General features: G+C 48.1%; 1 protein-coding gene across 1 annotated transcript; it reads left to right on the top strand.

The window, feature by feature from the left end:
• Positions 1-29,470: 29,470 nt before the first annotated feature.
• Positions 29,471-56,273, top strand: nr1h5 (nuclear receptor subfamily 1, group H, member 5). Its single transcript, XM_056274672.1, has 11 exons — positions 29,471-29,537; positions 29,643-29,764; positions 36,900-37,289; positions 37,471-37,611; positions 38,514-38,623; positions 38,816-38,914; positions 50,561-50,657; positions 51,930-52,046; positions 52,383-52,469; positions 52,615-52,728; positions 55,304-56,273. The coding sequence occupies exons 2-11, from the start codon at positions 29,668-29,670 to the stop codon at positions 55,498-55,500; spliced, it is 1,449 nt and encodes a 482-aa protein (XP_056130647.1). The 5' UTR covers positions 29,471-29,537; positions 29,643-29,667; the 3' UTR covers positions 55,501-56,273.
• Positions 56,274-72,089: the final 15,816 nt, after the last annotated feature.

Below are 72,089 nucleotides of genomic sequence, written 5' to 3'. Positions count from 1 at the left end.
CACACCTTGTAACAAACCTCCCACACCTCGTAACAAACCTCCCACACCTTGTAACAAACCTCCCACACCTCGTAACAAACCTCCCACACCTTATAACAAACCTCCCACACCTTGTAAAAAACCTCCCACACCTCATAACAAACCTCCCACACCTCTTAACAAACCTCCCACACCTCGTAACAAACCTCCCACACCTTGTAACAAACCTCCCACACCTCGTAACAAACCTGCCACACCTTGTAACAAACATCCCACACCTCGTAACAAACCTCCCACACCTCGTAACAAACTTCCCACACCTTATAATAAACCTCCCACGCCTTGTAAAAAACCTCCCACACCTTCTAACAAACCTCCCACACCTTATAACAAACCTCTCACACCTTGTAACAAACCTCCGACACCTTATAACCTCCCACACCTTATAACCTCCCACACCTCATAACAAACCTCCCAGACCTTGTAACAAAGCTCCCACACCTTGTAAAAAAACCTCCTATGCCTTGTAACAAACCTCCCACACCTTGTAACAAACCTCCCACACCTCGTAACAAACCTCCCACACCTTGTAACAAATCTCCCACACCTCGTAACACACCTCCCACACCTTATAACAAACCTCCCACACCTCATAACAAACCTCCCACACCTCGTAACAAACCTCCCGCACCTTGTAACAAACCTCCCACACCTCATAACACATCTCCCACACCTCTTAACAAACCTCCTATGCCTTGTAACAAACCTCCCACACCTTGTAATAAACCTCCCACACCTCGTAACAGACCTCCCACACCTTATAACCTCCCACACCTTTTAACAAACCTTGTAACAAACATCTCACACCTCGTAACAAACCTCCCAAACCTTGTAACAAACCTCCCACACCTCGTAACAAACCTCCCACACCCCATAACAAACCTCCCACACCTTATAAGAAACCTCCCACGTCTTGTAGCAAACCTCCCACACCTTATAACAAACCTCCCACACCTTATAACAAACCTCCCACACCTTGTAACAAACCTCCCACAACTTATAACATCCCACACCTTATAACAAACCTCCCACACCTCCTAACAAACCTTCCACACCTCGTAACAAACCTCCCACACCTCATAACAAACCTCCCACACCTCGTAACAAACCTCCCACTCCTCGTAACAAGCCTCCCACACCTTGTGACAAACCTCCTATGCCTTGTAACAAACCTCCCACACCTTGTAACAAACCTCCCACACCTCGTAACAAACCTCCCACACCTTGTAACAAACCTCCCACACCTCGTAACAAACCTCCCACACCTTATAACAAACCTCTCACACCTTGTAACAAACCTCCCACACCTTATAACCTCCCACACCTTATAACCTCCCACACCTTAAAACAAACCTCCCACACATCATAACAAACCTCCCACGCCTTGTAACAACCTCCCACGCCTTGTAACAAACCTCCCACACCTTGTGACAAACCTCCTATGCCTTGTAACAAACCTCCCACACCTTGTAACAAACCTCCCACACCTCGTAACAAACCTCCCACACCTTGTAACAAACCTCCCACACCTCGTAACAAACCTCCCACACCTTATAACAAACCTCCCACACCTTGTAAAAAACCTCCCACACCTCATAACAAACCTCCCACACCTCTTAACAAACCTCCCACACCTCGTAACAAACCTCCCACACCTTGTAACAAACCTCCCACACCTCGTAACAAACCTCCCACACCTTGTAACAAATCTACCACACCTCCCACACCTTGTAACAAACCTCCCACACCTCGTAACAAACCTCCCACACCTCATAACAAACATCCCACACCTCGTAACAAACCTCCCACACCTCGTAACAAACTTCCCACACCTTATAAGAAACCTCCCACGCCTTGTAAAAAACCTCCCACACCTTCTAACAAACCTCCCACACCTCATAACAAACCTCTCACACCTTGTAACAAACCTCCGACACCTTATAACCTCCCACACCTTATAAGAAACCTCCCACGTCTTGTTACAAACCTCCCACACATTGTAATAAACCTCCCACACCTCGTAACAAACCTCCCACACCTTGTAACAAACCTCCCACACCTTGTAACAAACCTCCCACACCTTGTAACAAACCTCCCACACCTCGTAACAAACCTCCCACGCCTTGTAACAAACCTCCCACACATCGTAACAAACATCCCACACCTCTTAACAAACCTCCCACACCTCGTAACAAACCTCCCACACCTTGTAACAAACCTCCCACACCTCGTAACAAACCTCCCACACCTTATAAAAAACCTCCCACACCTCTTAACAAACCTCCCAGACCTCGTAAACCTCCCACACCTTGTAACAAACCTCCCACACCTCGTAACAAACCTCCCAAACCTTGTAACAAACCTCCCACTCCTTGTAACAAACCTTGTAACAAACCTCCCACACCTTGTAACAAACCTTGTAACAAACATCCCACACCTTGTAATAAACATCCCACACCTTGTAACAAACCTCCCACACCTTATAACAAACCTCCCACACCTTGTAACAAACCTCCCACACCTCGTAACAAACCTCCCACACCTTGTAACAAACCTCCCACACCTCGTAACAAACCTCCCACACCTTATAACAAACCTCTCACACCTTGTAACAAACCTCCCACACCTTATAACCTCCCACACCTTATAACCTCCCACACCTTAAAATAAACCTCCCACACCTCATAACAAACCTCCCACGCCTTGTAACAACCTCCCACGCCTTGTAACAAAACTCCTTCGCATTGTAACAAGCCTCCCGAACCTTGTAACAAACCTCCCACACCTTGTAACAAACCTCCTATGCCTTGTTACAAACCTCCCACACCTTGTAACAAACCTCCCACACCTCGTAACAAACCTCCCACTCCTTGTAACAAACCTCCCACACCTCGTAACAAACCTCCCACACCTTATAACAAACCTCCCACAACTTGTAACAAACCTCCCACACCTCGTAACAAACCTACCACACCTCTTAAGAAACCTCCCACACCTCGTAACAAACCTCCCACACCTTATAAGAAACCTCCCAAACCTCTTAACAAGCCTCCCACACCTCGTAACAAACCTCCCACACCTTGTAACAAACCTCCCACACCTCGTAACAAACCTCCCACACCTTGTAACAAACCTCCCACACCTTGTAACAAACCTCCCACACCTCGTAACAAACCTCCCACGCCTTGTAACAAACCTCCCACACATTGTAACAAACATCCCACACCTCTTAACAAACCTCCCTCACCTCGTAACAAACCTCCCACACCTTGTAACAAACCTCCCTTACCTCGTAACAAACCTCCCACACCTTATAACAAACCTCCCACACCTCTTAACAAACCTCCCAGACCTCGTAAACCTCCCACACCTTGTAATAAACCTCCCACACCTCGTAACAAACCTCCCAAACCTTGTAACAAACCTCCCACACCTTTTAATAAACCTTGTAACAAACCTCCCACACCTTGTAACAAACATCCCACACCTTGTAACAAACCTCCCACACCTTATAACAAACCTCCCACACCTTGTAACAAACCTCCCAATCCTTGTCACAAACCTCCCACACCTTATAACAAACCTTCCACACCTCATAACAAACCTCTCACACCTCATAACAAACCTCCCAACCCTTGTAACAAACCTCCCACACCTTGTAACAAACATCCCACACCTTATAACAAACCTCCCACACCCTTTAACAAACCTCCCGCATCTCTTAACAAACCTCCCTCGCCTTATAACACACCTACCACACCTCTTAACAAACCTCCCACGCCTTGTAACAAATCTCCTTCGCGTTGTAACAAACATCCCACACCTTGTGACAAACCTCCCGCACCTTGTGACAAACCTCCCACACCTTGTAACAAATCTACGACACCTCTCACACCTTGTAACAAACCTCCCACACGTCATAACAAACCTCCCACACCTCATAACAAACCTCCAACACCTCATAACAAACATCCCACACCTGTTAACAAACCTCCCAAACCCTGTGACAAACCTCCCACACCTCATAACAAACCTCCCACACCTTGTAACAAACCTCTGACACCTTGTAACAAACCTCCCACACCTCTTATCCAATCTCCCACACCTCGTAACAAACCTCCCACACCTCATAATAAACCTCCCACACCTCTTAACAAACCTCCCACACCTCTTAACAAACCTCCCGCATCTCTTAACAAACCTCCCTCGCCTTATAGCAAACCTCCCACACCTCTTAACAAACCTCCCACACCTCGTAACAAACCTCCCACACCTCGTAACAAACCTCCCACACATTGTAACAAACCTCCCACACCTCATAACAAACCTCCCACACCTCATAACAAACCTCCCACACCTTATAACAAACCTCCCACACCTCTTAACAAACCTCCCAGACCTTGTAAACCTCCCACACCTTGTAACAAACCTCCCACACCTCATAACAAACCTCCCAAACCTTGTAACAAACCTCCCACACCTTGTAACAAACCTTGTAACAAACCTCCCACACCTTGTAACAAACTTTGTAACAAACATCCCACACCTTGTAATAAACATCCCACACCTTGTAACAAACCTCCCACACCTTGTCACAAACCTCCCACACCTTATAACAAACCTCCCACACCTCATAACAAACCTCTCACACCTACTAACAAACCTCCCAAACCTTGTAACAAACCTCCCACACCTTGTAACAAACCTCCTATGCCTTGTAACAAACATCCCACACCTTGTAACAAACCTCCCACACCTCGTAACAAACCTCCCACACTTTGTAACAAACCTCCCACACCTTATAACAAACCTCTCACACCTTATAACAAACCTCTCACACCTTGTAACAAACCTCCCACACCTTATAACCTCCCACACCTTATAACCTCCCACACCTTAAAATAAACCTCCCACACCTCATAACAAACCTCCCACGCCTTGTAACAACCTCCCACGCCTTTGTAACAAAACTCCTTCGCATTGTAACAAGCCTCCCAAACCTTGTAACAAACCTTCCACACCTTGTAACTATCCTCCTATGCCTTGTAACAAACCTCCCACACCTTGTAACAAACCTCCCACACCTCGTAACAAACCTCCCACTCCTTGTAACAAACCTCCCACACCTCGTAACAAACCTCCCACACCTTATAACAAACCTCCCACACCTTGTAACAAACCTGCCACACCTCGTAACAAACCTCCCACACCTCTTAAGAAACCTCCCACACCTTATAAGAAACCTCCCAAACCTCTTAACAAACCTCCCACACCTCGTAACAAACCTCCCACACCTTGTAACAAACCTCACACACCTCGTAACAAACCTCCCACACCTTGTAACAAACCTCCCACACCTTGTAACAAACCTCCCACACCTTGTAACAAACCTCCCACACCTCGTAACAAACCTCCCACGCCTTGTAACAAACCTCCCACACATCGTAACAAACCTCCCACACCTCTTAACAAACCTCCCACACCTCATAACAAACCTCCCACACTTTGTAACAAACCTCCCTTACTTCGTAACAAACCTCCCACACCTTATAACAAACCTCCCACACCTCTTAACAAACCTCCCAGACCTCGTAAACCTCCCACACCTTGTAATAAACCTCCCACACCTCGTAACAAACCTTCCAAACCTTGTAACAAACCTCCCACACCTTGTAATAAACCTCCCACACCTTGTAACAAACATCCCACACCTTGTAACAAACCTCCCACACCTTATAACAAACCTCCCACACCTTGTAACAAACCTCCCAAACCTTGTCACAAACCTCCCACACCTTATAACAAACCTTCCACACCTCATAACAAACCTCTCACACCTCATAACAAACCTCCCAAACCTTGTAACAAACCTCCCACACCTTGTAACAAACATCCCACACCTTATAACAAACCTCCCACACCCCTTAACAAACCTCCCGCATCTCTTAACAAACCTCCCTCGCCTTATAACAAACCTACCACACCTCTTAACAAACCTCCCACGCCTTGTAAAAAATCTCGTTCGCGTTGTAACAAACATCCCACACCTTGTGACAAACCTCCCACACCTTGTGACAAACCTCCCACACCTTGTAACAAATCTACGACACCTCTCACACCTTGTAACAAACCTCCCACACGTCATAACAAACCTCCCACACCTCATAACAAACCTCCAACACCTCATAACAAACATCCCGCACCTGTTAACAAACCTCCCAAACCTTGTGACAAACCTCCCACACCTCATAACAAACCTCCCACACCTCTTAACAAACCTCCCACACCTCTTAACAAACCTCCCGCATCTCTTAACAAACCTCCCTCGCCTTATAACAAACCTCCCACACCTCTTAACAAACCTCCCACACCTCGTAACAAACCTCCCACACCTTTTCACAAACCTCCCACACATTGTAACAAACCTCCCACACCTCATAACAAACCTCCCACACCTCATAACAAACCTCCCACACCTTTTCACAAACTTCCCACACCTTGTAACAAACCTCCCACACCTCATAACAAACCTCCCACGCCTTGTAACAAATCTCCTTCGCGTTGTAACAAACATCCCACACCTTGTGACAAACCTCCCACACCTTGTGACAAACCTCCCACACCTTGTAACCTCCCACACCTTGTAACAAATCTACCACACCTCCCACACCTTGTAACAAACCTCCCACACCTCATAACAAACCTCCCACACCTCATAACAAACCTCCAACACCTCATAACAAACCTCCCACACCTTGTAACAAACCTCCCACACCTCATAACAAACCTCCCACACCTCATAACAAACCTCCCACACCTTGTAACAAACCTCCCACACCTCATAACAAACCTCCCACACCTCTAAACAAACCTCCCACACCTTTTAACAAACCTCCCACACCTCATAACATACCCCCCACACCTTATAAAAAACCTCCTGTTATGACCCTCGAATGAAGACCAGAGACCAGTGTAGTGTAACCCAGGGTTGAGATTATATAACAAATAGCCATAGAGTAATAAATAGATAAATAAATAAAAATTGATACATACATAAATAATTGACAGTAATAAATATTGTACCTAAAACCAACTGAAATCCGTACCATTTGGTTTATATTAATTTCATGTGAGGTTAATAAATTTTGACAATACCTTTTAATCCAATCCTCACTGCCCCTTTAAAATGCGTTGTGCAGCGCGCGCCCGGCTCAGTACCCAGAACGGACTGGCTGCACGAGCCCTGCTCAGTAAAACCCGGAGCGGACTAGCCACGACCGAGAGCAAACAGAAAAGATATCTGCTGAACATTCGATGAAATTCTCTCAGAAACATCTGAAAAGTGAAGATAAATACTTATAAAACCGAAGGTGTGCCTGTGGGACAACCACAGAACGGTTTTGGTGAGTTTTGTTATAGTTTATGTCGAATTTCATTGCATTTGCTAGCCTGTGAAAGTAGCTAACTGTGCTAGTCTGTAAAAGTAGCTAACCACTCTAGCCTGGAAAAGTACAGTAAACTAGCTGACGTCACAAGCAGAACCATTATAAGGACAAAGCCCAAATGTATTTTCGTTGTGTGGTGAAATATTGTTTATTGTGATTTGTTGGTTATGGACTGTTGATGAGAGGACTGTTTTGTGCATGGCCTATTATGCAGGCCAGGTTTTGTTCCCCCTCCGGGAAAGTCTTCTCAGGACCACGACGACGACGGATTCTTCTTCTGTGTGTGTACGTGAGGACGGCGCACACAGGGACACTAGATGGAGAGCCCCACCCAAGGAACTCTTACCCGTTGAGAGGACATCTGGATCACCTCATCTACACCACCTCCATATGGTTTGACCTACCTGAACAGACCGTTGTTCCATCTTTCTGGTAGGATTGTGGAACTTTGGCTTTCTCATTCTCAGTGACGAAGCTAGACTGAGATTACAGAACTGATTATTCATTTGAACTTGAACCACAAGGACTACCCAAAGATTTAAAGGGTTACTTTCTTTATTTTTATTTTGGTGTATTCTGATTGTTCAAGTTGATTTTGATTGATGTTTATCCTGTGAAAAAGGAGAGTTAAAGGGTTAGTCACCAAAAAGAACGTTGTGGTGGACACGTATTGGGGACAGAATTCAACCCAGGAACTAAGGGTTAAGTCATGGTTGCCCTGGCAGGTTAACGCAGGGTTAAGTTATGGTTGTCCAGCCAGTTTTCTGGTTATTCTTGCCACCTCCGCTCAGTCGAGCTGTGGGTTTTGTTTGTCTCGCTGATTTACCGTGGATTAAAGAAAGTTGCCTACACGGCTAAAGTGTGAACCTACGGTCTTCTCCGTTACTTCGGCTCTACACTGGTGACCCCGACGTCGGTTTTCGGATAAGTTTTCTGAAACCACACACATTATGGCTACGAACGCCGTTGCAATTAAACTGCCGGAGTTTTGGGAGTCTTCCGCGGCTACATGGTTCGCGCAGGCTGAGGCACAGTTCGCGCTCAGAGACATAACAGCAGACGAGACCAGGTACTACCACGTAGTGGCAGCGCTGGGGTGCGCTACGGCTTCCAGGATAAGCGGTTTCATAACCAACCCACCGGCCGATGGTAAATACGCCGCACTTAAACATCTCCTCCTTGAAACTTTTGAACTGTCAGCAACGGAGAGAGCACGTCGCCTCTTCGCAATTCAGGGCTTGGGAGATGGCAAACCATCGGAGCTAATGAGCAGGATGTTAAACCTACTGGGTCAAGAAAAGCCATGTTTCCTGTTTATGGAGCTGTTTCTGCGCAACATGCCGCCCCACGTCCAGACTGCGCTCGCTAACTCCACCATCACTGATCCCCGTGAGCTGGCAAAGGAGGCTGACCGATTCTTCGTCGCTACACAACGTTCCTCCCATGCCGAGGTGCTGGCTCCTACCTTCACTGGCCCCCCGCCGACATCGCGGGCGTGGCCCGACGGTGGCGCCACAGCATCAGACCGCTACAAGCCCTCTGGACTCTGTATGTACCACGCTCGATTTGGTGTGAAAGCTAAACGGTGCCGTTCCCCCTGCAACTACAGGCCGACGGGAAACGAGAGGGCCAACACTCAGTAGTGGCCATGAGTGTTGGCGATACGAGCAGGCTACTCTTCATCCTCGACACCATCTCCGGTCGGCGATTTCTTTGTGACACGGGCGCACAGAGAAGCGTGCTCCCTGCTACTGACGTCGACATCATGGGCGGGGAGCGGGGCCCCCAGTTGGCGACGGCTGACGGCAGCCCTATCCACACCTACGGCGTGCGGTCTGTAGAACTGTGTTTTGGTGGACAACGTTTCACGTGGGAGTTCGTCATGGCCAATGTAACGCTTCCCCTCCTCGGAGCTGATTTTTTGTGCGCTTACGGTTTGCTAGTGGACATTCAGAACAGCCGTCTGGTCGATGCCTTAACCTTCTCCTCCTTCGCATGTACGCGGAGGGAAGCGGCCTATGCAGGTCTAGCCAACTCTCTCTCAGAGGCAGACAAGTTCACCCGCCTCCTCGCTGAGTTCCCTGACCTCACCCAGCCTACCTTCTCTGCACCCACCGCTAAGCATGGGGTGGAGCATCACATTGCTACGAAGGGGCCCCCGGTCTACGCCAGAGCCAGGCGTCTCGACCCCGCCAAACTCGCCATTGCCAAGTCTGAGTTCGAGCACCTGGAACGCATGGGGATCATCCGCCGCTCTGACAGCCCGTGGGCGTCCCCACTCCACATCGTCGCTAAGCCTGATGGAGGTTGGCGCCCATGCGGGGACTACCGCCGACTAAATGACGCCACCACGCCTGACCGCTATCCTGTCCCGCATATCCAGGACTTTTCTGCAAACCTGTCTGGCAAATGCGTCTTCTCAAAAGTCGACCTGGTCCGTGGTTATCATCAAGTTCCCGTGCACCCCTCAGACATCCCCAAGACAGCGGTGACAACCCCATTCGGCCTATTTGAATTCCTACGAATGCCATTTGGACTCAAAAACGCGGCCCAGTCCTTTCAGCGGCTGATGGATTCAGTGCTCCGTGGCCTTGATTTCATCTTCGTCTATTTGGACGACATACTCATCGCCAGCGCCTCCGAGGAAGAACACCTGTCCCATCTTCATGCCCTCTTCACACGCCTCAGCCAGCATGGGCTGATCGTCAACCCGGCGAAGTGCCGGTTCGGGCTGACAGCCATTGATTTCCTCGGGCACCGCATCACTGGGGACGGGGCAGTCCCCCTGCCCTCAAAGGTGGAAGCGGTGGCGGCCTTTCCGCGCCCCCAAACAGCTCGTGCGCTCAGGGAGTTCATCGGGATGGTGACATTCTACCACCGCTTCATTCCTCGAGCCGCCTTTATCATCCGGCCACTGTACGAGGCGCTGAAAGGCATGTCCCCCAACCAGGCGGTCGACTGGACAGCAGAGCGGGACCGTGCGTTCACCGAGACTAAAGCTGCGCTCTCCCAGGCTACCCTGCTAGCGCATCCTTCACCTACAGCGCCTATTTCCATAACCACGGATGCATCGGACTATGCTGTTGGTGCGGTTCACGAACAGTGGGTGGGGGGGGCTTGGCAGCCTTTGGCCTTTTTCAGTCGCCAGCTTACACCCCGAGAGCGCAAGTATAGTACTTTTGACAGGGAACTCCTCGGTCTCTGGCTCGCCGTCCGGCATTTCCGTTTGCTGCTAGAGGGCCGCGAGTTTACTGCATACGTGGACCACAAGCCCCTCACGTTTGCCATGTCCAAGACGGCCGAGCCATGGTCCGCTCGCCAGCAGCGACAACTCTCCTACATTTCGGAATTCACTACCGACATCCAGCACGTCGCTGGTAAGTCTAACCAGGTAGCTGACTGCCTGTCTAGGGCAGTGATTGGAGCGGTCCACCTAGGCCTTGACTATGCACAGATGGCTGCGGACCAGGCCACGGACCCGAGCATCCTCCGTCTCCGGGCCTCCGACACGGGGCTCCGCCTGCAGGACGTTCCTTTCAGCGACACAGGTGTCACCCTCCTGTGTGACGTCTCCACAGGACAGCCCAGGCCCATCGTCCCGCACAGCTGGAGACGCCCCGTATTTGAAGCTGTGCACGGCCTCTCTCATCCAGGCGGTAAGCCATCCGTGCGCCTGACCTCTGCTAAGTTTGTGTGGGAGGGACTTAAGAGAGACGTGAAAGCGTGAGCCGACTCGTGTGTTGCCTGTCAGCGGGCTAAGAGACACCGCCACATTAAGGCGCCCCTGGAACGCTTCGCAGTGCCGGAGAGACGATTTGACCATGTCCACGTCGACCTGGTTGGTCCCCTACCCCCCTCCCATGGGTTCACCTACCTCTTCACTGTGGTGGACAGGACTACGCGCTGGCCTGAAGCTGTTCCCCTGGCATCCACGACGTCTGCTGATGTGGCCCGGGCTTTTATTGGGTCGTGGGTCTCACGTTTCGGTACGCCTTCCGACCTTTCATCTGACCGTGGGCCACAGTTTACCTCAGAGCTATGGAATGCTGTGGGTGAGGCTCTGGGCGTCAAGCTTCATCGCACTACCGCCTACCACCCTCAGGCGAACGGCCTATGTGAGCGCTTCCACCGGTCCATGAAGGCTGCGCTTCGGGCTACTCTCAAGGACTGCAACTGGGTTGACAAGCTCCCATGGGTCATGCTGGGCCTGCGGACCGCCCCGAAGGAAGACCTACAAGCCTCCTCTGCGGAGCTGGTGTACGGCACGCCGCTGCGAGTCCCAGGCGATTTCATGCCCAATGCAACGCGTCCCTGGTCAGCTGTGGACCAACGAGCCTCCTTGCTGGACGGGGTCAGAGCTTTCACACCCGTCCCTACCGCCCAACACGGCGCTCCGGTGTCCCAGGTGCCCCCAGGTCTGCAGTCAGCGGACTACGTGTTCATCCGTCACGACGCACACCGCCCCCCTCTGCAACCCCCTTATGACGGCCCCTTCCGCGTCCTGGAACGGGGAACTAAGCACCTGGTGGTGGATTTTGGGGGCACGGCCGAGCATGTTTCAGTGGACCGAGTTAAACCCGCACACCTGGACTTGACGCAGCCATTGGAGTTAGCCCAACCTCCTCGTCGCGGTCGTCCCCCGGCTCCGCCTCCTCCCCCCGTGGAGGCCCGAGCTGCCTCTTCTGCTCCTCAGGCCGACCTCCACAGGCCCGCGTCAATGCCTCCCACAGACACTCCGGCCCCTGTTATCCGGAGCCGCCGCGGACGGCCTGTCGTCCACCCGCGCCTGCCTGACTTCGATTACTAGGGCGAATTCTGGGGGGGCTCATGTGGTGGACACGTATTGGGGACAGAATTCAACCCAGGAACTAAGGGTTAAGTCATGGTTGCCCTGGCAGGTTAACGCAGGGTTAAGTTATGGTTGTCCAGCCAGTTTTCTGGTTATTCTTGCCACCTCCGCTCAGTCGAGCTGTGGGTTTTGTTTGTCTCGCTGATTTACCGTGGATTAAAGAAAGTTGCCTACACGGCTAAAGTGTGAACCTACGGTCTTCTCCGTTACTTCGGCTCTACAACGTAACACTTACCTCGTACCTGAAAAAAGGAGATTATACTTACCGGTCATCTGCACTTGAAAAAGAAAATAGAGTTAACTCAAGATAAAATAAATAGATCTAAACTTCAAATTACTGATATAAATAGATGTCTAAAACTTAAAAGAACTAAAGTTGATTAAATCAACCTAAAACTTGAAATAACCTATTCTAAATTATAGAAAGGGTTAAATAAGAAACTGGTACCTCGCCTGGTTTTGTGTAGCCTACCTTGTCAATACCTTTTGTGTGTGTGTGTTATTCAGCGCTGTTGTTTATTAAAATTGCCGGCTTGTTTATACTTTATCCCCTGTCTCTGGTCTACTACTTAATTGACATACCACTCCCTCCGAGCCTAAAACTGGTCCAGTGGCTTCTAGCTGTCTTTATAGTGACACAGGTGCTACAGTAGCGAAACCCAAAGGCAGACGGACACAGAATACTGAGAAACCCGAAGGCGATTTTGATGCAGGATAAAATAAACAAACAGCCACAAAAGAGTAACAGGGAAATGTTAGGTGGGGGGAATGTAATGTAGCGAATTTGGGGGGCAACCACAGGAACTGCCGCGGCGCGAACCCGTACCGCCCGCACCGCGGGAGACATCGCTGACCACTCGACTGAAGGATCCGACCGGTCAGCCAGTGGCCAACGTGTCTACTTATCCATGCACGTTACACTATCCCCCTCCTTCGGGAAGCATGTCCCAGCGCTTAAGCATATCAGCTCCTTCACGCCTCCGATGGCCTTACGGTGTCACCATCCCACTTCTGACACCAATGCAGCGAATTCGCGGGGCAGCCCGGCCGGACCGTCACAGCCGGGGCGCGAACTCGTGTATTCCTCATCGCGGGAGACAACGTTAACCAGTCGACTAAACCCTTTAGTCGAGCGGTTAGCGATGTCTCCCGCGGTGTGGGCGATACGGGTTCGCTTCCCTGCCGCGGCAGTTCCTGTTGTTGCCTCCCGAATTTGCCACATTGGTGTCAGAAGTGGGATGGTGACACCGTAAGGCCATCGGAAGCGTATGCGCCCAGAAGCGTGAAGGAGCTGATATGCTTAAGCGCGGGGGCCGGGGACACGCTTCCCAAAGGAGGGGGGTAGTGTAACGTGCATGGATAAGTAGACACGTTGGCCGCTGGCTGACGGGTCTGACCCTTTAGTCTAGTTTAGCCTGTGGTTGCCCCCCCCCCGCGAATTCGCTACAGTATGGTGCGGATAGCGGGGTCTGTTTGTGAGATGTGTGCTATACTACGTGTGTGTAATGAAAGCTGGTGTATAACTTGCAAAATCTTACCTACGTGTAATAATGGAAATATGTTTGGCGGGGTGTTGTGACGATGGTGTTACGTATCACGAACACCAGAGGCCAGTGTAGCGAAACCCAAAGGACAGACGGACACAGAGCACCGAGAAAACCCGAAGTTGATTTTAATGCAGGAAAATAAACAACACTGCCACAGGGATGATAATAGGGGAATCTCAGGTGAGGGTTGTTGTGACGATGCGCGTGCGCCTGGCTACCAAAGTCCGAATCCATAGAGCGAGGGGTTGTCCGAGGAAGTCCGAGTCCGAGATCCGGGAAGTCAAGTCCGAAGGGAGGGGTCCAGGGAGAGAGACGCAGAGGGAGATCGCTGGAGAGGTCCGGGGAAAACGTGAAGGTCGCTGTGGACGAGGAGCGAGGGAGACGCGGGGAGCCGAGGAAGTCGCGGCGGGAGGGTCTTGAGAGAAAACAAAAACAGCGAGACGAAACACAAAAAACAGGAACTCAGGAGTTAGACACTGAGAAACAAAACAGCGTGGGAACAGGCAGGAGAAAAGGGTAAGCAAGAAATCACTGGAACAGGCTTGTCAGAGCTTTACCGCAGGGTTCAGTACTTCTAAGCACAGAGAGGCGTTCTGGGAGGCTTCTGGTAGGGGGCTGCCTGATTGCCGCAGGTGTGCCTGATAGATGATGGCAAACACCTGTTGCAGATGTTTCCGGCACGTCCGAGCTGGGAGAGTGGCTTGAATGTGCCGGGGAGGCAGCTCGGGGCGGTGTAACCACAACAGGACACCGCCCCCCCCACACACACACACACTCCGACTGGAGACGCCGGGCGACCGTCCGATGGCATTGGGGTGGGTCCAATAGAAGTCCTTCAGGAGTGCGGGGTCGGCCAGGTAGGATCGGGGCACCCAGCTGCGATCCTCGGGCCCGTAACCAACTCAGTCCACCAGGTATTGGTAACCCCGGCCCTGGCGGCGAACGGCAAGCAGTCGGTTGACGTCCCAGACCAAATCGCCACCGTGGAGGACCTTGGGAGGCGGAGGAGCTTGGACAGGGGGAGACGGGGCTGGAGGCTACCGGTTTGAGGTGAGAGACATGAAACACAGGATGGATCTTAAGTGAGGCAGGGAGGAGGAGACGCACCGCAGAGGGGTTGATGATGCAGTCAATGTGTAGGGACTGACGTAGCGAGGGGCCAGCTTCCGGGAGAGTGTCGGGAGGGGGACGTCCCGGGCCAGTAGCCACACACCTCTGTCCAGGACGGTAGGCCGGGGCTGGCAATCTCCGCTGGTTGGCGCCACACCGGGACCGCTCTGAGGCCCGCAACATAGCTGCCCGGGCAGTCTTCCAGATGCGACGGCACTGGCGGAGATGGGCCCTGGTGGACGGGACCACCACCTCCAACTCCTGACAGGGAAACAGAGGGGGTTGGTAACCGAGGTAGCATTCAAAGGGGGACAAACCGGTAGCAGAACTCTCCATGGTGTTCAGGGAATACTCCACCCAGGGTAGATGCTTGCTCCAGGAGGCGGGGTTGCTGGTGGTGACACAACGCAAGGCCGCCTCCAGGGCTTGGTTGGCCTGCTCCGCCTGCCTGGGTGTGGTATCCGAAGGAGAGACTGACCGTGGCCCCAATCCCCTTACAGAAGGCCTGCCCCACCTTAGAAGTTAACTGGGGACCACGGTTGGAGAAAATGTCCCGAGGGATCCCATGGAGACGGATAACATGGGAGACGAGGAGATCCGCCATCTCAGCCGCAGAGTGATTGCCACCGACCTAGCGCCCTGTTGGATAGAATGGAGGTGGCCAGCTGCGTCCTCCCCGCCCGCTGGGTGATAGAACACTAAACGGAATTCACGGTGAAAGGCATCATAGTCAGTGGAGAACGGTTCGTGATGGCCAAGCGCCGCCATAGCCCAACTGAGAGCTCTGCCAGTTAACAGGGATATCACCAGGGCTACCTTAGCCTCCCCCGTCCTATACCTGGCTGGCTGGTGTTTGAACAGGAGCTCACACTGACCGAGGAAACCTCTGCACTGCTCGAACTCCCCACCGAAGACTTTAGGAGAGGGGAGGTTAGGCTCAACACGGGAATCATGATACGGTTGACCGGAGGGAGGCTCGGAGGGACTGGGAGCTGGAGCTGGGCCTGGGCCAGAGACTGGGGTCAGAGCAGAATGATAGCTGATCTTGGATACTGCTGCTGTTGGAGCAGCGATCTGCGCGGAGAGTGATGGAAGGGCGCTCGCTGGGGTACATGAGTTAGTCTGGAGCCCGCTGATCTCTCCAGTGATCTGGGAGAAGGCAGTGCTAAGCTCTGACTTGAGTTGAGTGAGTTGAGTGCTGTGATCCTTTACCACTGCCTCAAGAGCTATAGGGTTCTGGGGCTTAGGGGCAATAGCTGTCTGAGCGACTGCCTGCCCCTCAGGTTTGCTTTGGCTCATTCTGGCTTCGACATTCTCTTACGGCTCTCAAATGAAGACCAGAGACCAGTGTGGCAAAACCCAAAGGCAGACGGACACAGAGCACTGAGAAAACCTGAAGGCGATTTTAATGCAGGGTAAAATAAACAAACTGTCACAACATAGTAACAGAGGAATTTAAGGTGGGGGGAATGTATGGTGTGGATAGCAGGTCTGTTTGTGAGATGTGTGCTATACTACATGTGTGTAATGAAAGCTGGTGTCTAACTTGCAAAATCTTACCTACGTGTGATAATGGAAATATGTTTGGCGGGGTGTTGTGATGATGTGCGTGCGTCTGGCTACCAAAGTCCAAATCCGTTGAGTGAGGGGTTGTGCGAGGAAGTCCGAGTCCGTGATCCAGGAAGTCAAATCCAAAGGGAGGGGTCCAGGGAAAGAGACGTGGAGGGAGATCGCTGGAGGGGGTCCGGGGGAATGTGATGGTCGCTGGGGACGAGGAGCGAGGGAGACGCGGGGAGCCGTGGAAGTCGCGGAGGGAGGGTCTTGAGGGAAACAAAACCAGCGCAACGAAAAACAGGAACACAGGAGTTAGACACTGAGGAACAAAACAACAGCGTGGGAATAGACATGAGAAAATGGTAAGCAGGAACTCACTAGAACAGGCTTGTCAGAGCTTTACCACAGGGTTCAGTACGTCGAAGCACAGAGGGGCGTTCTGGAGGCTTCTTGTAGAGGGCTGCCTGGTTGCCGCAGGTGTGCTTGATGGATGATAGCAAACACCTGGTGCAGCGCAGCACTCGTCTCCTCAGAGCGCGAACCGAATGCTCGGATGTTCCTGGCGCGTCCGAGCTGGAGGAGTGGCTCGAACGTGCCGGCGAGGCAGCTCGGGGCGGCGAAACCACAACACCTCCCACACCTTGTAAGAAGCAGAATTCATACGTCCGCATTCTGCAGTATTCTGGGATGCAGGTGCATCTTCATTCTGCAGTATTCTGGGATGCAGTATTCTAGCTTCAGCTGTTAACACCCAATTTCTGGGGCTGTGAAAACAACAGGTGGATTTCATTAACTTTAAGAAGCATTTTGGAAAATTCTCAACTGTGTGAGCAGCATTTTAGTGTAGAGTACTTTACCCACTATGTACCAGTAGGGCGGGTCATAACCTGGTGCCAACATGAATCTGAAGGACATCCTAACACGTGGGGTGTCTAAATTATGTGTTTTTTTATGGGAATTCAAATATGAGTTATTTTTTTGGATAGGATAACTCTAACCTACATCATTTTGTATTTGTAAACTGCCAATTTTACCCTTTCGAACCCCTTCATAAGACATCAAGAGATACAAGGGAACTCATATTGACAAGGCCAAATCAAATGTACGTATTTATTAACAGGTGAACTGCACGTGAGCACTGGATCAATCTCCTGACTTCTTGAACTTTGCCAGGTTGCACAAGTCCTGCTTTGAGTCATTCTTGAACATCAGCCTCCTGCTGGTCTCCTGAGCCCTGATCCTTCCATCCCTCTTTTCCTGTGAGAAGTACTCAGCAGAAGCCTCAGTCACCATTTTAAAAAAACCCTCAATGCTTTGTGTGTGGCAAGGCCAGTTGAGCACCTCCATGGGGATGTTGATGAAGTTCTTCACCTCCGAGGGGCTTCGGGAGCAGGTGAGAGGAGGCTCTGACACACCTTCTGACCAGCTGATCAAGTCACCAGTGCTGGAAGCATCACAACTGATGTCAGGTGTCCTGGTACCAGTCATGGTGGGCTTGGTTAGATTTGCTTCCTGAAGGAAAAGGCAGTCCAATCAATTCACACAGTAGAATTTAAGAATGTCAGTCAAACCAACTGCCCGCCCCTTGTAAAATCCCACCCCGACAGTCTCTCTCTTTGGGAAATGAGTCACATCGCAGAAGCTCTCGTCCCCCTAAACGTTGTTCCAAGCTATCCTTAAGGACCCGTCTCTCCCCGATGTGTGCTCAGCCTACATTTGTCAAGGCAGTGGAGGCCAAGACTTTTTTCTTCCTCCTTACATTTGAATTTTGGTCTCTGCTCCTCTTTGACCTTAAAACTGCAGAAGGACCATGCTAGATCTCCACATTCTTCTTCTCTGGAGAGGCCCTGACAGCTTTGTTTTCCTCCATTGGTGGATTTATTGTATGTCTTGTGCCTGAGAATGCTGCTCTTCTTTCTAACACAAACATGCTTGTGTACAAGAGATGCTCGGGTTCACCAGCGAGGACGTCAGCTCAGCATGTCTTGGCCACGTGCAGTGAGGAGAAGGTTGTGTGTTGTGTTGGGAGTGTGTGTCCTACACTGTGTGTTGGTACTGTGTGTACCTGTGACAGAGTGGTGAGGGGGCTGAAAACGAGAGCGGTGGGGTTAGCAGGAAAAGCAAGTGATAACAAGAAGCGGGCCCAGATAGCAAAATTGTTGTGGCCCGGACCCATCCCACACCTGACACTTCATCTGGCCCACATACCGCGTGGCATGATGGCACTTGGGTGTGTATGTATGTATGTGTGTGTGTGTGTGTGTGTGTGTGTGTGTGTGTGTGTGTGTGTGTGTGTGTGTGTGTGTGTGTGTGTGTGTGTGTGTGTGTGTGTGTGGCGTCCATTGCTCTGGGTGGTTGGTAGAGTATAAGGTGTTGTACGTGCAGTCTATTCACCATGTAAAAGTGGAATAAAAAAGATAATTTTAATTGTAATGACTCCACCGTATAGTTGTGTGCTGGTTGTGTAAATGTACGTTGTACCAGTGTCATATAGTTGTGTGCTGGTTGTGCAAAGGTACATTGTACCAGTGTCATATAGTTGTGTGCTGGTTGTGTAAATGTACGTTATACTGATGTCATATAGTCGTGTGCTGGTTGTGTAAATGTACGTTATACTGGTGTCATATAGTTGTGTGCTCATTGTGTAAATGTACATTGTACTGGTGTTTCAGGAGGTTGCTGTGCTCTACAGTTGGAGAATGTTCAGTGTGTGAGGAGGAGATCTAGAAGGAGTCAATGAGATCTAGAAGGAGTCAGTGAGATCTAGGAGTCAGAGAGATCTAGAAGGGGTTTGTATGATCTAGAAGGGCTCGGTATGATCTAGAAGGAACCAGTATGATCCAGAGGGAGTCAGCATGATCTCGAAGGAGTCAGTATGAAAGTGTCAGTAGATAATGTGAGAGGACGTGGGAACAAACGACAGGAAGACAGAACAACAACAACAACAACAACACGGCCAAGTCCATCCTCAGCTACACAACCTCAACATTTGTGGTTGTCTTGAGTGTAAAACTCACCACACAAAGTGCTTTTTACCGACACACTGTTGATGGTTTTGAATTAAATACAAGATGTGACAACTTGCTTATTTGCTGATCTTCATCATAGTGTAATGTCCACACAAGCACACGGGCTCACATGTTAACCACAAACTGCAGGCTGCAGCGGCCGCTCATCCTGAGAGCCTGTTTCCTGTTTAGATCAGCAAACAATCCAAGATGCTGTTGGTCTGCAGCGAGCTGGACCAGCTGGTCTGAAGAGAAAAGCTGCTCTGATGCATGAGAACCTGGTGAGAACCTGATGAGAACCTGATGCATGAGAACCTGTGAGATGTGTGATGCACCTTCATCCCACCTCGTACTCCGAATCATACACACCCAGTAGATTCTTCTGCTGTTGGCTCCCTTCCTCATCCTTACTTTCTTCCTTTATTAATAATGAGAATAAATTTCCTTTATTAATAATGATAATATTTTTTCCTTTATTAATAATGATAATTTTCCTTTGTTAATAATGATAATAATTTACCTTTATTCATAATGATAATTTTTCCTTTATTAATAATGATAATTTTCGTTTGTTAATAATAATGATAACAATTTTCCTTTATTAATAATGATAATAATTTTACTTTTTAACAATGATATTTTGTTCCTTTATTAATAATGATAATAATTTTCTTTTATTAATAATGTTAATAATTTTTCCTTTATTAATAATACTTTTCCTTTGTTAATAATGATAATAATTTTCCTTTATTAATAATGATAATAATTTTACTGTTTAACAATTATATTTATTTCCTTTATTAATAATGGTAATAATTTTCCTTTATTAATGAAGATAATAATTTTCCTGTGTTAATAATGACAATGTGGCAGGATGAGGAAAAACACAGGAGACGAAGGCGAGTTTGAACTTTATTCCTCAGCTCCAAAAACCAAATTACAACAGGAACAACCCTGCACCAGAGAGCCCGGGAACGTAAACAACGCCCCCAGCTCACAGCCCTGCTGGGTGAGAGGCACAGCCCCTAGTGTCCGCCACACAGCCCCCCGCCCCCCCAACACCCAGAAGAGACTCCTGGAAAGAAAATCAGTTTCTCACTGGAGGCTTAAGCAGCCTGCCATAACGGCTGCGCCGTCCCTCAGCCGGAATAGTAGATAAAACACAGTCCAATGCCGGCTGAGAAGCAGAATGCTGAACCCGTGAAGACACTGCCGGGGTCTTGGAAGGAGGACGACCCCGACGGGGAACCTGGGCCGGAAACACAACTTCGCCTGCCACCCTGTGCGCCGGTTTAAGCCTATCAAGCGTGACACGCTCCCTACGCCCACCCATATTCAGCACAAAACCCTTAGGACCCGTCTCAAGTACCGAAATGGGCCATCGTTTGGGGGTTGGAGGGGCGAGCGGTGAGCATCATGCCGTACAAAAACAAAACGAGCCGACATGAGCTCCGCAGGCACGAACGACCGCGGAAAACTGGTGAACGGGGCCTGGAACCCGAGTGCTGTCGGACAAAAAAGGTTAAACGGCCGGCTAGGGACGCGGAGCGGCTGACCGAGCACCAGCTCAGCGGGCGAAGCGTCGAGGTCCTCCTTAGGAGCCGAACGCAACCCGAGCATAACCCAAGGTAAACGGTCCACCCAGTTACCATCCGAGAGCGCAGCGCTGCCTTGAGCGACCGGTGAAAACGTTCACACAAGCCGTTAGCCTGAGCGTGGTACGCGGTAGTACGGTGTACCTGCACACCCAAGGATCGCGCAAGTGCCGACCAGAGCTTTGACACGAACTGGGGTCCCCTGTCTGAGGTGATATCTGACGGAGTGCCGAAACGGGCGACCCAGGAGGAAAGAAACGCGCGTGCAACGTCCGAGGATGTTGTGGAGGACAGAGGGACAGCCTCTGGCCACCTGGTGGTCCGATCTACCATTGTGAGCAGGTGCGTAAAACCCTGTGAAGAAGGTAGAGGGCCAACCAGGTCCACATGCACATGGTCGAAACGTCTGGCCGGGATCGGAAACGGTTCGAGGGGCGACTTGGTGTGCTGGTGGACCTTAGCGCGCTGGCACGCCACACATGCAGCCGCCCAACCCTTGACGTCCTTGCGGAGGCCAGGCCAGACGAACTTGGAACCAACCAACTTCACCGACGCCCGAACTCAAGGGTGTGAGAGGGAGTGAATCGATTCGAAAACTCGACGGCGTCAGGCCACTGGAACAACGGGGCAGGGATGGCCGGTGGAGACATCGCAGAGGAGGACAGGACTGCCTTCCTGCATCACAGCATCCTCTAGCTTGAGGCCGGTACGCGTTGACCTAAGGGCAAGGACGTCTGGGTCGCTGGGCTGGTCGGCAGCCATAGCGGAGAAATCCACACCGAGGTGCACAGGACACACAAGCACACGCGAGAGACAATCAGCAACAGGGTTGGACCTCCCGACCACAGGCTGAATGTCCGTTGTGAACTCAGAAATGACCGCCAGGTGGCGCTGCTGAAGAGCAGACCACGGCTCAGTCACCTTGGACATGGCGAAAATCAGCGGTTTATGATCCACATAATCCGTGAATGGGCGACCCTCCAGCAGGAAGCGGAAATGCCGGGTTGCAAGGTGCAGTGCCAGCAACTCCCGGTCAAAAACGCTGTACTTGCGCTCGCTTTCTCGCAGTTTGCTGCTAAAAAATGCGAGTGGCTGCCACGCATTCGCCACGCGCTGTTCAACCACAGCCTCCACGGCTATGTCAGACGCGTCGGTTGTTAAAGCTATGGACGCCGTGGGCGTGGGATGGTCGAGGAGGGCAGCGTTAGCCGGGACGCACTTAGCTCCGTCAAAGGCCTGGACCCGTTCGGGAGTCCATTCGACAGGGTTGTTAGCCTTTTTAAGCCGCAGGGCTTCGTAAAGTGGCTGAAGGAGGTGGGCAGCGCGAGGGAGGAAACGGTTATAGAAATTCACCATTCCCAAGAATTCCTGCAATGCCTTAACAGAGACTGAGCGGGGAAATTCCGCCACCGCTTGCACCTTAGAAGGCAACGGGACCGCGCCTTGCGGCGAAATGCATTGACCCAAGAAGTCAATCACCGGCAGTCCAAACTGACGCTTGGCCGGGTTGATTATCAGGCCGTGTTCGTCCAGACGACGGAAAACCTGTTTCCGGTGCGCCAGGTGCTGTTCAGCTGACGGACTGGCCACTAATATGTCGTCGAGATAAACGAACACGAAAGCAAGGTCACGCAACACCGAGTCCATCAGCCTCTGAAACGTTTGCGCTGCCCCCTTCAAGCCAAAAGGCATGCGCATGAACTCAAAAAGCCCAAATGGGGTGATCACTGCGGTCTTGGGCACGTCCTCTGCGCGCACGGGAACCTGATGATAGCCGCGCACCAGGTCCACCTTAGAGAAGATAGTGGTACCTGCCAGGCGTATTGAAAAGTCCTGTATGTGTGGGATGGGATAGCGGTCATTGGCGGTGACGTTGTTCAGGCGGCGAATGTCCGCCACGACCCATCCGCCTTGGGCACCATGTGAAGCGGCGAGGCGCACGGGCTGTTGGAACGCCTCACTATACCCAGACGCTCCATGATGGCGAACTCCTCCTTAGCTGTAGCCAATTTTACCGCGTCGAGGCGCCGCGCGCGCGCAAAAACTGGCGGTCCCACAGTGGGAATGAAATGTTCTACCCCGTGTTTAGTAACCGCGGTGGAAAAGGCAGGTGTAGTCACCGATGGAAAATCCGCCAGCAAACGCTGAAAAACATCCCCAAATGCTAAAAAGTTAGCGTGTGTTAACGGCCCGGCTCCCCCTGTCTCGCACGGAAAAGGGGCGAAAGACACAGCATCAATTAAACGGCGGTTTGCAACATCAACCAGCAGTCCATTAGCACACAGAAAATCCGCGCCAATAATAGGAACAGTAATGGAGGCGACTACAAAGTCCTACTCAAAATGGCGCCCGTGGAAACAAACAGTCACCAACCTTGTGCCAAACATCGCAATGGACGAACCGTTAGCTGCACTCAACTGTGGGCCGCCGCCTTTGGCTGACATGTCTGTGCTAACTGGAGGGAGTAGACTCTTTTGCAAGCCGGAGTCCACCAGAAACCGTCTTCCTGACATCGAGTCAGTAATGAAGAGCAGCTCACTACGTCCACCAGCGCCCACAGCTGCTACTGAGCGCTGGCCCTGGAGTTTCCCGCCGCCTCAAACGTGCACGGAGGGACGCAGCGCCTCGCCTTGCCGCCGAACCGCTGGTGGAAGAAACAGAGGCCTCTCCCGCGCCGTCTCCGGGCAGTCACTTCAGCCACGTCCGCGTCCTCCGACGCCGGCTGCAGAGGCTCCGATGCCACACTCTGCACAGAGAACCGTCTGGTAGCCAACAGGACCCGATCGGCCTCCTCAGCCAAACCTCGGCAGTCACCAGCGGCCAGACACGGGGAGTTAGCCAAAGCCGCGGGCACAGGAGACGGGAGCTGGCGCAGGAAAACGTGCGGGAAAAGGAATCCACCTTCGTCCGAGCCTAGCATCGCCAGCATATTGTCCATGAGATCCACAGCCGTCCCGTCGCCCAAACCGGATAGGGAAAGGATTCTATCTGCCCTCTCTGCGGCAGATAGGCTGTACCTCCGGATCAGAAGATGTTTGAGGGCGACGTATTTACCGTGTTGCGGGGGGGGGGCGCAACAGCTGCATGGCACGGCGTGTGGACTGCTGGTCCAGCGCAGCGACGACCAAATAGTATCTGGAGTCGTCCGCGGAGATTCCACGCAGGTGGAACAGCGCCTCAACATGCTGGAACCACGAAGCCGGGTCGCTCTGCCAGAACTCTGGGAACTTCACAGCCGCGGCGAGAACGGCCGGCTGTGAGAGTTGGGGCGGCGTGGCCAAAGTGGATTCACACTCTTCTTCTGCTCCAAACATGTTCAATTCGGGGTCACCAAAGTGGCAGGATGAGGAAAAACACAGGAGACGAAGGCGAGTTTGAACTTTATTCCTCAGCTCCAAAACCAAACTGAAACAGGAACAACCCTGCACCAGAGAGCCCGGGAACGTAAACCACGCCCCCAGCTCACAGCCCTGCTCGGTGAGAGGCATAGCCCCCAGTGTCCGCCACAATAATAATTTTCCTTTATTAATAATGATGATAATTTTTCCTTTATTAATAATGATAATTTACCTTTGTTAATAAAGATAATAATTTTCATGTGTTGATAATGATAACGTGGCAGGATGTGGAAAAACACAGGAGACGAAGCCGAGTTTGAACTTTATTCCTCAGCTCCAAAAAACCAAACCACAACAGGAACAACCCTGCACCAGAGAGCCCGGGAACGTAAACCACGCCCCCAGGTCACAGCCCTGCTGGGTGAGAGGCATAGCCCCTTAGTGTCTGCCACAATAATAATTTTCCTTTATTAATAATGATAATAATTTTTCCTTTATTCATAATGATAATAATTTTCCTTTATTAATAATGATAATAATTATTTCCTTTATTAATAATGATAATTATTTCCTTTATTAATAATGATAATATTTTCCTTTATTAATAATGATAATTTTCCTTTGTTAATAATGATAATAATTTTCCTTTATTAATAATGATAATAATTTTACTTTTTAACAATGATATTTTTTCCTTTATTAATAATGGTAACAATTTTCTTTTATTAATAAAGATAATAATTTTTCCTTTGTTAATAATGATAATAATTTTCCTTTGTTAATAATGATAGTAATTTTCCTTTGATAATATAACAATTTTCCTTTATTGATAATGATAATAATTTTCCTTTATTAATAACGATAATATTTTTTTCATTTATTAATAATGACAATATTTTCCCTTTATTAATAATGATAATACTTTTCTTTTATTGATAATGATAATAATTTTTCCTTTATTAATAATGATAATTTTCCTTTGTTAGTAACGATAATAATTTTCCTTTGTCAACTTGTCTGACAAACTGAACGTGTTTTACTCACGCTACGAGGCTAACGGCACCAACAACAGCCAAATGGCCACAGTACACAGTGGAGAACCCCCATTCACCGTCACTGAGAGCGATGTGAGGAGGGTCCTTAGGGGGCTAAATGGCAAGAAAGCTACAGGGCCTGACAAGATCCCTTGCCGGGTCTTAAAATATTGCACTAACCAGCTAGCTCCAGTGTTTACATACATCTTTAAGACATCCCTGGCCCAAGCCGTTGTCCCCTCATGCTTCAAGCGGTCCATTATTGTCCCTGTGCCAAAGAACAACAGTCCATCATGCCTGAATGACTACCGACCAGTGGCCCTGACATCAGTAGTGATGAAGTGCTTTGAGAGGTTGGTGAAAGATTTCATCTGCTGATCCCTGTCCAGCTCATTCGACCCCCTCCAGTTTGCCTATAAAAACAACAGGTACAGAGACGATGCCATCTCCAACCTCTTGCACACCACCTTAACCCACCTGGATGGGGGGAGAGGGAACTATGTACGTATGCTGTTCATTGACTACAATTCAGCGTTTAATAGTCCCCCTCAATCTGGTGACGAAGATGAGGTCGCTAGGAATCAACACCCCGTTGTGCAATTGGGTGTACAACTTTCTCACTGACCGGCCCCAGGTGGTTAGGACGGGAGACCTAACCTCCGGAACATTGATCCTCAGCACAGGCGCTCCTCAGGGTTGTGTGCTGAGCCGTCTGCTGTACAACATCTACACACATGACTGCAAAGCCACGGACAGCTCCACCTCCATCATCAAATTTGCAAACGACACAGTGGTAATAGGCCTGATTTCCAACAACAATGAACAGGCCTATCTGAACCAAGTAGATGACCTGGCACAGTGGTGCCAGTCCAACAACCTGACCCTGAACGTTAACAAGACCAAAGAAATGGTGGTGGACTTCAGGAGACAGCAGGGGAAAAGATACAACGCACTAAAGATCAATGGGGAACCTGTGGAGAGGGTCTCCAGCTTTAAATACCTCGGCGTACACATCGCTGAGGACCTCACCTGGACTCTTCACACTCAGCACACTCTAAAGAAGTCCAGACAGAGGCTCTACTTCCTCCGAAGGCTGAGGAAATTCAAGGTATCACCCTCCATCCTGAAGACATTCTATTCCTCGGCTGTGGAGAGCATCCTAACAGGTTGCATCACCGCCTGGTATGACTTGCACAGAGAGTGGTACGCTCAGCTGAACGCACCACCAGAACATCCCTCCCCATCCTGCAGGACACTTACACCAGAAGGGTGAGGACGAGAGCCGAGAAGATCATGAGCGACATTTCTCGCCCTAACAATGGACTGCTCAGGCTATTGGGGTCTGGTAGACGCCTCTGTAGTCTTAGGGCCAAAACAGAGACACTAAAGAGAAGCTTCTATCCACAGGCCATAAGAACCCTCAACATACACGACATACTTGAGAAAGCAAGTTTTTTTTTATTGTTTTTTTATTTATTGTTTATTTTGACTTAAAAAAAGAGGAAAAAATGCACCGATCTTTTGTCTTTTATCTAGGTCTATGTCTTTTCACACAATGACAGACGGAGTGCCCCCCTTCATTTCACTGCATGTTTTACTTAGTATTTCTGTGCATGTGACAAATAAAGTACTTGAACTTGAACTATTAATGATAATAATTTTTCCTTTATTAATAAAGATAATTTTTTCCTTTATTAATAATGATAATTTTCCTTTATTAAGAATGATAATAATTTTCCTTTATTAATAATAATTTTCCTTTATTAATAATGATAATAATTTTTTTCGTTTATTAATAATGATAATATTTTTTCTTTATTAAGAATGATAATAATTTATCCTTTATTAATCATGATAATTTTCCTTTGGTAACAATGATAATAATTTTCCTTTATTAATAATGATAATATTTTTCTTTTATTAATAATGGCCTTCTATGAACAGCCCAGAACACAGGCCTCTGTCCAAAATAAGATACTGTAAGAAATACTTCAACAACTCTAAAACACCGGCCATTTCAGGTCAACCTGGATTTTCAGTATTTGCTATTTTCTCAATTTGTCTCAGAAGAGGAACAGCTTTAAGGGTTTTAACTGAAGGTTTGTTTTGCCAAATGTGGTTTACCAGGTTGCGTATCACTGACAGACGGACATCTCGGGAACTTCCTCTTTTTAAGAGCAGCAACAGTTTGGTTCTTGGGCTGCATTTTGTCTTCAGTTTGTTGCTTTTCTAGACAACTTCCTCTGTAAGGACAGTTTACCATCCAGCCGTGTCGCCCCTGGGCACGGGCACTGAAACTGTACAAATACACCTTCTGGACACAGTCTTAGAAACCAAAGGTCCTGGCAACAGCCAGTTTCCTGTGAGACGTCAGGGCCGTAACAGCTGGCTGCAGCTGCACTAGCTGTTAGGAGAAGAAGCGTGGCAGGCACCAGGAGTACCAGCAGGGCTGTCTAGCTCCTCACCAGCAGGCCTGCACCACGAGCCAGGACAGGGTTGAGATGGAGATGGAGGACATCATCCATCCTTTGGCTGGATGTCAAATACTTGGTATGAAATGCACCCCTCCAGGGCAGCTCGGGGTAAGTTTGGACTTGTTCACCCTCAACCTGCTCAACGACCAAGACGGTCATGATGACAGAAAAAAACAAAGATACAGACCTGCCGTGCCTCGAATGCTCCTAAAATTACATATACCTGCATTAAAATTAGTTTTACATCAGTTGCACAAAAAAGGTTATGATAAGATCTACCGAAAACGACCATAAGTGATCAAAAAGACGGCTCGTAATTTGCACGTGATGGTGTGCGTCATGTCAGTATTTATGACGTGTGTTGGTCGCATCATTTCCTTCGTGAAGTTCATTGCTCTGTCCTAGAAACACACTAGCGCCCTGCAGTGCAGAGAAATAGTCTAAACTTGATTTTTGATTATTTCCAACATGTCTGGTTACAGATGCCGTTACAGACGCACCATGACTACCACCAAGGCGTTGCAGTATTTACAGGCACTGGACAGCGGCCATTTTAAATTGTTTAAAATAGTAGTAACGTTGTTAAAATTTTAATTCTGGTGTGTTAGTTTCATAACAGACACACGAACATGTGTAATGCATTAATATCTCAGTTGGGTATTTATCTTGACAGAATGTAGAGTTTAAAAACCACAGCGGTCAAAATGACCGCCCATGGTCATTCTAGGTAGGAGTGAAGTCCCGGTGTCAGAGGTCACTGGGAAGCCTAATTGTAACCCACGTTCAACATCATCTGCAGCACCAACAACATAAGCAAACAACATGCAGAGCAAACACACTTCCAGCATCTGGAAGGCAACATCGTATTGATGCTTGTACACAAACAGGCAAACACACACGAGTGGGTCATGATGTGGAAGTGATCTAGAGCAGGGGTGTCAAACTCAAGGCCTTGAGGGCCGCAGTGTTTGCAGGTATTTATTGCAACCATGCACTACACCCCCTGATTAAACTAGTTCCTTTCCCTCCTTGATCCAGGAGGTGAGCTAATTAGTTAAATCAGGTTGTGTAGTGCACGGTTGCAACAAATACCCGCAGAAACTGCGGCCCTCGAGGCCTGGAGTTTGACACCCCTGATCTAGATAGTACGTGTAATTATTTTCCACACTAGATAAAGAAAAAGTTTCACAAGTCCAGCAAAGCTACAGCATAATGGACCCCTCCCACTGGACAGAAGGGCATCAAATCTGTCTTTCCACATATATCTGTCTGTCCATCTCACCTGTCCATCTCCTGAGCTATGAAGTCCCTGCCAGAACTAGCTGTTTCCATTAGAGTCCTATCCTTCTCCTCCTCTGTCACTCATCCTGGTTGCCCCCACTCTCCCCCCTTCTGTCCCACAGAAAGAAGAACCTCCTCCAGCCCATCACACTGCCGGAGACTCCAGCTGTTCCTCTCTTCTTTCCTGTCAGCAGAGGGAACCTCAACATCACCAGGCCTTGCTGGAACAACAGTTTGGGACCAGGCATGGACAGCTAAGAGACGTAAGATGAGTAAATAACAACGTTGTCTGCAGACATCAAAGATTCTTCAGGTCAGTAATCTTCATTTGGCTGTCTGTCTGTTGTTACTGACACTGTGTGTCCCAGGCGAGGGGAGCTTTCATCTGCCCACATGACCGACTGGACCGGGTTGGACGCCAGCATGTCCGCTGAGGGTTTCCTCTCTGCTGCAGATACTTATTGCCCCACAGAACCACTGCAGTACTATGGTGAGCCTCCTCTGACTTCAGCTTTACCTTAACGATGCGCAGTACGAGTCCTGGATCGCTACACAGAGGTGTAGTACTGTTGTGGGTGTGTATTTTGTCCGTGCTTTCAGAGTTTTCTCCAACAGGATTAACCTGATTTCAATGAATCTCAGTTTTTCCTTCATGGAACACAATTTAAATGTATTTAAATACACGGTTGCACAGAAGAAACATGGCGATATTCCCCATAATGCTGCGCTCTGCTGCAGTCTGCACGCGTGAAGCGTCCTCCCGTGCGTCCTTCATCTGATGGATAAACCTCGAGCCGTTATGGGTTGCTGATGAGTACGCGATGCTGTGGGAAAAAGCGTTCCATAACATCCACAAAGCTGTTTGTTTTTCCGCTTTTCCAGCTTTTCCCGCTCTCACAAACTTGAAAGTGCATTTTGCAGGAGTAGGGGGAGAATATTTATGATAAAAAGATGAGACCCTATGCCGTCTCCAGTCCTGCGGGAGTGCACACAGAGCACAATGGGGTTGAGCTAATGAGTGTTATTTACTGATGTGCACAGGACGGACAGGAAGCTGGGAAATGTTTACACAGTGCTAAAGCAGTTTACAAACAGTGGTGTCCACAGCTCTGTCACGCGACGACGGGCCGAGACAGGAAACATCTGGAGAAGGAGTGAACGAGCGCGTAAGGAAAGGATGAGGGAGTAAAGGTTAAGACATGCCCTAAACGTCAGTGGCTCTCAGCTGACACACATGCTGATGACTGGTGGAGGTTGGAGACTGGGGTCAGCTGCCTCTTTGACCTCCACCGCATGACAAGCAAATGAAGCAAGAAAGGAAAGCTGCAGCTTCACTGAAAGCATGGGAAAATTGTGTGATTCTTCTGAAGGTTAAGAGATGACACAGAATGAACATTTTTTCCCAGAAAGTTGAATCAGTTCATCTGGAAACAACATTTAGAGGGAGAAAGGCTTCATCATCATCATCCAGCTGACGTCATCAGCCTCGCCTGACTGCAGGTGTCCCCGCCCTTACAAGCAGCACCGTTGCATAGCGACGGAAAACAATAATCGGCTTCATATGCAAATTACCACGACCATTAACTACAGTTCAGTCTAGTTCAGGTCAAGTCGATGTTATTTGTACAGCCCAATATCACAAATTACATATTTGCCTCTCGAGGCTTTACAGCAACACAACATCCTGTCCTTAGACCCCCACATCGGAGAAGGAACAACTCCCTAAAAACCTTTAACAGGGAGAAAAAAAAACAGGAAGAAAGCTCAGGGAGAGCACCAGAGGAGGATCTCTCTCCCAAAACGCACAACGTTAGATGATGTTGTGTTTACACAATTTACACTATACAACATTGAAAGAGGATAACACAAATGTAATGGAATTATAAAATATATGAAGAATATGATGAGGATCAAGGATAGAGATGGAAATGTGCTGACGAGCGAGGAGAGTGTGTTGAGAAGGTGGAAGGAGTACTTTGGGGGGCTGATGAATGAAGAAAATGAGAGAGAGAGAAGGTTGGATTATGTAGGGATAGTGAATCAGGAAGTGCAGTGGATTAGCAAGGAGGAAGTGAAGGCAGCTATGAAGAGGATGAAGAGTGGAAAGGCAGTTGGTCCTGATGACCTACCTGTGGAGGTATGGAGGTGTTTAGGAGAGATGGCAGTGGAGTTTTTAACTAGATTGTTTAACACAATCTAGGAAAGTGAGAGGATGCCTGAGGAGTGGAGAGGAAGCATACTGGTACCGATTTTCAAGAACAAGGGTGATGTGCAGAACTGTAGCAACTACGGAGGTATAAAGTTGATCAGCCACAGCATGAAGATACGGGAAAGAGTAATAGAAGCTAGGTTAAGAGGAGAGGTGATGATCAGCGAGCAGCAGTATGGTTTCATGCCATGAAAGAGCATCACAGATGTGATGTTTGCTTTGAGGGTGTTGATGGAGAAGTATAGAGGAGGCCAGAAGGAGTTACATTGTGTCTTTGTGGATTTAGAGAAAGCATACGACAGGGTGCTGAGAGAGGAGGTGTGGTATTGTATGAAGAAGTCGGGAGTGGCAGAGAAGTATGTAGGAGTGGTGCAGGATATGTATGAGGGCAGTGTGACAGTGGTGAGGTGTGTGGTTGGAATGACAGATGGGTTCAAGGTGGAGGTGGGATTACATCAAGGATCGGCTCTGAGCCCTTTCTTGTTTGCAATGGTGATGGACAGGTTGACGGATGAGACCAGGCAGGAGTCTCCATGGACGATGATGTTCACAGATGACATTGTGATCTGTAGCGAGAGTAGGGTGCAGGTGGAGGAGAGCCTGGAGAGGTGGAGGTATGCACTGGAGAGAAGAGGAATGAAAGTCAGTAGGAGCGAGACGGAATACCTATGCGTGAATGAGAGGGAGGACAGTGGAATGGTTAGGATGCAAGGAGTGGAGGTGATGAAGGTGTATGAGTTTAAATACGTGGGGTCAACTGTCCAAAGTAATGGGGAGTGCAGAAGAGTGGGTGGAGAAGAGTGTCAGGAGTGATTTGTGACAGAAGGGTACCAGCAAGAGTTAAAGGGAAGGTTTACAAGATGGTAGTGAGACCAGCTATGTTGTATGGTTTGGAGACAGTGGCACTGACGAAAAGACAGCTGGAGGTGGCAGAATTGAAGATGATAAGATTTTCACTGGGCGTGATGAAGAAGGACAGGGTTAGGCACGATTATATTGGAGAGAGAGCTCAGGTTGGACGGTTAGGAGACAAAGCAAGAGGGACAAGATTGAGATGGCTTGGACATGTGTGGAGGAGAGATGCTGGGTATAGTATTGGGAGAAGGATGCTGAATATGGAGCTGCCAGGGAAGAGGAGAAGAGGAAGGCCAAAGAGGAGGTTTATGGATGTGGTGAGGGAGGACATGCAGGTGGCTGGTGTGACAGAGGAAGAGATGGAAACGGATGATCTGCTGTGGAGACCCCTAACGGGAGCAGCCGAAAGTAGTAGTAGTAGTAGTAGTAGTCGTAGTCGTAGTCGTAGTAGTAGTAGATTCCGAAGGTACTGAGACAGACCGTAATAACTTGACATTAGCCTAGCCGTACACAGTTAACACAGAGAACAAGTGAACAGACATTTAAGCACTGTTACTACGTCACATAGCTTTATGAGTAAAGGTTCACTGTGAAAATGTTTTACGGATTATGTGTGACTTTGTGTCTTTTATTAGTCTTGGGGGGATGCAGTCTTATAACGCCCGTGCACATCAGGTATTAACCTTCGATCTGTGTCTTACTATTATCTGGATTAGGAAAAACACATGTTAATTAAAGCTGTATGCAACACAAAGTGAGATCGGAATGTGATCAGGTCTATGAGGCCACATGTGGAGTCGGTCCGGCTTGCATTGTGATCGACTCCTGGTAAGAGCTGGGTCCGTACAATCCTTACAGCGTGTTACATTTGGGAGAGAGAAAGCATAACACAGAGAACAAGTGATCAGACAAGACTATATATACATATACATACATATATACATATATACATATATATATATATATATATATATATATATATATATATATATGCATTTATGTTATGAATGAGGAGACATCAGTGAATTCAGATTGAGCAGCACAGATAGCGCCACGCTGCTATCAGCCAGCATGAGTAAACCTCTTGTTGTCTCCCCACTTTCTTATTATGTCAGCATTTCATTTTCACCTCATCTCATCTCATCTCATCTCATTTCATCTCATCTCATCTCATCTCATCATCAGCCGCTTCTCCGGAGTAAGGTCGCGGTGGCAGCAAGCTAAGTAGGGCACTCCAGACGTCCCTCTCCCCATCAACGCCCTGCAGCTCCTCCTGGGGATCCCAAGGTGTTCCCAGGCCAGATTTGACATGTAGTCCCTCCAGCGAGTTCTGGGTCTACCCCGGGGTCTCCTCCCAGTTAGCTGTGCCTGGAAAACCTCCAAAGGAAGGCGTCCAGGAGGCGTCCTAATCAGATGCCCGAACCACCTCAACTGGCTCCTTTCGACGTGAAGGAGCAGCGGCTCTTCGCCGAGCTCCCTCCGGATGTCCGAGCTCCTCACCCTATCTCTAAGGCTGAGCCCAGACACCATACGGAGCATTTCATTTTATAATGTTCAAAACTTTTTTATCTAGCAAAATACTCCTCATCGTTTGACAAAAGGAATTACAGTTAAATGCATGAACTACATTTTTAGCAACACTGTGCGCCCCCTGTGTCATATCATGGCATGGCACAGCACGGCAGGACGCATGAAAGTGCATTCCATTTAAAAACGATCAAGTGTTGAGGACAATTTTAAAAAACGACCTTAGTGTGGGATATTGTTTAATTTAGTATGTTGTTTGGTAGAGGGTTGTGTAAGGGTGTACTTATACCTCTGCCAACTTTACACATTCAGTTCTTCACCCATTAGAAGACATGACGCTGACTCTGCATCCATCCTGTTTCTTTTTTTAAATGTTCACTGATTTCCCACCATTTGGGAGAAGATGAAGATCTGAACCCAAAGTGGGCACATTGTGGACAACAAGAACGCCTTTAAATACCAGGTGTAAACGCAAGAGACGAAAGCAGACGGCTCATTGTCCAGATATCGAGACACAGACAATGTAAATGGGGGTAAAGATGCAAAGCTTTACTGTTACTGAGTGCAAGCAAGTAAAGACTTGGTGAATTTGAGTTCATTAGATCTGTTGTATTTACTTATGTGTTCTATACGCCCATTTCACGCCGCGGCCATCTTGGATTTTAAAAAAAACAAGTGGTGGGAATTTAGCCACGCCCCCTTCTTACTCAATCGGAAATCAATGCAGCCGGGGCCAGCAGCAAACATGGTTTGGACCACCAACTTCGAGCACCTACCGTCATTTACCACAATATGAAAACTAAGCTGGATCTTTTCTTTTTCGAGTACTTTCTGTCTCTCCTGTGCCAGTGAGGAGACACACACACACAGGGCTGTATTCAAAGAAGCTGTTTAATCACAATAAAATAAAAAATAAGATACATTTCATTTTTATACGGTACATTCAATATTTATACATTAGATTGTCCCATCTACAATATTTTAATTCTTTGTCCTTTAACTTTAACAAAACTGTTGGTTCATTTTAAACTAAAATATGTTCGGTCAACTGTCATTCTGTTGTAGCAATAAACTGGAACTCACTACCAACTCAAATCATCAATTGTTTACTAAACTAAGATAGTGATTGCTCATCTCAAGGTGTGGGCTAAAAAATGGGACTGTACTGAAATGAAGTTAAATATGTTTCAATCTATCTAAGGTTTGTGTGCACTATTTTCTTGTCAGCTGAATTTAACAAAGGTTTAAAACAGTGGTCCCTGAAAATTTGTTAGGAGAGCACACACAGTCCACAGTTGGTTGACTGTTCCACTTAGTGAAAGGGGTATGACTCCATCAAAAATGTGGTACTCCTTTATGCGTCTTATTGACCATTCGACGTGTATTCTCAAGCCAGCAATACTCTGTGTGTCTGTGAGCTCATCACAGCTAAACTGTCCACTTGGGCCTAAAAATGCAGGGATGACAAGTTTTACATCTATTTCATCGAGCAGGTCTTTGATAGGGAAGCCCTTTTCGGCCATGACCTCATCACCTGACTCTAAGAGGTCCAGAACACCTGACCTCTTAGTTATCTCCTTATCAGAGATACATCCTGTGTATAGATTACTTACCAGGCTAACTGACCCTGAGGGAGTGATCCCAATTAGGGATTTCAGTCTAGTGTTACTTTTATAATGGGAGTATGTCATGGTGTTCAAAACCTTCGAACTAGCTGTCTCGATGCGGATCTCTGTGCAGTCTAGTATCACTCTTGTGTTTGGGTAGAATTCCCTGAATACTGGTGGCATTAGCTCGTCTACTGCTGCTCTACTAGGACATATTGGGAGGGTCCCTAACATAAAGAGCAAATAGTTGGCCCACGTCGTACAGTTCCTGCTGACTGTGGCTGGCGACACATTGAATCATACAGATAAATCCAGAGCAAAAAAGCCCTGCCTCACACGGCACAAGAACAGGAAAAACTGATCAATCAGCGATAAATGCTCTGCATGGAAGCCAGACACAGAAATGTGTTCTAGGTTATGGCTGTTCCTTTGCATTTGAGTCCATCGCACCATGGACTCTGCAGTAGGCTGTAAAGCTAGGAAGAGTGCTTTCAGGGTGTGGTAATCCTTAAAACCAGTGTAAAACCTGATCAGATTGGGCGCACACTGGAAGCGTTCTAGACCAAAACGCTCACTTTTCAGCTTTTTATTTTCGTCCTCCAGGAAAGCGATGCGTTTCTTTACTGCGTCAAGCTGGTCTTCCACAGAAAGGGGCTTCACGTCGTAGTCATGATCAGGTGGAGTCGCCCAAACCTCACTGGACACATGAGGATATGTCATACATGTGGGAAGCAATATAAATCCACACATTTTCCTGTTATCAAGATGATGTGTCAGAACAGAGCTATCCACTATTGAAAGATTAGTGAATATATATATATACAGATTTATCTCTTTCCCTTCTTTGATAGGAGTTGCAGGATGGTACACAGCAGTATGACATGTTGCTTCCAGCAGTGTTTTCAATGAAGTAAGAAGGGGGCGTGGCTAAATTCCCACCGCTTGGTTTTTTTTAAATCCAAGATGGCCGCGGCGTGAAATGGGCGTATAGTCGGCATGAGGCTTATAGGGGAATATTTCACCAAAGGCTTCCCTGCAACTCATAGTAGAAGGGAAAATTTCCATCTCTTCCTGTCCTCTGCATCTTCCTCTGTCACACCAGTCACCTGCATGTCCTCCCTCACCACATCCATAAACCTCCTCTTTGGCCTTCCTCTTCTCCTCTTCCCTGGCAGCTCCATATTCACCATCCTTCTCCCAATATACCCAGCACCTCTCCTCCACACATGTCCAAACCATCTCAATCTTGCCTCTCTTGCTTTGTCTCCAAACCATCCAACCTGAGCTGTCCCTCTAATATACTCGTTCCTAATCCTGTCCTTCTTCATCACTCCCAATGAAAATCTTAGTCTGAGTATTTTAGGAATACTGAACCACAATACAAAGGCAACTTTCAACAATTTCAAAGATTGGGCTGTGCTTTTCAGATGTGCTGAGTGACCCACTGGTCTTCCCTTTGCAAGACCCCGACCTCCAGGTGCTCCCTTACAGCCAACCGCAGTTCCGCTCTACAAACCTCCCCGTCTCCCTCTATGGATCTTCATCTTCATCCACCTTATCACTGTCTTCCTCCTCCCAAGCCTTAAATATTCCATACCCATACAGTCCTTACTGTACAGAGCCCCCCTGCGGTCCCTGTCTGAAATCCCCGCATGAGGGCCAAGGACAGATGATCGGGGTGGATAGCTTGTCCTTGGGGCGAAGGAAACGACTGAGGCCTGGAGGAAGATCCAGAGTGCAGCAGGAGCTCTGCGTGGTGTGTGGGGATAAAGCATCTGGATATCACTACAATGCTCTCACTTGCGAGGGATGCAAGGGTAAGCAAAGTTGTTTTCTATTTTGTCCTTTTGCAAAAGAAATTCCCAGTGCACACCAAACAGCTGTCTCTGCGCATTAAGAACTGGTGGCTTAAAACAGAGACTGAAAATTGCAGCATAGTCCAGGTCATGTTTATCGACATTTCTGGTTCCTTCCTGTCCCCGAACACGGCTGCTTCAGGTTTCTTCCGGCGCAGCGTGAGTAAAAAGGCTGTGTACCACTGTAAGAGCGGCGGTAACTGCGAGATAGACATGTACATGAGGCGGAAGTGTCAGGACTGTCGACTGAGGAAATGCCACGCCGTGGGCATGCTAGCGGAATGTGAGTGCAACCTTTCCTCTGACCTTGTCCATTTAATGACGTCACCTTCAAAGTAATCTGATGGAGAGAATTATAATCACTGACATAGTGCCGCTGGAATTCTGCATACACAGCCATCCAAAGGAGTTGAATCAAGTGCAACTGGACTTGGTATATATCCGTGAAGACGTTTCGCCTCTCATCCGAGAGGCTTCCTCAGTTCGTGCCTTTCTGACTAGACCAAGCTAGCCTGACTGGCTGGTGATGAGACTCAGAATGTATCCTCTAGGAGTCGTTGTCAGAGCTATAGATATGCGTGGCTCTTTTGTGTACCGATGTTTGGCCGCGCCCGTCGTTATCGGAGCTATAGATATGCGTGGCTCTCCTGTGCTCCGATGTCCGGCCGCGCCCGTCGCCATCGGAGCTATTGATTTGCATTTGTTTAGCAGCGACGGTCGTTGGGGGTGTTGATTTCGACTTCATTGTTCAGTGGTCATGAGAGTCGTCGGAGCCGTTAGTGACCGACTGTTGTTCTTGGAGGCTAGGTTCTTGGAGGCTATCTATGGCTCTGTTAGCGACGGGCGTTGATAAACATCTGATCACAAAGAGCCACGGATATCAATAGCTCTGACAACGACTCCTAGAGGATAAATTCTGAGTCTCATCACCAGCCAGTCAGACTAGCTTGGTCTAGTCAGAAAGGCACGAACTGAGGAAGCCTCTTGGATGAGAGGCGAAACGTCTTCACGGATATATACCAAGTCCAGTTGCACTTGATTCATCTCCTTTGGATAACCATGACCTGGATGAACGAGAACATTCACAGACATGCATATACAGCCCTTTTTATTGCAAAAAGAAAGGTGCCAACATGCGTAACCAGGTGAGTTGCTTAAGACTCACGGGGAGCGGGTTTTTCTCAGGCTTGCTGACCGAGGTGCAGTGCCAGTCAAAGAGACTGAGGAAGGGAGCCAAGCCCAGGAAAGGTCCGGAAGCAGGGGAAGTCAGCTCCACCAGCAGGCTACCAGGACCGGTATTAGTCAAGAAGCCTTTCTTTTATTCTGCCTTCAGTGTGACTCTTGTATACGTGGGGAGGTTTTAGACAATGTTAACATCTGGTTGTACAGCAAAGGTGCAAATACTTTCAGCAAGGTCGAGATATGACCACTTGTAATACTGGTCGGTTTATTAAAGGCACATGCTAACTGTACTGTGTCTGCGCTAGATTCTGTCCGCCAGGTTGTCCCAACAGCAGAAGAACGTGGTGGATATGATGGTGGAAGCCCATCGGCAGTGCAGGACACTGGACTATGAACACTGCATGGTGGGTCTTAGCTCTGTGGAGAAATATACACATCTTTGAATGTCTCTTGGGACTTAACAACACTTCATTTTTTATCACTTTAGTTTTTATTGAAGTTTTTAGGTCAATACAAACATGGCATCCGTATTCAGAAGTAAACATTGAATTATCTATATTTACTTGCACACAAGCCCAACAGGGCAACTCAAAACAAACAAAAAAAACCCACAAAAAATGAACTACAAGAGCTTCCTGTGGGTCTAACTTTCCAGTCGTAAGTGTTGTCGTGAATTATGTTGTCGCGTGTTTGCTCCTTAAACCATGTCCATTTCTTCCACTGGTCTTCCATCCGAGGTACTGTAAGTCTCAATCGATGAGTCAGTTTTTCCATTGTATGAATGTCCTCCACTATTTCCATCCATTGTCCTTGTGTGGGGGCGTCCACCTGGCACCATTTTCTTGTGATTGCCTTAGCAGCAATCAGCAGTATCTTAACCAAACATCTATCACTTGGCCCTATATCGTCGTTTTTAAAATTACAGAGATAGAGGGTCATATAGCACTTAGGGAAGTCATATCCAAGTACCTTTTGTATTACATCATGAACCATCTCCCAAAACATCGCTAGCTTATTACATTTCCAAAATATATGCGAGTGGTCTACATCCTCTGTTCCACATTTCCTCCAGCATGACAGTTTGGTGCTGGAGTATCTATTTTTGATTTTTGGTGTAATAAAAAAACGTATCAGATTTTTCCAGAAGAATTCCCTCCATATCCGCGAACTAGTGGAGGATTGATGGACTTTCCACATATTCTGTCAGTCCTCCTCTGTAATTTCTGTGCCAAATTCTAATTCCCGTTTTTCTTTTATATATGTAGTTGAGTGTTTATTAGTTGTGAGAGCTTGATATAGTACAGATATAGTCCTAGATTTTCTCCCTTTATATGCGTTAATTATAATTTGAATCACACTGTTCACCTCCATGGAGGGTCCTCTCCTGATACGTTTGTTGTAATAATCCCTTAATTGTAAATATCTAAAGAAGTCGTGATTCTCCAAATCAAACTTGTCTTTCATACCCTGAAAACTCTCCATCTCCCCTTTTTCCTCTAGAGTGCACCATGCTGTGATTCCCCAGTTAACCCACAGTTTAAAAACTATATCATGCCTCGCTGGAGTAAAGTCTCTATCATATGCTACCCGTCTCAATAACTGTATCTCATCTTGTAATTTGTTGATTTTAATCAATTTAAACCATAACTCCAGTGTAAATAATGTGACTGAATCCATGTGAGTTTTTGTTTTCTTGTATACTTCTTTATCCCCTAAAATATTCTGAATAGGGTACCCACCATATTCCCTTTCCATGACTTTCCACTTGGCCATATAATCTTGCCTACACCAGTCAACAGCATATCTCAGCTGGGCAGCTTTGAAATATTCTTTTAGATTTGGTAAACCCATACCTCCCTTTTCCTTTGAGAGTTGGAGAGTTTCATACCTTACTCTGGGCTTCTTCCCTCCCCAAATAAATCTAGATATTGTCCTATCCCACCTATCAAATTGAGCTTGAGTCACCTCTACAGGCAACGATTGGAATAGGTAAAGAAGCCTTGGTAGAATATTCATTCTAACTGTCTCAATTCTTGAGCTGAAGTCAAGTGGCAGAGTGGACCATCTATCAATATCATTTTGCATCACATCGTTGATCTTTCCGTAATTTGCTTTATGTAATTTAGACAATTCCTTGGTAATGTAAATTCCCAAATATTTGATTTTGGTTAGATTCCAGTTGAAGTCAAATTTTCCCTTGAATTCTGTGGTTGGAGTATAATTGAGAACTAGCACCTGTGTTTTTGAGATGTTAATTTTATATCCAGATAAATGACCATATAGTTCTAGTAGCTTCATTAGTTGAGGGAGTGATGTATGTGGTTGCTCAAGATAGGCTATGACATCATCAGCAAATAGCCCCACCTTGTGGACAGTGCCATTCACTGTCACTCCATTAATTCCTTCATTTTGGCGAATGGCCTCCGCTAAAGGCTCAATGAATAACGCGAACAGTGTCGGAGACAAACAGCATCCTTGTCTTGTCGACCTCTGCAAAATGAACTTGTCCGTTAAACTCCCGTTTATTTTAATCCGAGCATTAGGTTGTTGATATAATGTTTTAATGCACTGTATTGACTTATTGCTGAACCCTAGTCGTTCCAATACTGCATACAAAAAACTCCAGGACACCCGATCGAATGTTTTTTCTGCATCTAAACTTACTAATAGTGTAGCTTGTTTTCTCTTACTCGCTTAATCAACAATATGCAATGTCCTTCTGATATTATCATGCGTTTGTCTTTCTGTCATAAATCCTGTTTGATCTTCATCTATCAAATCACCTATGAACGAGTTTAACCGTTTAGAGATAATTGTCGTATATATTTTATAATCTACATTTAATAATGAAATAGGTCTGTAGTTCCCACAATATTCTTTATCCTTTCCCGGTTTTGGAATGACTGTGATTATTGCCTCTGACCATGATGGTGGTATCTTATTATTGTGAAGTGTCCAATTGAAGGATCTCAGAAGTAACGGTGCCAGCTCTTCCCTAAACACTTTGTACCATTCTGCAGGGTATCCATCGCTGCCCGGGCTTCTATTGTTTTTCAAAGAATTTATTGCATCTATCACCTCTTCCATCTTGATGTCAGCTGTTAATTTGTCATTTTGGAGCCGGCCAATTGAGGGAAAATGTAATTAATTCAAAAAGGTATTAATTTCCGCTTCGGGTGCAGATGTGGGTTGTGAATATAGCTCTTTATAATATCCCAAAAATATGTCCTCTATGCTTTCTGGCATATTCGTTAACTCATTTGAATGGGGGTCTCTGATCTTATGTATATGGCCAACGGCTAGCTGTTTGCGAATACGTTTTGCCAACAGTTTAGTTGCGCGCGGGCCTGTTTCATAATATCTTTGTTTGAGAAACAAGCTTTTTTTTCTCAACTTCATCTAACAGTTCTTTAGTAATGTCCCGCAGTCTGGTATTCCCTCTCCACTTCTCTTAACCTGTCCGTATTCTTTCTGGATATAATTGATCTTGCCTTTTTGATCAATGCTGAATGCGCTCTTAACTTTCCCCTGATGACCGCCGCCTTCATGGCATCCCAAAATATTGTTGGCTCTACTTCCCAATTGCTGTTTTCTTCTAGACATGTCCGAATATCCGTCTTTAACATAATCTTACTCTGCTCACTATTCAGTAGACCCACATTAAACCTCCAAACCGTATTTCGCTTCCTACGATTCAAATTCATTTCTAAATATACTGGATTGTGATCTGAGATATCCGCCCCTCCAATCCTACACTCCTTTACTCTGTAAATATCGTCTTTGCTCATAAGGAAATAGTCCATTCTTGAATGAACTTTATGTACAGCTGAGTAATGTGTATAGTCTTTTTCCTGAGGGCGTAATTGTCTCCACACATCATCCATCCCCATCTCTTCCAGTGATATATTTACAAATCGAGTGACCTGTGATTGAGTCCTTTTGATACTGGTTGTATCCATTTTGTGATTCAAAACGACATTCAAATCTCCCCCACAAATTAAGACCCCCTCTGACTCGTTTGCTATATCATCAAACAAAGATTTAAAAAATCTTTTATCACTTTCAGGAGGGGCGTATATATTTACCAGTGTCACTGGTTTGTTCTCTAACCTCCCCTTCACTATAATATATCTCCCCTCCTTGTCTCCCATCTCCCTATCATAATCGAATTGAGTTTTGTTTGATATTAAGATTGCAACACCTCTCCTGCGCCCTTCCTTGTAGGAGCTATAATATGAATGTCTGTACCCATATTTCTTAAGTTTCCCATGCTCTATCTGTGTTAAATGGGTCTCTTGGAGGAATATGATTTGTACATCCTCCTTTTTTAGCTTAATCATAACCTTTTCCCTCTTCGTTAACATATTTAGACCATTAACATTCAGCGACATTATTTTAGTAGTGTGAACCATCTAGACATATTGATACTCTTTTTCCATATATTCCCACAGAGCTCCAAACAAAAAAAAACTACAAATATGAAACACATTAATCAACAACAAAAATAACTTCCAACTAAAGGGGCCTAACCACCCCGAGTCCCCGTTGGTAGGTGAAGGGGAAATCCTTTTCAGAAAGGGCCCCACTCTAGACTTGACATTTTGCCCATCACATGGGATAGGCCTACAGCCTTGTCTAGGTATGTCCAACGTTTGGCAACCGTATAGCCTACCTCTCTCAGTGGCATGTGATGAAAAAGCCTTTTGTAATTGAGCTCAACTCAGTCAGAACGATACCAATCCTACTTTCTCCGATAGGCCTGGAGCTTCTCTTTCGCTCGCTGTGCAGCTTCACGTCCTCCTTTCGCGCCTTGGACTCGTTGCCACCCTGCTCGCATCCCAGTCGCCTCCACCTGCTCTGTGGCCGTGGTTGCCGTGTCATCGTCTGGTATCTCGATGTCGCAGCCTCTCGTCTTCATGTCCATCGCAGCTTCCCTGGCATTGTCGTATGTCTTCGTTCCGTTGTTCCAGTGGATCCTTATTTTGGCGAGGGGTGTCTGGAAATGAATTCCTTTACCCTTGAGCACTTTCTTAATGCCCAAATATGATTTTCTTTTCCGGACCACTTCAGCTGCGTACTCGTGATCAAAGTAAATACGTTTGTCCCCTATCTCTATCTTATTCTTTTTCCATGCTTTCTTGAGAATCATTTCTTTTATATCAAACTGTTAAGGTTTGTAGAACGAACCCAATAGCGACAACACAAGACAAAGTAAAGCACCAACCTGGCAGGACTCGTAGAGGAGAGCCGGCCGGGCCTGGACAGAAGGGGGAGGCGCTTCAGGCGGAACTTGAGAATAGCTTCTTAAAAATGGGAAAACGTAAACTGCCCCCTTAATCCGAAAAGGAAAAAACGTAAACTGCTCCTTTAAAGTCCGAAAGGGAAAAAACGTAAACTGCTCCTTTAAAGTCCGAAAGGGAAAAAACGTAAACTGCTCCTTTAAAGTCCGAAAGGGAAAAAAAACACAAACTGCTCCTTTAAAGTCCGAAAGGGAAAAAAAACACAAACTGCTCCTTTAGGGTGGAAGTCCTACCGAGTAATAAGATCCACAGTGAGAGAGGAGAAATTAGAATATCAAAAACTTGATCTCAACTAGAAAATCACGATGGGAAAATCCAATGGGGAAAACACAAAGAGAGTTCTTCTCCGAACAAGCTCTCAAGGAGAACTGACACAAGGGAATAATCAAATAAGCAAAAACACGGAGAATACTACAATCTGTACTCCACCGGGAGACACAGAAATGTCACAAAACTCGAGACGAAGAATTTACTCACGGGACTGTTCAGGACGAACTCGCGACGAGTTCTGGAAAGCAAACAAACTTATACTAGAGTGGTTAACGAGTAGGTAGGCTGCAGGTGTTTCAGACGCGCCCTTCCCCCCCTCTCATTGCTGGTTGCCAGGTTGGTCAACAGACCGAGCCCTAACAGTACCCCCCCCCCTCTACGGGAGCCACCCGGCGACCTGCCAGGCTTGTCAGGGTGACGGCGATAGAACTCAGCGAGCAGACCAGGGTCCATGATGAGCTGGCGGGATACCCAGCTTCGTTCCTCCACCCCATAGCCCTCCCAGTCAACCAAATACTGGAACCCCCGTCCCCTGCGTCGGACGTCCATCAGCCGACGGACCTTCCACTGTGGATGCCCATCCACAATCTCAGGGGGAGGCGGAGCTGGGGCCGGAGGCATAAGGGGGCTCTCGGAGACAGGCTTTACTCGGGACACATGAAAAACCGGATGGATCTTCATGGAGGCCGGGAGCTTAAGACGCACAACTGCAGGACTGGGTACTTCCTGGATCTCGAAGGGTCCAACGAACTGGGGATTCAGCTTCTTGGCAGAGGACTGAAGGGGGAGATCCTTGGTGGACAGCCAGACTCTCTGTCCGGGTTGGTAAGCTGGTGCTGTGGATCGGCGACGGTTAGCTCCTCGTCTGGCACGTTCCGTAGCACGGAGCAGCGCAGCCCTGGTGATCTCCCAGACACGACGACAGCGGTCCAGATGAGTCTGCACGGAGGGAACCTCCACTTCGGACTCCTGTGCAGAGAAGACGGGCGGCTGGTAACCCAGGGATGCCTCAAAGGGCGAGAGGCCGGTGGCGGAGCTGACCAGGGAGTTGACCGCATACTCGACCCAGGGGAGAAACTGACTCCAGGAGGTTGGCTTCTTGGCAGCGACGCAACGGAGAGCAGATTCCACACTCTGGTTCATCCTCTCAGTCTGTCCGTTAGTCTGCGGATGATATCCCGACGAAAGGCTGACCGAGGCGCCCAACCCCTTGCAGAAAGCACGCCACACACGGGAAACAAACTGGGGCCCTCTGTCTGACACAATGTCCTTGGGAAGTCCATGCAAACGGAAGACGTGGCTCATCAGGAGGTCAGCGGTTTCTGAAGCAGAAGGAAGCTTAGGCAAAGCCACCAGGTGAACACCCTTGCTGAAGCGATCCACCACCGTCAGGATCACTGTGTTGCCCTGAGACGGAGGAAGTCCAGAGACAAAATCCAACGCCACATGGGACCAGGGCCGACTGGGAATAGGAAGGGGCTGCAGCAGACCAGCCGGTGCCTGGTGAGAGGCCTTGCTGCGGGCACAGATGGTGCAGGCCATGACGAACTCCTTGACGTCCCTCCTCATAGTGGGCCACCAGAACCGTCGAGCTATGAAAGTGAAAGTGCGGTGGACTCCAGGGTGGCAAGCGAGCTGACTGGTGTGGCCCCATTTGAGGACCCGAGACCTCACTGAGTCCGGAACAAACAGTCGGCGAGGCGGCACGTTGCTCGGGGCTGGACTGGAGCGCAAGGCGCGCTTGACCACCGTTTCAAGGCCCCAGGTCACCACGCCAACGACCTTGGTCTCAGGGAGGACGGGACTTGGCTCCACCGTTACAGGTTCCTTAAGGTGTTGACGAGACAGAGCATCTGCCTTGGTGTTGCGGGAGCCAGGACGATAAGTCAGTGTGAAGTCGAACCGACTGAGGAAACTGGCCCACCGTGCCTGCCGACCATTGAGACGTTTGGTTGCCCGGATGAACGTCAGGTTCTTATGATCAGCCAGATGGTAAATGGATGCTCTGCCCCCTCCAGCCAATGGCGCCATTCCTCAAGTGCAGCCACTACAGCGAGAAGCTCCCGATTACCAACATCGTAGTTCTCCTCGGCGGGAAGGAACCGGCGGGAGAAGAACGCGCAAGGATGAACCTTCTGGTCGGTCTCTGATCGTTGGGAGAGCACAGCCCCCAATCCGGTGTCCGAAGCGTCCACCTCAACTATGAACTGCCTCTTGGGATCGGGATGGAGTAGGACGGGGGCACTGGTGAACCTCTCCTTGAGCGACAGAAATGCAGAGCGAGCAGCTGGGGACCAGACGAACGGCTGAGAGGGGGAGGTTAGACGGGTGAGGGGTTCTGCTACAGAGCTGTAGTTTCGGACGAACCTCCTGTAAAAGTTCGCGAACCCGAGGAAGCTCTGCAGTTCCTTACGTGACTTAGGATCCGGCCATTCCACCACCGCTTTGATCTTGCGAGGATCAGCTCGAGTCTTGCCTCCCTCCACGATAAAACCTAAGTAGTCCACTGACTCAGAATGGAACAGGCATTTCTCAGCCTTGACGAACAGCCGGTTACGAAGGAGGCGTTCGAGAACCTGCCGCACGTGCTGGACATGCTCCTCGAGGGACCTGGAGAAGATGAGGATGTCATCAAGGTAGACGACAACGAATTGGTCGAGCATGTCGCGAAGGATGTCATTCATGAGTGCCTGGAACACCGCCGGGGCGTTGGTGAGGCCGAACGGCATTACCAGGTACTCATAATGACCACGGGGAGTCTTAAAGGCTGTCTTCCACTCGTCCCCTTTCCGGATCCGAACGAGATGGTAGGCGTTCCGGAGATCCAGCTTAGTGAAGACAGTCGCCTGGGTCAGGGGTTCGAGGGTGGAGCTCATCAGAGGCAGGGGGTATTTATTCTTGATGGTGATGTCGTTGAGTTGGCGATAATCAATGCAGGGTCGGAGACCATCATCCTTCTTCTTAACGAAAAAGAAACCAGCTGCCACCTGGGAGGATGAGGGTCGGATGAGCCCTGCCGCCAACGATTCTGAAATGTAATCGTCCATAGCAGCCTTCTCGGGAATGGAAAGGCTGTAAAGACGACTGCTAGGGAGAGAGGCCCCAGGACGGAGGTTGATAGCACAATCATATGGCCGATGCGGAGGGAGAGACTGAGCCCGCGTCTTGCTGAAGACCTCCCCGAGATCATGATACTCGGGAGGAACAGAGGAAAGATCGGGAGGAGGGGCAATCGGAACAGTCTGGACTGCTGGACCAGGTGCGGCCTGAAGACACCGGGCGTGACAGGAGGAGCTCCACTCCAAAATGTTACCAGACGACCAAGCAATGTGTGGCTCATGCTGAGCCAACCAGGGACGCCCCAAGATCACAGGAACTAAGGGAGACTGGATGACGAAGAACTGAAGGCTCTCCACATGGTTTCCAGCAATAGTGAGAGACATGGGACAGGACTGTCGGGTAACACTGGCCAGGCGGCGCTCATCCAGAGCAAAGGCCTCTATTGGCCTCTCCAATTCCTCACATGGAATGTTAGCTTGAGCAGCAAACGTAGAGTCCAAGAAACACCCATCAGCTCCCGAATCGATGAGTGCGCCTACAGTGAGCCGCTGGTCTGCCCAAGCCAGGGTAACGCTCACAAGATGGTTAGCCGGAGCAGGATGGCGGGAACAGGAAAGACGGCTCACTAGGATCTCCCGGGGTCCCAGTGAGCCTAATCTTTTGGCCGCGTAGGACACTCGCTGATCCGGTGTCCCTTAAGACCGCAGTAAAGACAGAGACCTGCCTTGAACCGGGCCTCACGTTCAGCGGGAGTCAGTCGTGTACGCCCAAGCTGCATAGGTTCCTCCTCTGTCACTGTCTGGGAGGAGGAGAGGCTTGCCACAGGGGAAGTGGAGTGCGACGAAGAAGAGCCCCCTTCGGAAGCTCTGGATGGCTGAGAGGTAGAAACGGTTCCCCGTAGACCTCGCTCGCGCCTTCTCTCGCGGAGACGTCCATCGATGCGGATGGCAAGGCTGATAAGGTCGTCGAGAGAGGTAGGATCCTCCCGGGTGGCTAGCTGATCCTTGACGGCATCGCTGAGGCCCCTACGGAAGGTTACCCGAAGTGACTGGTCGTTCCAGCCACTCTCAGCCGCAGCCAGCCTGAACTCGACTGAGTAGTCAGTGACACTGCCACTGCCCTGCTGGATCCTGCTCAATCGGACACCCGGATCCTGACCGTACACTGGATGATGGAATACCTTCCGAAGCTCAGCCACAAAGTCATCGTAGGAAGAGCAGAAACTGGCCCCCATGGACCAGGAAGCAGTGGCCCACTGAGCAGCGCGGCCAGTCAGCAGGTTAGTCACGTAAGCAACTCTTGCAGCATCTGTGGTGAACCCCCTGGAATGGTGGGCGAAGACAAGCTCACACTGCATGATGAACGTGGCACAGGTCTCAAAGTTGCCATCAAAAGGCTTGGGATTGGAGATACTGGGCTCCCGGAAATCCGAAACATAAACGGTAGGATTGTCTAAGGCAACGGCTGCGGGCACTGCTGGAGGAGGGGCGGCCGGAACTGGTGGGACAGCTGGCTGGATGGTGATAGCCGCTGTGAGAGTTTGCAACTGCTTAAGAACCTCCTCTTGTTGGCTCGCGAGCGCCGCTTGCTGGGCCGAAAGAGAATCCACCGAAGCCTGGAGGGGTTGCACCTGAGCCCGGAGGCCCTGCATGGCAACAGCGGCCTCTTGTAGTTGCTGGCCGTGGGAGGCTGTAAGCTGAATCTGCTTATAGAGAGCAGCCTGGACAGGATTGGCGTCTGGGTTGTCTGGGTTCATAGTGAAGGCGAGTTCGTACTGTTAAGGTTTGTAGAACGAACCCAATAGCGACAACACAAGACAAAGTAAAGCACCAACCTGGCAGGACTCGTAGAGGAGAGCCGGCCGGGCCTGGACAGAAGGGGGAGGCGCTTCAGGCGGAACTTGAGAATAGCTTCTTAAAAATGGGAAAACGTAAACTGCCCCCTTAATCCGAAAAGGAAAAAACGTAAACTGCTCCTTTAAAGTCCGAAAGGGAAAAAACGTAAACTGCTCCTTTAAAGTCCGAAAGGGAAAAAACGTAAACTGCTCCTTTAAAGTCCGAAAGGGAAAAAAAACACAAACTGCTCCTTTAAAGTCCGAAAGGGAAAAAAAACACAAACTGCTCCTTTAAGGTAGAAGTCCAACCGAGTAATAAGATCCACAGTGAGAGAGGAGAAATTAGAATATCAAAAACTTGATCTCAACTAGAAAATCACGATGGGAAAATCCAATGGGGAAAACACAAAGAGAGTTCTTCTCCGAACAAGCTCCCAAGGAGAACTGACACAAGGGAATAATCAAACAAGCAAAAACACGGAGAATACTACAATCTGTACTCCACCGGGAGACACAGAAATGTCACAAAACTCGAGACGAAGAATTTACTCACGGGACTGTTCAGGACGAACTCGCGACGAGTTCTGGAAAGCAAACAAACTTATACTAGAGTGGTTAACGAGTAGGTAGGCTGCAGGTGTTTCAGACGCGCCCTTCCCCCCCTCTCATTGCTGGTTGCCAGGTTGGTCAACAGACCGAGCCCTAACACAAACTGTTGAAAGTTCACCACTATTGACCTGGGGGAGCTGTCGGAGGGGTTTTTTGAGCAAGGGCTCTGTGAGCTCTTTGTATCTGGAGATTGGTCCCTTCTTCTAAGTCAAGTTGAGTATTCAAGAATTGTTCCACGTGCTGGGTAATGGAGCCTCCCTCCGTTTCCTCTGGCACACCAAAGATTTGAATATTGTTCCTCCTTGACCTCCCTTCCAGGTCCATTATTTTTTCTTGCATCTGGCGCGCTTGGGTCGACATGTCCATCAGCAGTTCTGTCGAGTCTGCCTGCCATTCCTCTAGCTCGGCTATGCGCTTCTGGGCCTCAATCATGTGCGCTTTCTGCGCCTGTATTTCGACATTGCTCTCTGCAAACTTCTGTGTCATCTCTTCTCGGAAGCAAGCAATCTCTTCCTTCACTTCCCTTTTCACCTCATCTTTGAGTCTGGCAAAGTCACCTCGTAGCTCTTGTTTGAATTCTTGTATCTCTTTAGCGATAGCTGCTAATCCAGCACGCAATGTCTCAGCTGTATCCACCGCCATTGTAGCTTCTTCTACCTCGTATTTGCTATTACCTTGCTCCGACTGTTTCTTTGCTCCCTGTGTATCTGGTGCGTTACCCTTTTGGATTGTACGGCTACCTTTACTCGAATTACCTCCTCTTCTCATTCCTCACCTTTTTTGCGTTGAGTTAAGTGTTTTAGAGGATTCATTTTAGCCAACTTACGAGAGGCAGAAAGTTGTGCCGCTATTCAAGTCGCCATCTTACCGGAAGTCAACAACACTTCATTTTTAATAACATTTAGGGATGTGTTCATCAGTTTTGTCGTTCTCCACTTCGCCTCACTTTAAGTTGCTGTCTGTCTACTTCTGTGAAGGTTTTTGCGTGGCCAGTCACAGAGGGACAGGGGACTGCGTCTGAGGAAGTACCGCCTCAGCTACACAGGATGCTGCAGTTTGCCAGGACTGTGCCAGGTAAGACGGGCAGCATTGACCCAGTTTCAGAAATGTTACACACTTCCTCGTGCTCATCGTGGTAATGGTGACTGCAGAAAACCAAAAGGTATAATGGCATCTGATTTGAGTTAAAAGGGCGAGATATTTCAAATGGTTTTCTAACTTTCCCTCGTCAGTTCTTCTGTGATCATGGGGTGGTTTGCTTGCTTTCAAAACGCTACCAGTAGGGATTTCCCCCGTGATGTATAACCATATCCTGGATCTTTATGATCCGTCCAACTCCAAAACAAGGGCTACTGAGGGGGTGAGCTTGGACTTCAGCTCAGTGTGGCGTGGTGGGAAACCGTCCCGGGTGGGTTAGGTACTGTCTGTCATGCCGGGAGCAGGAAGAGGACCCAAGTGCAGACAGCGGAGACAGGCTGGGCTAGAACAGTGTTTTAATACAACAAACAAGCTTACAGACAGCAAGGAAGGCTCGAGACCCATGGGCACCCATGGGCAATATATAACATTGGGGGGCCAATCGGGGAGATTGGACGCAGGTGAGCAGGGCAGGAAAAGAAAAGCCAATAAGGGAAAGGAGAACAGGTGAGTAAAGCAGGGGCAATCACGTAAATTGGGCAATCAAGGGGCAATCAGGGGCAGCAACCAAAGTGGCAAGCCAAATAAGGGAATGGGTATCACGAGGGCAACACAGGTGCAGGGACAGACATAGCAAGACAATAATGTAATGGGGGACAGGTGAGCATAGCTGACCCAGCCCACACAACCGTGACACTCTCGTCTTGCACTCATTCAATTTGAGGTTATACACAGGGTCAATTTTTCTAAACCAAAGCTTTCTGGAGGAGAAATGTGACAGGTTTGAACCCATATTGTCAATTAAGCCACATGCTTTTCTTCTGCCCACGATTACATACATTTTGGTCTGGTTATTTTCATATAATGTCGACTATAACGGGAATACATCTTCAACTCTGTCCACTGATCGCTACCTTTGGGACCCCGCATGAGTCGGGCTTGCTAATGCTGGGGGGGGGGGCATTAGCAGCCCCAAGGGAGAAACCCTCCTGCATGATTTGTACAAACATCAGTCTTATATTTCTTTATATTTAGTCCTCAAACGTATTAAACGCTCTACCTGCAAACACCCTGTTTAATGCCCACAGACAGCAGCATTTGGGGTAAACTGTGAGAGCCAATGAAACCTTGTGCAGTTCATTTTTCAATACACAAAAACCCTCTTGTCACCATCAGGAAAAAAGGAATCAAATAATTTTTTCTTTGCAGGCTTTCATCTCCTGGACTTGTCAGACCAAAGCACTCTGCTGTCCAGCTGCTCTTTGGAGGTTATGTTCCTGCTCTGGGCTCAAGAGATCTCCCATAACCCAGCAAGTCTCACCCCAGGTACGCATCTCTGCATAACAAGAAAACATCTAGATGGTAACAGATCATCCCCACATCCATTCCAGTATTCAGGCATGTCTGAACAGGTTAAGGTAACGGACATTTTTCATGTCCGACTGAAGCTTTTTTATTCTATTCTTTTAATCAATGTGATTTTATCATTGATATTGGTTGGTGGGAAAGTGTCTCAGACCAGCTCCTCTCTGTTTCTCATGTCTGTTTCTAATGGCACATACTGAGGAATTATCAGGTGACCCTACCTTTAACTCTTTGTCTACAAAGGGTTTTGAGAACGGGACCAAAAAGCAGTCATTGTTTAGTGTCTCTTTTCATCAGCCCTGCAGCATTTCAATGTTTCTATTCACCGCTTGCTGAGAAACCTAGAGTCCAAGACCATCAGCAGCAGGACTCCAATGATTTCAGGTAAGGCTAGTCAGAAAATATTAAATGTTTGGTACACATTCACCATGGACGGAGGGAAACTGTATGGTCTGATTAGTAAATGAAAGAGTTCTTGAAATTATAACCGATAAGACATTCTACTCTGTACTTCTCTGTGCATTTACAGGAATCAATGAGGACTTTTTAGTGCAAATGCTCAACTTCTTTCATAGTATGACGGCATTAAAAGTGACTGCTGATGAATATGCCCTGCTCACTGCTACAACCCTGCTCTGCACAGGTTAGAGAAGAATTTGTCAATCTGTCTGGTGGGTGTTGGGTTTTAGATCATCTGATCTTACATAATCATTTAGTGCCCTCCTGTAGTTGTTAGACAGAATGAAAACGAGTCCTTTGCAATGATTAACTCAGTCTATCTCAATGGTCTCTCTTGGATGAACACTGCTTGTCTGCCTGTAGGTTTGGGCTTCATGCAAGGACAGGGGAACTACTGTATATCAACCTTGTCAGATCTTTGATGCATGTCATAGGTCATCTTTTCTAGAGGTAAGATAGTTGCAGCTAATGTTAACCACATTCAAACAGATGGCATATCTTAGGTAGACCATAACAGCAGTATACATTTCTAGCCATAAATAAAAGAATGATCAACAAGCGCTGCTCTTTGTCCCTATCGACAGTAATATCTGAAGTATTCGGTCTTTGTATAACCAAAGTGAGAGCTGTGTCCGCATTCTCGGCACAAAGTCAAACACGTTTTCGGTGGGCGTTGGACTCCACCAAGGTTGTCCCTTGTCTCCGATTCTGTTTATGATATTAATGGACAGGATCTCAAGGCGTGGCCAAGGTGAGGAGCGTGTCCGTTGTGGGAACCTCAGAATTGCATCTCTGCTCTTCGCAGATGATGTGGTTTTGTTGGCTTCATCAGAACGAGACCTCCAGCGTGCACTGGGGCAGTTTGCAGCTGAGTGTGAAAAGTCATGGATGAGAGTCAGCACCTCCAAGTCTGAGGCCATGGTTCTCTATCAGAAAATGGTGGATTGCTCCCTCCGGGTTGGGAATGAGTTGTTGCCTCAAGTGAAGGAGTTCAAGTATGTCAGGGTCTTGTTCACAAGTGAGAGTAGGATGCAGCGGGAGATTGACAGGTGGATTGGTGCAGTATCAGCAGTAATGTGTACGTTGTACTGGACCGTTGTGGTGAAGAGGGAGCTAAGCCGGAAGGTAAAGCTCTCAATTTACCAGTCAGTCTTCGTTCCAACCCTCACCTATGGCCATGAGCTTTGGGTAGTGACCAAAAGGGTGAGATCGCGGACACAAGCGGCTGAAGTGTGTTTCCTCCGTAGGGTGTCTGGGCTCAGCCTTAGAGACAGGGGGAGGAGCTCGGACATTCGGAGGGAACTCCTCCGTGTCGGAAGGAGCCAGTTGAGGTGGTTCGGGCATCTTATTAGGATGCCTCCTGGGCGCCTTCCTTTGCAGGTTTTCGGGGCACGGCCAACTGGGAGGAGACCTCTAGGTATACCCAAAACTCGCTGGAGGGACTACATGTCCAATCTGGCCTGGAAACGCCTTGGGATCCCCCCAGGAGGAGCTGGAGGGCATTGCTGGGGAGAGGGACGTCTGGAGTGCCCTACTTAGCTTGCTGCCACTGCGACCCGACCGCGGAGAAGCGGCTGAAGATGAATGAATGAATGTCTGAAGTATAGTACAAGAGGCAGAAACTGGGTGATATTTCAAACTCTTAACCAATTATTTCTTGAATAACAGAGGGGACCACTGTCCAGTACACCTGAATCTTCTTTTTTTTTAGATTTTTTTTTGGGCATTTTCCAGCTTTATTTGATAGCAATAGTCAAGAGAGAGACAAGAAAGGCAGGGGAGAGAGAGGGGACTCGTTCTATGTCGAGCGGAAGGCTTTCAGTAGGGAGACCTGCCCATGTTGGTAGTTTACGTTGAAGGAACTTTACTAGAGGGGTGCTGCCTTCAGCATTTTCAGGTAAGCCCACAATTTTCACGGTTTTTTTTTTTTGGCGTCCTCTATTCTCTAAATCTTCAACTTTTTCCTGGAGTTTATCAATCTTTTTCTTTAAAGTTAAGAGCTCAGCTTCAAGGGAGTTAGATGTCTCTTGAGTTGCGGAGATTCCGTGCTCTGCCTCATGGAGGCGCTGTTCTGTATCCGCTACCTTCGCAGTTAGATTGGGGAAGGAACTCTTAACTGATGAAATCGAACACGCTGTCCAATTCAAACGATTGTCAATGTGGTCAAGGTGAGCTCTGACTAATTTAAGTTCGGTTAAGATGAGCTCCGTCTTCATTAAAATTGTCGTCACCTCCGGGCGGTGTTGTGCTGGTGGCGGCTTGCTTACTCCCCTTCTTGTTGTCCTGCTTTGAGTTCGGCCGCAGAATATAGGGAATTATTTTTCACTCAGTGTCTCTGACATTTTATCATGCACTAGAACCCTTTTGCAATAACCCCCCCCCTAATAAATCTGTCCAAATTAATTAGACAGTGCAGCGGAGAGAAATCTCAAGCAGCAAGCTTGTTTCCGGTCACATGACGCCCTCCAGTAGTATTTTTTAAAACAAATCTTTATTAACACAACAGATTTAGTATACAGAGGACAGTATACAAACAAACATACATAACGAAGGAGCCAGGGGTACATTACGTTACATTACATACATCGCTCATCTAAGTGACTTCGTCAGCAGGACTGATGACGTCACTTAGATGAGCGAAGAAATGTTTCTCCCACCAAAGTTTGTGTCCAGATCAACTGATTCAACTTTCTGGGAGCTTTATTTTGATACTTCATAAATCGACAGCCCCTCGTTTGGTTTTATCTTTTTTCAACCAGACCGTGTGCCCCTGCTAGCTGCTGGTTGTGTGGAGAGTATGCAGGAGCTGGTCTTGGATCTGCTGTCCAGAGTCTGTGGTGCCCACGACAAGGCTGTGTGTGGAGGTGCCCAGCGTTTTGGTCGCCTGCTGGGGAGACTGACGGAGCTTCGAACCCTCCATCACAACCAACTCCATCTGCTGAGACTACAACCCTGACACGGAGGACAACCAGAGAAAGATTCTCATCTTGAAGGCAAAACCTGGTTGCCTGGGAAACCAGATTAGCATCAAGAGAACTGACGCTACTTTGGCCTCCCATAGCTTTGTTGACAGAAAGTTCCCTTTAAAGGTCATTTAACTCATATCAGTGTTAACACAATACAATTAACACTTACACTATTTTAAAAAAAAATTCCTCCTTTTCCTCCCTAATTGTACTTGGCCGATTACCCCACTCTTTCGAGCCGTCCCGATCTCTGCTCCACCCCCTCTGCCGATCCGGGGAGGGCTGCAGACTACTACATACTTCCTCTGATACATGTGGAGTCGCCAGCCGCTTCTTTTCACCTGACAGTGAGGAGTTTCACCAGGGGCACGTAGCGCGTGGGAGGATCACGCTATTCCCCCCAGTTACTCCTCCCCCCCGAACAGGCGCCCCGACCGACCAGAGGAGGCAGTAGTGCAGCGACCAGGACACATGCCCACATCCGGCTTCCCACCCGCAGACACGGCCAATTGTTTCTGTAGGGACGCCCGACTAAGGCGGAGGTAACACGGGAATTCGAACCGGCGATCCCCGTGTTGGTAGGCAACGGAATAGACCACTACGTCATCTCGACGCCCATACACTTACACTATTGATCACTGTTAAGAATTAAGTATTAAAATGTAAAAAATAAAAAGTTCCTCTGTGTTGGTTTTAAGAAGTATTACTTGGGTTGCAGTGACGTCACCTCCCGGGACTGTTCCTCTGTCATTTCACATTTTAGGGTTTAGCTGCAATTGACAACTAAACTTGCTCTTTCAGGGGTTTAGTACGCAGCTGCTTGTAGGATTTACATGACCGCTACAACTACATGACGTTACTACTATTTTAAACAATTTATAATGGCCGCTGTCCAATGCCTGTAAATATTGCAACGCCTCGGTGGTAGTCATGGTGTGTCTGTAACCAGACATGTTGGCATAATCAAAAACCAAGTTTAGACTATTTCTCTGCACTGGAGGGCGCTAATGTGTTTCTAGGACAGAGCAATGAACTTCACGAAGGAAATGACGCGACCAACACACGTCATAAATACTGACATGACGCACACCATCACATGCAAATTACAAGCGGTCATTTTGACCCCTCATGGTCGTTTTCGGTAGGTCTTATAACTTTTTGTACAATTGATCGAAAACTAATTTTAAATGCAAACATGCAATTTTAGGAGCATTCAGGGAGTGGCAGGTCTGTATCTCTCCCCCCACAAAGTTATTAAACTTTGAAAATCCCAAGGCGGTCATAATGACCGCCGTGGTCGTTCTAAAAGAAGCACATGTTCAGCAAAACGTCATCAAAACTGCATCTAAACTGGATTACCACCAAGTCACCTATTCCGCCTGAAACCAACAATTCAGAGGAACATGTAGTGATCAATAAATTAAATATCCTCAGTAAAGGTTAAAATATAAATCTGTCAATTTTTCGATTCCTGATTTTCCAATTAACTGTTTCATTATTTGCCAAGGGAAGTCAGAAAATTTAACAGATAAGCCAATATCTTGAATCAAATTAAATCAATTAAATTAATTTAATCAGTTCAATCAATTAATTAAACCAATCAAAATCAAAGCTTTAGGCTTTGATTTTACATGTTTTGTGTTGTGTTTTGCATGTTATAAAGTGACTGCTACAGCTACAGGTGATTAAATGACTGAATTCACATGTGACTCAGTCTAATTTCCTGACAAATCTACAAGATCAACAAGGGCACCTGTGAGATTCTCTTTGAAGGTACCTTTAGTCCAGCCCAGACGTAAACACACTGTACACAGGGGAAGACCAGGGGCAATCGTAACAGGGGCAATCGTAACAGGGGCAATGTTTTACACTCCTGCTGTAAGAAACAAGCTACACTGATGACACTCTGCACATGCTCAAAAGGAAGACTGATCATTTAAACTTGAGAAATGTTTGCCAAACTATTTGGCATCAATGCCAGCATTAATTCTAAAAGCCAGTAAATTTATATTTTTGCAAAATACTTCTCAAAAAATGGGAGATGTAAATTCACATTTCCCTTTGGATTACAGGATGTGCCGTTTTGCATACTCTATGTACAGCCAGGGGCGCACCTGTAATCAGCTGGCATAGCTTATTATTTTACAGGTAACCGTCACTCAGAATTGCTTGACTGGTTGTGACCATGATGTCTGCAACACTGTGGCGAGGTATGAGTAGTATTCACAATACAGTTACTGACAGGATGTCCATTACACGCACGGTGGTCCGATTGGAAGCCATGGAAAAACCTGCTACACTGAAAGGGCGCACGGCGTATTTCAGTGCTGCTTTGCAGGCCTCTCCATATACGTAATCTCACCCCCCCACCCCCACTGAGCATCGTCCGTAACGTGCTCCATCATCTGGCCTTGTCTCCCCCACAGCCCCTTCAATACCGTTGCCGGTGTTCTGACGATTTATGCTGCCTTGTCAAAAAATGCTGCCGTAGCGCGAATCGATAGCATTCGAACCCTAACCTCTCCTAACCATGCAAGAACCGCTAAGTACCACACCTGGATAGGTAGCATATATCGATGGAACACCGGAACCTACTCTATTAGCAATCACGTTTTCAAACATGCAAATTAAAGTTTGCTTTTTGAGCTCATGTCCTTACGGGGAAAATAAAGAATATTCCTGTTGTGGCAAAGGAGATGCCTGTTTGCCTATAAAGCTCAACCTATACCATACCCCAGAAAATCTAAATAAATGTAGGAAACCGCCATCTCTGCAAATGCTATTGTTTGCCTTGATGCCAAAATAAAGCCAACAACAAGCTTCTCTTCCCAGTCTAGACTTCATGGCACATGGGCGGATGATGCAGGGTACATGCATGCTGCTGTGAACAGGCTTCTCTTCCCAGTCTAGACTTCATGGCACATGGGCGGATGATGCAGGGTACATGCATGCTGCTGTGATCAGGCCTTCTCTTCCCAGTCTAGACTTCATGGCACATGGGCGGATGATGCAGGGTACATGCATGCTGCTGTGAACAGGCCTTCTCTTTCCAGTCTAGACTTCATGGCACATGGGCGGATGATGCAGGCTACGTGCACACTGCTGTGAACAGGCCTATTCAGTTTGTCACATAATCACCTCTCTCCGGCATTATAAAGGATTAAGGCAGATGTGACACATTCTGAATATGTTTGAACCAAACACAATGTTGCATTTGGTGCACATTATTGTTAAAGTAGTCAATATAGTGAAAGATGTTAACATTTTAAGTACTAAAACGATCTGAGCAGTAGACGCCTCCCTTTAGATCTCAGTTAAACCATGTGTGGAGCACGTTTGAGTTAAACTTCAGATAAAGTGACCTCTAGTGGCAGTAAGATGATCCTCACAGGACAAAGCAACTGGTTTAGGCATAGGTGCATATGAAACTGCAGGTTCACTGTAATCGGTTTTAAGAGACCATGTGACTTGTTCGGGTTTAAACCAATAGGTACATATTGTAACTCAACTTTTATGATCATAGGCAACACTGTCTAGCTTTGCTTTATGGGTCCAATCCCAAGTGCAGAGTGCCACACTGAAATTTGCGTGCATATACCTGCCACCAAGAGTACCAAGAAGTAATTATTGTTCTAGTTCATGTAGTCTACAGCGTCTAGTTTTGCCTCAGGGGATACAGCAACGCAGCGAGCAGAGCCCATATCAATATAATCCCTGCTGGACCACTACATTTAAAAACAATCCTGCTCTCACAATCCAGTGGAACGGATCAGACTCAAAACAAGCGGACAGCGCCTATTGCCCCAAAGTTGCACAATAAGATGGGGCAAATGGGCCAATTATACGAGAACATTGATTATCTCAGCAAACACTTCACTGAGATAATCAATGTTCTCTCAGGTGACACTGTTCTGAGGAGGGCAAGACAGAGCGAAGGCAAAAGGTTACACATGGTAGCCGGTTTGGTGGAGGGCTGGTTGTTCTGGGCACAAGCAAACATCCCTTCTAACATACAGTGCAGGTAAAGGGGGAGGTATGAGGGGAGGTGAAACGGGGACCCAGAAGAGGGGTCACGAATTGAAACTGAACAGGAAAGACTGAGGGTGTCCAGTGGTGGAACAAGAAGAGAAGAGGCATTTGAGCGGTCTAGTTATAACTGCCAACCATGTGTCTACCAGACCCACTAATATAAGCCAGTGGCGTAGTTAGAACCTGCTGCATACAAGAGAGTGGCAGAGAGGTTTCAAAAAGAGACAGAGAGAAATGTCAGACACCACTTAAAAGCAGATAAACAGACCAAGATGCAGCCGCACATATGTCTTCCATTGGTGCTCCTGCAAGCAATGTGGACAAAGCCGATATGCTGCGTGTGGCATGTGCTCCTTACCCCTGCTGGGGTGTCCTGGTGCGTACTAGTATATGCTTGGGTGATGCCCTTGAACAGCCAGTGAGACAGACACTGTTTGGAAAGAGCTTGGGACGAGTCTCCAAGCTGAACAGCTTCTGTGTAGTCCTAATAACTGCCGTGCAACTGACATAATGAGTCAGCACTTGGATGGGGCATAACAGAAGCAAAATCTTCTCCCTTTCACCTGCTTGTGGAGGAGGAAACAACACCTTAACGGGATGTCTCTACCATGATAGAATGAAAAGGACTCTTGATGTTCTCAGCAATGGAAGTCTGGTCAGGTCTGATAGCAGCAGAGCTGCTGTCTCTGCTAATGGCAAGGCAGTTTGGATGCATCAATAGTGCACAGCTCACTGGCACACTTTGCAGAGGTGAGGGCCGATAAGAGTGCTACCTTGATAGATAGCAGATCCAAGGGGGCCTGGTCGATGGGTTCGAATGGCTCCTGTAATAAGCCATGTAGAGAAATCCCACTGTGGTGTAAGTGAGCGTATCACCAGTCTGATGCAACTCATACCTTGCAAGAAGCGTTTACACCAATGGATGGCTGAAAACAATCACAATACCCTTTGCGGTCAGCTAAAATGGCTAAAGTGTCCACCTTTATAGTAGACGAGATCAGGCCTCTTCACAATGAAGATGAGAGAAAGTGAGCAAGAGCTAAACGGGACATGTCATGAGGTGGGCGGCACGGTGGCGCAGTGGTTAGAGCGTCACCTCACAGAAAGAAGGTCCTGGGTTCGAACCCCGGGATTGTCCAACCTTGCGGATCAGCCCGGGTCGTCCTCTGTGTGGAGTTTGCATGTTCTCTCCGTGTCTGCGTGGGTTTCCTCCGGGTGCTCCGGTTTCCTCCCACAGTCCAAAGACATGTAGGTCAGGTGACTCAACCGTACTGATTGTCCCTAATATGTGTGTGTGTATGTGTGTGTGTGTGTGTGTGTGTGTGTGTGTGTGTGTGTGTGTGTGTGTGTGTGTGTGTGTGTGTGTGTGCGTGTGTGTGTGTGTGGGCCCTGTGACGGCCTGGTGGCCTGTCCAGGGCGTCTCCCTGCCTGCTGCCCAATGACTGCTGGGATAGGCTCCAGCATCCACCCGACCCTGAGAGCAGGATAAGCGGTTTGGATGATGGATGGATGGATGACATGTGGTCTGAGCATGCGCACCAATTCTGAAAAGCCATCTCAGTGTAACAAGTTCTATTTGGGCCAAGATATCTAACCAAGTAATTCTTATCAGGACTCAATCGGTTAAACAGTCTAGTAAAGGGTTTAAGACTCTAGCTTGACTCTAGGAGTATAAAAGGCACACTGACGAGGTTTTAGAAAAAAGTATTAAATGCCGGTCTTTTATTATCAATATGATCAATATTGAAATCCCTTCTCAATAAGGTCAAACATATCAAACATATATATAGTACACATTATAATTCCTATGACTAAATCGGTTGCAACCTTGAAAATAAAATAAGAGTCAATAAATGCCCATCTACCCGGGTAGCGTGATTTTGGAAAAGAGCTCAAGTTTGCTTAGCTGCAACCTGCACGTTGTTGCCGCCTGGCGCGAATGACGGTCCTACTCCTGGCGCGTGCAGCTTTCAGAATTGAGATCTTGCTGTCTGAAGAGAGCATGCGGGGTGGAGCGCGTGCATGCAGACTCGAGCAAGGGTGCTCGGCTCGGAGGTCCTGGCTCGCCCTTCAACACTTGGCGAGTCCACAAAAACCCCAACCTGCATACAGCAGGGGTTCAGTTAGGAGTCTTATCTAAATCTCGACTGTACAGTATAACTTCTAGATCACTTCTAGATCAATCCAGCATCAACTCACCTTACCTCACGTGAACACACATGAACCCAACGCTCAGATGAATCAAACGACTCGTTCGCTAACGTTACATAGCTACAGCTTAGCTATTAGCATCGTGAGCTAAACATCATTCAAGAGACTCATATCAAATATATAACTTGGTCTCCGATTGGTTTTTAAATATCTATATGAAATATGAACTTTACTATCGCGAAAATGAAATATATATCACGAAATCAGTAAAAGAAAAGAGTAACGGCGCTCCGTTTCATGAGCTAGCAATACCTGAAGCACCCGATAGTTTAGCTAGCATGACTCGTGACATGAGGGGAAAGGTAACTCACCGGAGCTTTGGCTCGATTAAACTCGGAAAGAGAATAGTAAAGGGTGGACTGTTCACAGTCGCACACTTCTCCTGTGTTAACACAACAGGTTTTATGAAACCAACGCGAAGTTACAGGGTTATCTTTATCTTAAATCTTTGTCGATGTCTGGAATAACGTCCTCTACAGAGATCTGCTTTGCTGATCAACTCCAGACTGATGCAATCATAGGAAAAGTGACCTACATATGTGGTCTGCTGCGCTCTCTATTGGCGATAGGGGGTATTACAAGTAAATAAGTAAAATCATGGGAAATAATACGAGGGGATATTAACCCTTTCTATGTAGGGGAAAAATACATGGGTTACATCAGCATGAACTGTGTTCATAAAGGAAGCACGTGCACTCTCAGTAGTGCTAAAGATCGCAAGTTAGAGACCATACCTCTGCAAGCTCAGCCTTCCAGGAACCAAGCCATCAGCCCCTGACCAAGAATGGGAGGCTGGATTATCGTGCCACATGCCTGTAAAAGAGCCCCTTTGGGCCAGGAGATCGGTCGTGGTGCAGCAACAAGCAGCTGGATCTGCTCCAGAAACCAAAACACTGACTGTAATAAATTAAGGATGTGCAAATTCTGAATTCCCCACCAGAGCCAACGATCTTTAGTCATACAGAGGGAGGGTTTTTATTTTATTTATTTATTTTGGAAGGGGAGCGCCATAAGTAAGAGTACTTCCATACTTCCTAGTAAAAAAAAAAAAAAGAACAAAAAAAAAAGGCTGACGCTGAGAATGATCTGTCATTAAAAACCCAACACAAATTAGAAAGAGATTTACGCTTCATCCTTCTGGCTGCCCCGAAGAAAGCCAGATGCTCCAGGTCGAGGATTCTGCAGTTGAAAACCCAGTATCACAAAGGGGAACAGCAAGAACATTGTGCATTATCTGATTGTGTGTGTGTGTGTGTGTGTGGATAAGTGAACATGTGGACATGTGAACTTGTGGACATGTAAACACGTGGACATGTGAACACGTGGACATGTGAACTTGTGAACATGTAAACACGTGGACATGTGAACATGTGGGCATGTAAACATGTGAACATGTGGACATGTGGACATGTGGACAGTGGTTGTTAAACATCTCCTGTCCCTCCACAGTGAGGGGCAGTTAGACTGCAGGATCCAAAGAAAGAGCCATCAGATGATAAATGAGGTGCTAGTGGTGCTGAAGGTCTGCTCAGGGTCGTAGCTGAGGGGCGTGTGACTGACTGAGAAAAGAAGCGTCTGTTGACCAGAGCATCAGAGCGCCAGAGAAGAAGTGTCTGTTGACCAGGGCGTCAGAGCTCCAGAGAAGAAGTGTCTGTTGACCAGGGCGTCAGAGCTCCAGGGAAGAAGCGTCTGTTGCCCAGGGCCTCAGAGCTCCAGAGAATAAGTTTCTGTTGACCAGAGCGTCAGAGCTCCAGAGAGGAAGCGTCTGTTGACCAGGGCGTCAGAGCTCCAGAGAAGAAGCGTCTGTTGACCAGACCGTCAGAGCTCCAGAGAAGAAGCGTCTGTTGACCAGAGCGTCAGAGCTCCAGAGGAATATGAGGACTGTTTTCCACTTGTCATGTTGACGCTGCACATGGCTGAAATACAGCTGCAAGGTCAGAGGCCTGGCCTTAGAGGTAATGCATCGAGACAGGACGACTCGTGTGTGTGTGTGTGTGTGTGTGTGTGTGTGTGTGTGTGTGTGTGTGTGTGTGTGTGTGTGTGTGTGTGTGTGTGCGCGCGCGCGTGTGTGGTCGTGAGACAGAAAGAGAGTGCAAGTATTGTGTTTGATGCAGGACCTTGTTGTCATGTCTCCAGGATGGTTTAATATGTCCCATTAAGTCATAAAGGTTCTCATGTCGTGTTGTTAGAAAATAAACTACCTGGACAAATAATGCACATCAGGACAAAGTTCATCTCATCTTCAGCCGCTTCTCCGGGGTTGGGTCGCGGTGGCAGCAAGCTAAGTAGGGCACTCCAGACGTCCCTCTCCTCCTGGGGGATCCCAAGGCGTTCCCAGGCCGGATTGGACATGTAGTCCCTCCAGCGAGTTCTGGGTCTACCCCGGGGTCTCCTTCCAGTTGGCCGTGCCCGGAAAACTTCCAAAGGATGGCGCCCAGGAGGCATCCTAATCAGATGCCCGAACCACCGCAACTGGCTCCTTTCGACGCGAAGGAGCAGCAGCTCTACTCCAAGCTCCCTCCGGATGTCCGAGCTCCTCACCCTATCTCTATGTCATGACCCGCTCCAGATCCTACATCAATTTTTATGTGTTTTTCATATTTCCCCGCGTTCCGTTTTATTTTGGTATTAATGTCTGTCTCTCGTTTCAGATCTCTTCCTGACAGGTTTCCCTCCTGTGTGATTACCGGTCCCGCACTCATGTGTTCCACCTGTGTGTCACTGTCTCCCCCATGTGTTGTATTTAAGCCGTGTGTTTTCTCCCTCATGTTGCCATTTCGTCTAGACCCTCGTGTGAGCGTTCCACCATCATCATCTTGTCTTCCCAGTGAGTGTTTTGACCATTGCCGGTTTTTTGTGACTCTGCCTTTTGCCTGCCGTTTTCGATACCTCTGCCTGATCTGAATGAGTCCCGTGTACCGACCTTTTTGCCTGATTAAACCTTTTTAGAACTTTTACTACCTGTGTCAGTCTGCTTTGTCGGTCCTTCGTCATTGTGAGCCCAATACTGTAGGGCTGAACCCAGACACCCTACGGAGGAAACTCATATCAGCCGCTTGTATCCGCGATCTCACCCTTTCGGTCACCACCCAACGCTCGTGACCATAGGTGAGGGTTGGAACGAAGATTGATTAGTAAATTGAGAGCTTTGCCTCCCGGCTCAGCTCCCTCTTCACCACAACGGTCTGGTACAACGTCCACATTACTGCTGAGGTTGCACCAATGCACCTGTCAGTCTCCTGCTCCATCCTACCCTCACTCGTGAACAAGACCCCGAGATACTTGAACTCCTTCACTTGAGGCAACAACTCATCCCCAAAGTTGAGCAAAGTTGAGATTTTAAAAATATTTTGACAATAGCACAGTTGAGGCTGGTAATTAGGCAGAGTGAGAAGGATTTTTTTTAGTAGTTTTGTGGTCCAAAAAAAGGTAAGATGAGTTCGAGCATGTGTATCTCTTGAACTGCACAAACCACACTAGATTCGATCATGTCAGCAGTCATATTCACAATATTAGGAGAAACTGATGCACTGACGTTAAAGCCCTTGTTCTGATATTTTACACACCAGCCCGATTAAGCAAAGCAAGGCAGGGAAATTCAACGAGCTTCGCACACTTGACCCTTTATTCAAAGAACATCGTGCTGTTCATACATCACCATGGAAACAGCTCAGCTGGTTACCAAAATTGAAGAACCAATCAGATTAGAAACATGATCATGTGTCGTCACACTGGATAGTAACAGCTGTACGCTAATGAGACGCACTGGTCTCAACGTGGGCCCTTTGACTCTTCTTCCCTGAGGAAGTCACGTGGTATATTTTGTTTGAGAAACAACCAGTGAGTTATAAACCGCAACTTGTGAGTTATAACGTGAGTTATAAAGTTATACTGGGTTATAAAAAGTTTTACCTTTTTATACAACTACCTTTGTAGCACAACTAATTCCAATATGAAATAATTTCTAATATGTCCAATGTGTTTGGATTTAATCATTCGGTCATGAAACTGCTGACGAACAGCAGTGATGAGAATTTCTATCCGTGATGACGACAGTCATACGTTTTTGAAAATGTTTCACCTCCAGCCTTTGCATCAAAACTACTTTTCCAAAACTTCCTTGAGATAATCATCAATTTCCACCAAGCTCCTACAGTCAAACCATATGTCAGATTTTGTGCTAAACCACAGTGTGATTTTGCTACCAAGTGTTCCTTTTTCTAACTGCGTCATTTTAATATATTGTGACGTGGACTCCTCAGCCAACCTTTCAGAGTTAACCAGCAAGCTTTTAATGACCGTAAGACAAGCCAGTGATAACAGACACAAGTTAGTATTGGTCTCAGCTTATTTTATTTTCTTGGCCACAGAACCGACCTTACCTATTTGCCTACTCCTTACACTCATGGTGGGAAATAGCATACTGTCTAATACAACTTCTCTAATAACGTCCCCATAACCTTCCACCACATTCCCGCTATGCCCGTTTTTAACATGTTCAATATCCCACAATATAACCAAAACATTAACACTCTTCAGTTGCATCGTGGGTAATATGCAAATGAACCCCCTGACTTCCAGCAGGAACACTCCAGTAGAATTCGCCACAATATACAGTGCCTTGCACAAGTATTCAACTCCCTTGGCAGTCACCACTAATTTCTGGGTTATAAAAGGTACTCACACATCTGTTCCTGAGCAATATTATTTTTGTGAACCCATAAGCTCTAACAGCATGTTCCCAAGGCCAAAATACGTTATGTTTCACTGACTTTTTATTAGGCGGCACAGTGGCGCAGTGGGTAGCGCAGTCGCCTCATAGCAAGAAGGTCCTGGGTTCGAGCCCCGGGGTAGTCCAACCTTGGTGGGTCATCCCGGGTCGTCCTCTGTGTGGAGTTTGCATGTTCTCCCCGTGTCTGCGTGGGTTTGCTCCAGGGGCTCCGGTTTCCTCCCACAGTCCAAAGACATGTAAGTCAGGTGAATTGGCCGTACTAAATTGTCCCTAGGTGTGTGTGTGTGTGTGTGTCGGCCCTGTGATGGCCTGGCGGCCTGTCCAGGGTGACTCCCCGCCTGCCGCCCTGGGTAAGACGCTAAACTGCAACCGCAGGCTGTAGAGGGGTAGCACCTTACCTCAGCAGGGGCCTTTTGGCTAAGGACGACGTCCCTACTGATAGATCTGGTCCTCCTGCATGCCTGTATGGTACTTCCAATGGTGCCCAGTCCAGTCAACACGTTGGGATAGGAGAAGGGAACTCTGATTTCAAATCCACCTGTTGCCTTGTGGGTTGATGCCTCTTTAGGCAAACGCTAGGAGAAGGTAACTCTGAATTCAAATCTCCGGGCACAGTCTACCCTGCTGTCAGTACCCGGAAAGGGTAAATCATTCCCCCGGCGCTGCACGGCGGCTGCCCGCTGCTCCTAGCTACACAGCTAGGATGGGTTAAACGCAGAGAGCGAATTTAATTGTATATATGTACAAATGACAAATAAAGTGTATTCTATTCTATTCTATTCTATTCCCAGTGACTGCTGGGATAGGCTCCAGCATCCCCGCGACCCTGACAGCAGGATAAGCAGTTCCGATAATGGATTGATGGATGGATGGACTTTTTATTATACTAAAATATAGTGTTCAAGTATGCAAGTATTCAACCACCACATAGCAATACTTTGTAGAGTACCTTTTTGCTGCAATAACAGCCATGATTGTCTTGGTGTTGTGGTTTCACTGCCCCGAGCTGCCTCGCCGGCACGTTCGAGCCACTCCTCCAGCTTGGACGCGCCGGGAATATCCGAGCGCTCGGTTCGAGCTCTGAGGAGTCGAGCGCTGCACTGCACCAGGTGTTTGCCGTCATCCATCAGGCACACCTGCGGCAATCAGGCAGCCCTCTACAAGAAGCCTCCAGAATGCCTCTCTGTGCTTCGATGTACTGAACCCTGCGACCCTCACTCCGCGAATTCCACGGCTCCCGCGTCTCCCTCGCTCCTCGTCCCCAGCGACCTCACATTCCCCGGACCCCCTCCAGCGATCTCCCCCCGCTTCTCTTTCCCTGGACCCCTCCCTTCGGATTTGATTTCCTGGATCACGGACTTGGACTTCCTCGCACAATCCCTCGCTCAACGGATTTGGACTTTGGTAGCCAGGCGCACGCACATCGTCACAACACCCCGCCAAACATATTTCCATTATCACACGTAGGTAAGATTTTGCAAGTTAGACACCAGCTTTCATTACACACACGTAGTATAGCACACATCTCACAAACAGACCCCGCTATCCCCACCATACATTCCCCCCACCTTAAATTCCCCTGTTACTATTTTGTGGCAGTTTGTTTATTTTAACCTGCATTAAAATTACCTTCAGGTTTCTCAGTATTCTGTGTCCGTCTGCCTTTGGGTTTCGCTACATTGGTCTCTGGTCTTCGTTCGAGAGCCGTAAGAGAAGACAGCTCAGAAAGCTATAGCCCCTAAGCCCCAGCTCTTTAGGCAGTGGTAAAGGACCACAGCACTCAACTCACTCAACTCCATTCAGAGCTTAGCACTGCCTTCTCCCAGATCACTGGAGAGATCAGCGGGCTCCAGACTAACTCACGTACCTCCGCGAGCGCCCATGTATCACTCTTCACGCAGATCGCTGCTGTGACAGTGGCAGTGTCCAAGATCAGCAATCATCCTATTCTGACCACAGACTCTGGCCCCAGCCCAGCTCCAGCTCCCAGTCCCTCCGAGCCTCCTCCAGTCAACCGTATTATGATTCCCGTGTTGAGCCTAACCTCCCCTGTCCTAAAGCATTCGGTGGGGAGTTCGAGCAGTGCAGAGGGTTCCTCGATAAGTGTGCGCTCCTGTTCAAACACCAGCCAGCCAGGTATAGGATAGGGGAGGCTAAGGTAGCCCTGGTGATATCCCTGTTAACTGGCAGAGCCCTCAATTGGGCTATGGCGGCGGTTGGCCATCACGAACCGTTCTCCACTGTCTATGATGCCTTCCGCCGCGAATTCTGTTTAGTGTTCTATCACCCAGCAGACGGGGGGGACTTAGCTGGCTGCCTCCATTCTATCCAGCAGGGAGCTAGGTCAGTGGCAAACTACACCCTGGAGGTTAGGATACTGGTGGCTAACAGTGAGTGGAATGACACAGTGCTTAAGAGTGCGTATAGGAGGGGGCTCAACGATTCCATCAAGGATCTCATTGTTAGAGACTGGCCCTCTTCCTTCAACGAGCTCGTCAACCTCGCTCTCCAGATGGGTGAACAGTTGCGGGAGCGGCCTCTGGAGCACGCTCAACGTGCCGGAGCCTCCCATAGACCGACCCCCATCCGTACTACCAGCAGGTCCCCTGTTCCAGCACCCTGCAGCCACTCTCCGCCCTCTCAGGACTCCATGCAACCCCGGCATCATCTGTATCCAGATCGGAGGAGGAGCCTATGCAGTTGGGTTGGTCACGGCTTGCACTGGAGCAGAGGATGCGTGACCGACTCTGCCTCTACTGTGGGAAGTCGGGCCACTACATCCGAGCCTGCCCTACTCACCTGAAAAGACCAGGCTCACTAGTGGGGGGTGTCCTAGTGAACTTGACCACCCTGACCCAGTCCAAAGAAGAGCACAACCGGTTGTTTCCTGCCACTCTCACCTGGGATAAGGAATCACTTTCTATCAGCGTACTGTTAGATTCGGTGGGCAAACGAGTGTTTGATTGACATCTCGCTGGCCCGGCAAGCCAGCATTCCACTCATCCCCTTGACACTTCCATCACAGCCCAAACCTTAGACGGGCGTTCACTTAGTAGGATTACGCACAGCACAGCTTCTCTCATGCTCACTCTTTCGGGTAATCACACAGAGACCGCGCATTTTTTGGTCTTGCACGCCCCTACAGCGCCCCTAGTGTTAGGTAGACCGTGGGTGGAGAGGCACGATCACCACATCTCATGGTCCACAGGGCGGATATTGGGTTGGAGCGTTGCATGTCATGCCAACTGCCTTCACTCCGCTCTCTCTGTCCATTGGCCCCGGCCCTGTGCTCTCTCCCCCAGATCTCAGTGGTGTACCCTCTGTCTATCACGTTTTAGCTCCCGTGTTTAGTAAAGGCGGTGCACTTTTACTTCCCCCTCACCGTCCCTATGATTGCACCATAGACCTCCTTCCCGGTGCCGCCCTTCCCACCGGTCGGTTGTATAACCTCTTGGTCCCGGAGAAGGAGTCTATGCGCAATTATATCACAGAGTCCCTGGCCTCAGGAATCATAAGGCAGCGGGCTTCTTTTTGTGGCGAAGAAGGATGGCAGCCTGAGGCCCTGTATAGATTACCGTCAGTTAAATGACATCACTGTTAAAAATAAATATCCACTTCCTGAAGTAATACTTGGGGTAGTATTGGTCGAGGATCAATGACCACACCGGGTTATAGAACTCAGGTTTAATCGTGGCTCAGTAGGCAGACTTAATAACCATACATGGTAGTGGTGTAACCATAATAACAGTCCGGGTAGTACATAACACCTAGTGTAGTTCCAGTGTATATACATGGCGTTATATCACTACATCCCCTCTGTTTAGTTTTCAATTTTTATAGTATCAAAATACAAATATATTCAGAGCCCTCCTTTTGTGTGTGATTGTCTCTACTCATAGTCCTTGTAGTGAGCTGGTTTGGAAACAGCTCTTCCATATCTTGTGCGTACTGTCTTGTGTGTTTCACAGGTTTGGCTGGAAGAAGTTCCAGCTGCATGAGTGTCCCGTTGAGGTCCTCTGAAGCGGGTTCTTGCGCTCCTCAGTGCATGGGGGTGTTGAATTTCCCGCAGTCGGCTCCTGCCACGTCTGAGTTTGTTCCCATTTGATTTTTGCACAATGTAGCTCCTTGGCTCATCGCACTTTTGTACGACGATGGCTGGATACCAAGTCCCTTTTTCCTTGTTTAGGACAGATACGTGCTGTCCGGGACCGAGTGGAGGTAGTTCTCTGCCGCTGCTGCGGTCATGATGTTCCTTCATGTTTGCTGTTCTCTGCTCCAGGTGGAGTCGGTTTTCCTCCTTGCCTGGGTCCCCTCGACTCGGCAGCAGGGTGGTGACTGGCCTTCCGAAGATCAGTTCTGCTGGTGATGGTAGTTTACTGTCGAGGGGCGTTGCCCTGACCTGTAGTAAGGCAACTTGTATGTTACCTCCTTGTCTCATGGTTTTCTTCACAATGGATTTGATGTGTCGCACATGCCGCTCAATGAATCCATTGCTTTTTGGATAGTGGGGTGAGCTTGTCACGTGCCTGATTCCCCAGTCAGCCGTGAATTTCTGGAACACGTGCCCTGTGTACTGGGGTCCATTATCTGTAAGTATCTCGTCAGGCCTTCCAAAAAGAGACATGTACATTTCCATTTTTTGTGCAACTGCCCGGCTGGACACAGGCATGGGCATTTCCTCCACTAGAGGGAACTTAGAATATCTGTCCACAATCAGTAAATAATGATGTTCCATCGATCTCGAATAGATCAGAAGCTAGGGATTGCCATGGTTTTGACGGTATGTTGTGTGGGTTGAGAGGTTGCTTTGGATTTGCATCCTGATGTTCCACGCATACGCTACATGACCTGCAGACTCTTTCGATGTCATCGTTCATTCTGATCCAGTAGACACTTTCTCTCGCCAGTCGCCGTGTCTTTTCGATGCGCTGGTGTCCTACATGCAGCTGTTCGAGTATAGAATCGGTCATGGAGTCTGGGATGAGCACCTGTCTGCCTTTGAATATGACTCCTGCTTCAACTGCGAGCTCATCTCTGAATGACCAGTACTCACGTAGTTGTCTTGGTAGAGCTTTGATGTTGTCTGGCCATCCCTGGTGGATCAGCTCTTTCAGTGCATTGAGTCTGGGGTCGCTGGTGGTTTCCGTGCGGAGTGCGTCCTGTTTCTCGGGAGAGAAGTTTATCATTGCAACAGTGAGCATCTCTGGATCCTCAACTTCTGCCTCTATTCCGTCAATGCGCTCGTCCAGCTCGATGTTGCTGTTGTTCTCAGGGTTGGGTAGTCGGCTGAGTGTGTCTGCCAGGACCATCTGGTTTCCTGGTCGATACGTGACCTCGTAGTTGTATCCTTGTGTTCTTATCAGCATTCGCTGAAGCCATGGCGGGGCGGCATGCAGTGGCTTTGTGCATATGGTAACGAGGGGTTTTTGGTCTGTAACTACAATGAATGACTTCCCATACAGGTAGGTATGGTATCGCTGCATTCCATAGACTATGGCCAGCATTTCTCGCTCTATGTTGCTGTACCTGGATTGGCAGTCGTCCAGTGTCTTTGAGCCAAAAGCTTTGGGTCTTTTGTTCTGCACTAATGCCACGCCCAGTCCTTTC

Source organism: Lampris incognitus, chromosome 2 (assembly GCF_029633865.1).
Source record: "Lampris incognitus isolate fLamInc1 chromosome 2, fLamInc1.hap2, whole genome shotgun sequence".
NCBI classification, from domain to species: domain Eukaryota; kingdom Metazoa; phylum Chordata; class Actinopteri; order Lampriformes; family Lampridae; genus Lampris; species Lampris incognitus.
This window is presented reverse-complemented; position numbering and strand designations above follow the sequence as displayed.

Coding starts and splice junctions, on each gene's coding strand:
- nr1h5 (XM_056274672.1), top strand. CDS start 29,668: ATGACCGACTGGACCGGGTTGGACGCCAGCATGTCCGCTGAGGGTTTC. Junction 38,915..50,560: donor TGGACTATGAACACTGCATG/GTGGGTCTTAGC, acceptor ACTTCTGTGAAG/GTTTTTGCGTGGCCAGTCAC. Junction 52,470..52,614: donor CAGGACTCCAATGATTTCAG/GTAAGGCTAGTC, acceptor GTGCATTTACAG/GAATCAATGAGGACTTTTTA.